Raw genomic sequence first — 55,303 nt, forward strand, 5'->3', positions numbered from 1 at the left:
TTGGTGGACAATGTAAACGTGTGTTATTCAGTGAAGTGCGCATTTTAGGCGACGCGGCACTTACACGTAAACCTATTCAGGTTTTGCACGTGACGTCACCAGCCGTAGGCGGAGCTTGATCCGCCATCTATTTGGTAGGCAACCGCGCAAGAAATTTGCATGTTTGCCTATGACATCTACACAACTTTTTGAGGTCAAAATAATACGCCTTGTCCGTACTTATTTGCGTTCAACTTAAACAGAAATATGGCAACTTTTGCCCCATACTTGTCGGCATACGCCGAAAACTTGGATTTCGTGAGTCGGGCCAGGTATGTGGGAAAAATTGAATTGGTAGGTGGCTTCTGTGACCCGTACATCATTCCGCTAGACCGTATGACATCGTTAGTCAGTGCTAAAGAAAATCCACACGTTCAATCCCCTGACATTTTCACCTACTTAATACACACACCCTCTCATTACTCGGGGTCAGAGTTGAAATGCTACAAGAGCCTGGAAGCGTACAAATACTTCACAGCTGGGTTAGTTGGAAACCTTCTGATTGGTGGTGTTGATGTGGCCGTGGGATCTTCAAAGACAAAAGGTCGCCATTATGTCATGACGGCTTCCGTAAGTACAAGTTGAATTGTTGGAAAAACGTAATAAAAGGCCTATTTACTTTACACTGTTCTTACGGCATGGGATGTACGGGGTACGATCTACGTATCAGTACTAACTGACTATACAATCATACAAGTACAACTTGTGATCGTGACTTGATATACTTTAAGACTTAAGTACGCAATGTACATGTATGTATTGTATGTACCTCTAAACAACTAGTACTAGATTCTCCATTAAATTAACGAATCTTTCATTTCTTGTAGTAACGGCCTGATGTGATACACGGCATACGATACGAGTCAACAAAATTATCAGTTTATTCTAACATGTATTATCCCTCACCTGGCATTTACTGACAACATTTACATAACTAGCTACCACCAACAAGGTGACCGTCACCATGCTGGGCATGGCTATAAAAAGAAGTAATCAAAATTTAATTATTTAGTTTTAAAAGGATTGGGAACAATCTAGATTGTAGTTCGAGTACAGTGCTAGTACTGTAGAGTGCGTACAGTGCTGAACTGAAGATAACAACTACTACTGATAATAAAGGATCTAGGGATGGGGGCAATAACATGCTGAAAAAAGGGCAACAATTAATTTATTGGTAAACTGCATGATCAAAAAAGTGGTGCAATGGCAGCCCCCCCCCCCCCCCACATAGGCCCTATGTTCTCAGAATCCTTTGCAAATTGCTCTTTAAAAAGCAATTTACCCATTTTCTTGCATGGATTTGTACTCCTTGAATGAAAGACCAAGCCCATTTCCATTATTACATCTGTGTTTCTCTGGATGGGAACATTCCAAAGAGCAGGTCTTTCTAGCCTCAATTTTAACTGTAGTTTAAGATCTACTTTTTGATAGTAAATTGAACCTTGTGAGAGAATAATAATGGTTTCAGAAAACGTTAATGATTGTTTCATGAATATACCAATATGAGTCTTTAATTATTTACCCATCAGGTTGGACATTCTCAGAAACAAAATGAAGCTTCATTGAAGGTATGGGTGGCTGCAAAAGATGATGGAAACATTGCACATGTATGGCCGGAATGGGTGAAACCTGTTCCAACATCACTGCTGTTCTATTTGCAGTTGAAGCAGCTATCAGATCAAGAGTGAGGGCTTCTTGTACTGATCTTCCATGCAGATGGTTGAATCCAGGTTCCAAAACCCAAGTAATATGTGTTCCTGCATCAGATGTAGATTTCTCAAGGCCCGACATCAACTTCAAAGTTCCAACTCCAAAGTCATCTGCCAAACCCCTACCGCCACCTTCTTCACATGCCAGAGACGAATTCTACAAGGCATTGTACAATAGTGGTGTAAAAATTACTGTGTTGTCAACTCTCCCACAGTATAGTGCTGACTTCATACCTAAGCTACATTCATTGCCGCCATCTATCATGACTCACTACAACCCACAAAACTTGACTCTTAATTACAAGCAGTTGGAGGATAAAGCAGAGGAGGTGCTGTCAAGACTAAGCATAACTGATGAACAGGTGAGATATTTGAAAACAAATTCATGTTAACCATTCAAAAACGTTGATAATAATGGCACTACATGTACATGCCAAAATGTCTGGACGTTATGACGATAACATCGTCACGATACGATATTGAAAACAGTATAGCCAATATCAACGTTGGTTTTGAATTTATCGAATTATCATGGACTAACTATAACATATTTATCTTCAAGCAAACTTGACCCATGACATAGAACACACCATACGCAGGGTGTGATATGGGCCGTGCAATATAGGTTTAAATCACACTCTTGTTGCTATGGATCGATCAATCAGAATCAAGGATACTAAGAACCTTGAGTACCCTCTTGGTAGATACGTGCACTATATAAGACTTTGATATTACTAAGATTATGATTTTTCAATTTATGTTGGTGAGTATATGTAGTGGGCCTATTTGTATTCATAGGGAATGCACTTCATTAATCATATTTATGTTATTTGCAGGCTGCCGTACTTGAGCAAGCTACACGGAAACAAACCAAATCGCCGATTTGGTTCCAGCAGAGAGCAGGAAGGATAACCGCATCCAACATTAAAGCAGCGGCACACACTAGCATAAACAAACCATCCGTTTCCCTAATCAAACGAATGTGCTACCCAGATGCTTATAAGTTTGAAACATCAGCAACAAGGTTCATTCTTACTATACTACGTATGTGACCTGGCTTTCTCAGTTTCTAATGATTCCAATATGCGCTAATCCTCCAATCAGATGCTCTAATCATTGTGTGATATCAGGCCATAACCTACTCCCAGGGCCCAATTTTATAGAGCTGCTTAAAGACAGTGGACACTATTGGTAATTACTCAAAATAAATATATTAGCATAAAACCTTTCTTGGTGACGAGTAATGGGGAGAGGTTCATGGTATAAAACATTGTGAGAAACGGCTCCCTCTGAAGTGCCATATTTTTTGAGAAAGAAGTAATTTTCCACGAATTTGATTTCGAGACCTCAGATTAGAACTTGAGGTCTCGAAATCAACCATCTAAACAAACACAACTTTGTGTGACAAGGGTGTTTATTTCTTTCATTATTATCTCGCAAGTTCGATGACGGATTGAGCTCAAATTTTCACAGGTTTGTTATTTTATGCATATGTTGAGGTACACTAACTGTGAAGGCTTGTCTTTGACAATTACCAATAGTGTCCACTGCCTTTAAGCACAACAAGTGGCTAGCACAAGAAAAATGCTCTCTGCGTATTGCGAGTGTCAATGTGTCAAGCTCCGCATACGTAGTTGGCATACGGTCAGTGCAAAAATTACATTCTAAACTTTGCCTGTGCTCATTGTTCGTCATGAAATAACGCTCTGAAATTTTAAACTTTGATGTTGACTTAATGAGGCTGGAAGATAAATCATATGTGTTATCACATGTGTGCTCGTGGAATAATGAAAAATATATTGGTCTGCGTCACATATAACATATCAAACAATACCAAAGGCCTCGTTGGATATAGGACGCAGGCTATATTTTCCTGTATTCCACTGGCACTTGTGTGATAATTTAAAATATTTTGATCAATTGTTACTTATTTGTGATCATGCTAAATAGTTCATGGATGTATTGTTTTTGTGCAGATGGGGATGTGATCATGAGCGCACTGCAAGGGAAGCATATTTTAAAGTCACAGCATCAAAGCATTCATCCTTCTCTATCAATGATGCTGGGTTGTTCATCAATCCAGACACACCCTTCATTGGAGCTACACCAGATGGCCTTGTGCATTGTGACTGCTGTGGTGATGGTGTATTGGAGGTTAAATGTCCTTACAGTAAGAAGGATGTCCCTATGGAGACTGCTTGTGCTGACCCCTCATTTTATTTATCCATATCTGACCAAGGTACTCAACTGAAGGAAAATCTTCAGTATTACTTTCAAATTCAAACTCAACTCCATTCAACCAAAAGGAAGTACTGTGATTTTGTTGTGTGGACTCCATCACAAATACACATACAAAGGATATAATTTAATGCAAATTTCTTTAAATGTATACTGGAAAAGGTCTCTTCCTTTTATAAAGTCTGTATTTTGTTTGAAGTTATTGGAAAGTGGTTTACACAATCTAGGCCTTTAGCTGTGCAGGATTTAAGTGCTACTTTTGGCAATGAAGGGCAGCCCACAGTGTGGTGCTACTGCAGACGAGCAGATTTGAAGGCACAATTTGTCTCATGTTATTCTGATAAATGTCAAATAAAACAGTTTCATATGAGCTGTGTTAAACTAAAAGTTGCTCCAAAGCGCAAGTGGTTCTGTAAAGATTGTAGAAAGGAAGAGGAATAATTGTTTATTAAGACAAAGAAAGCAAATGAAGGCAAAATTAGTGTTTTGTTTCAAGTCTTTGTACATTTATTTTTCAGCAAAATTTAATTTACCATTTAGCAAAAAATCTCACTTTTACTGACTGCTACCTGTGTATGTTAATTAGAGAAAAATCTAAGACATCTCAATCAGATTAGAGAAAGTGGTTCAGTATCTGTTGTCATACCTAGAATATTTAACAACTTGTTCATAACCTGAAGATGCACAAAAACCATCCAAAAGACCACAGCACTTTTCTGAGGATTCACACCAGTATTAACTTTACAAACAACCAGTTTTCAGATTTAAAAAACTGAACAACTTTGTTTCTCAATTATCACCAAAGCTACTAATGTATATCATGCCTTTATATTTTGTTAGACAGAATCTTTTGTGCTTTGAAATGGTTTGTGCTGTTAAGGGCACTGGACATTGTTGGTAATTACTCAAAATAATTATTGATTTGGTGGCATAAAAACTAACTTGGCAACGAGCAATGGAGAGCTGTTGATAGTATAAAACATTGTGAGAAACAGCTCCCTCTGAAGTAACATGGTTTTTGAGAAAGAAGTAAATTCTCACTAAAATATTTGAATTGAATTCGAGACCTCAGCTGAGGTCTCGAAATCAAGCATTTGAAAGCATATAACTTGTGCGTAACTTGTGCATTTTTTCTTTCATTATTATATCTCAACTTCGACGACCAATTGAGTTCAAATTTTCACAGATTTGAAATTTTCTGCATATGTTGAGATACACCAAGTGAGAAGACTGGTCTTTGACAATTACCAATAGTCTCCAGTGTCTTTAAAAGGGAGAGTAAACCTTTGGCAATTATTCCACAGAGTTACAACCATCTTGGTAAAGAGCACTGGAGAGCTGTTAATTGTGTTTGAAACAACACCCTTCAGATCAGTGTAGTTTTAAAAAAGGGGTACTTATTTACCAAACATCTAAATTTGAGAAAGGCTACAGACATGGGAAGCATCTTAAAGCACACAGTTCTTTGCAAATTATAACAGAACATAGCGCTCATTTGCTGTGTCCGATTTTTTCTATTTTTAGAAGACACTTTAAAGTGTTTGTAAAAACGAACAAAGAGGGGTCCCTGTTGCTGGACCAGAAAGATAAACTCATGATTCCATTCCTTACTAAAATAACATGTGATATCAACATTTTCGATGACAGATGATATTATGTGAATTTCGTGCAATAAGACAGTCGGGAAAAAACCCGTTGTCTAAAACGAAAGACGGTGAAGGACGCGGGAAAATTGCGAAATATTCTGTACGGGTTTTAGATCGTGTGACCAATATTTGACTGCTGAGTTCTTTTACTCGCTGTAATTTGAAGATTGTTGGGTCCGGTAAACAAAGAGGAGGACAATAGGCCGTGTCCGAAACGGCGACTTCGGCTACAGCTATAGACGGCTAGATCGCGCGCGTCTGCTATTCCTCAACACTGGTAGACGCGCTGATCTAGACGTAGCTGTAGCCGAAGTCGTCGTTTCGGACACGGCCTTAAGTCAAGTAGGCTGTATTGAAAGCATATCGCAAATACTCGGGCGCACTCCTAAAGGCCCGGTCGCACAGGCCTCGATAACGAGAACGAAAATGACAACGATAAAAATGCACGCCCTCGATTGGTTGAATAAGCGGGGAGCAATTCAACCAATCGAGGGCGTCCATTTTTATCGTTCTCGTTTTCGTTCTTGCTATCGGGGCCTGTGTGACCGGGCCTTTAGGCGTGGAATGGGGTGCATGCTGGTCTAGCTAGCGATCAAGTTTGATTGCTTTTGCTGGGTAGACCAGCATGCACCTCATTCGACAGGTTTCTCAGTAATGGATCGAATGGTGGCTTTATAATGGAAGCCGATTGATAGAGGAGTGTCTCTCCAAACACTCAGTGCAGGATACAACCACTAGTATCAAGCTGCTAATACACAAGAAGTGTCTACTACAACATTTCTTAATGACGCCAACCGAAACAAAGTATCCGAGTTTATTAAGATGGGGCAAAATGTTACGCAATCATTGATTCAGCACCGATTATTCATTAACGTTCTGACTTTTTAATAATATTGTTTGACAAGAAAACCTCAAAAAAGACAAAGTTACAAGTACATCATAACTTTCGATATTAAAGTAAATTACATTTAGTATAGAAACATGCTAAGCAAAATTAGGTTACAGCAAGAAATACTCCAAAATTGTTTTATCACTGATTATAAATCATTAAAGGCAGTGGACACTATTGGTAATTACTCAAAATAACTATTGGCATAAACCTTATTTGGTAACGAGTAATGGGGAGAGGTTGATGGTATAACACATTGTGAGAAACGGCTCCCTCTGAAGTGACGTAGTTTTTGAGAAAGAAGTAATTTTCAATGAATTTGATTTCGAGACCTTAAGTTTAGAACTTGAGGTCTCGAAATCAAGCATCTGAAAGCACACAACTTCGTGTGACAAGGGTGTTTTTTTCTTTCATAGTTATCTCGCAACTTAGACGACCGATCGAGCTCAAATTTTCACAGGTTTGTTATTTAATGCATATGTTGAGATACACCAAGTGAGAAGACTGGTCTTTGACAATTACCAATAGTGTACACTGTCTTTAATAACATTTTTACCATAGTATAAACTTGTGAGTTTTAGTACGCTGCGAAAAGATATCATTGGGAAATATATTTCAGCAACCATTTTCATAGGTTAGTTTCTGTTTGTATGTATTGTTATGTCTACTGTTATAATAGGATTGAAACATTCAAAAGGTTCCAAAATCCAATCATAAACGGACACTTTAAATGTCACTGCATGGCTCATGTCTCATGTGTGTGAGTTAAAGTTACCTTGAGCCACGGGTTAACACAGATTGGGTCCAACAATTGTCAGCAGAGCATAAGAAATGCATAAAGCTAGTTATTCTTTGAAATTTAGGATTGTTGTCAGAGTATACATTATTGAAGTAACTATCCACTATGGTTCACTTATAGTCTCAACATTCTATTATTTTCTAGTACAAATGTATTTTGTAAAACTGTACACACATTTTACACATTTTGTTTGGCCGATACAAAGTAGCAAGAACTTGCAATGCGTGCAGCAGAGTCACGTGCCTGTGACGTCACTATTCATACCAAGTTTTATTCGTGGTTAAACTATGTATTTTTCTGACAAATAGTACCTAAAAGCAATTGCACAACATCGGTAAACAGTTGTGTCCAAGGCCCACACTTCGTGTGTCGCAACGTATATATAAAAATAACAAACCTGTGAAAATTTAGGCTCAATCGGTCATCGGAGTCGTGAAAACCCACCCTTTTTCGCACGTTTCCGCACGTTTCGCCGTGTCATGACATGTTTAAAATAAATCCGTTATTGTCGATGTCGAGAATTGATAATTGTTTTAATGTTTTCTCAAAAAGTAAAGCATTTCATGGAATAATATTTCAAGGGAAGTCTTTCACCATTACCTTCTGTAAACCCTGTAAGTTATTTGTAAATCTGTGAACTTTTCATTTTTGTTCTGTTCAGAAATTGTCCAATTGTTTTATAGCAAAACATTTATTATAACATTTTAATTAAATTATAACAACATTTAAATTTAACATTCTGCCGAGTGCACTTAGATCTGACAATGATAACACAAGTGTTATAAATTTCACTGAAAACCAATCGACACAATAATCAATCGATAGTTTGAACTAATAGTTCAGTATTATTTTATCCACAAACTGACCACCACGTACACCTTGCAGCCTGGCTCATCATCTGCCCCCAAGGCGTCAGCTTTTACATCGTAGAGCCTGCACTGACCAGAAGTCATGACGTAGTCGAAAGACCAACACCCTTTATTCATCTTTAAACACTGCTGGAAACAGCGCGTGAGTGACTTCATGTGAACGACCGACAGAGGGCGTGGGTCGACAATGCATTTCCCATCGAATAGCAGTGATGACACCATACTAGTGACGGTGAATGGCGTGTCCTGAGTCATTGCAGCTGTAGAAAAGCAAACAATAGTCGATAAAATAAAACAAAATATATATTAAACAAAATGAGTTGCTTTGTCTTAACACATCTTCAACATTGATTTGTCCGGTCGTCACAGTTGAGCGAAGCCTTTCCTCAACAAATACCTGGAGTACAATAACACAGTAAAATACAATCAATAATCATTAAGTTGGGGTGTTTTGAGAAAATCTAAATGTTCTTAAAAACAAACGGTACACACCCAAAAAACAGTACAAAAACCGTCTTACGTAAATCATTACTTGTAATATTATGAAGGCAGTCTTCGATTGGGTACTCTTCAACTAACACTTCGCACAGTGTTAGGTAGGTTCCATCCAAAACGTCCACACTGACGTATCGGGCAATCACGGGCGGGTCACACAAAATCGGTATGTGTCCCCCAAGGATCGATGCTTGGACTGATGTCACTGGTAACCCGCACGCGGCATTGATGGAAATGTCGCTCTCTATACCTGCTCTCACGGTGGCGCCAGACAAACGTTCACCTGTCAGTGAAAGAAGTTGACACCTTTTTAAACTCAAAGGCAAACTTATACATTATTTAACTTTGATACGAACGTTTCTTGAAAGAAATTTGAGTGTTTCATTGTTGTTGTATTCAACAAACAACTAACAGTAACGAATTCAATATAATGCTTGTTTACTTGTAATCTTATTCAATTCAATTCAATTCAAAAATGGTTTATTAAAACATGACTCGCAGTTAAAAAAAACTGAATTGCACATGTCAACATCATAATATGTTAAAAAAATTACTTCAAGTAGAAGTTAACATAGAAAAGGACATCAAATAAAATTATTATTATATACATTGGCAAAAATACATTGGTAAAAAAACCAGTAGGCACAATTATATATACACACATAACTATATTAAAAGGCATTTAACAGACTGACGATTTGAGGAATTGCACTTTGTTTGTAGCGAACTGTTTTACATCTGGGTGGGTCATATTTATTGGTGTGTCTTAAATTGATCTGACAGTTTCTATGGGGAGGTAGCCAATTTCTACACATGTGATGGGATTCGATTGAATAAGCAAAATCGCTACACAGTTTGTCTCTACGGTTTTCAAGGGTTTCAAGTTTACACACATTTAAAGCTTCCCTATAAGTAGAATAGTTCTTACCAAAAATTATCCGACACACCCTTTTTTGAATACGTTCCAATTTGTTGACCTGCTCTTTAGTTAGATTACCATTGAACAAAGGAACACAGTAGTCTAAAACAGGTCTAACATAACCCTTGTAAATTGCCAATAGATCATTCACAGGTAGATTATGAGAACGTAAACAACGCAACATGTACAACTTTCTGTTACATTTTTTGATTATCTCATTGACATGTCTGTCCCACTTTAAATTGTCTTGAATAATCACACCCAACACTTTAACATAATGCACATTTTCTAATTGAGTGTCATTAATGAGCAGGATTTCATGATGTTGCAAGTTTCTGGCAAAAGACACTGACATTGTACAACATTTGGCTGCATTTAACTTCATGTTATTAACGGAAGTCCAGTTTTGTAGATTGACTAAGGACTGTTGAATATGAGGTAATTGAACAGAATTTCGACTTTCAACAAAGGTTAAGTCATCAACATATTTATAAAGGGGTGTTGTCATCAATACAAGCATCGTTGATCATAATAAGAAACAATACTGGGCCTAATTTTGGTTCCTTGGGGGACTCCAGTGTGAATTGTTTCCCAGGCGGAAAATGTTCCTTTATACTTCACACGCTGCTTACGACATTCAAGAAAACTAATAACCCAGGACACAATACATGGCCGTACTTGTAACTGAAGCAGTTTTTGAACCAGTATATTATGATCAATTCGGTCAAATGCTTTAGAGAAATCCGTTAAAACAATGGTGGAAATTGATTTAGGGTTGTCTGCATTTTCGTACAACTGATGCAACAATTTTACCAAATAATGACAAGTGGATAATTTGCGTTGATTGCCAAATTGGTTAATATCAATTTCCCGGCAACGTCATCCAACAACCATTTAGCTACAAAGGTTTCCGCAATTTTGGCAAAACAACTGGTAAGTGCAATTGGTCTCAGCTCAGCAATGGTCGGAGGATTAGTTTTGGGGATTGGTACTACTTCAGCACATTTCCATTGTTCAGGGACTTTGGCCTGATCAAAGGAAGTGTTAAGAATGTCAGTTAGTGGAAAAGACAACTCATAAGCAAACTCACGCAATATACGTACAGGTAAATCACCAGAAATACTAGACTTGTTAGTTTTAAGCTTACGAATTTCCTTGTATACTTCTCTTGGCTGAACCTGCGGACAAGGCATGGGTGACGGTAAATAGGGAGGTAATAGTGATCTATCAATACTTGGAATGTCCTTATAGCTATAGATATAAAATGATTATCAGGCAAATACCTAGTATTTCTAATGAAAGTCTTTCCAATGACAATTGCCACAAATGTTTGTATCACCAAGTTCTACACGATGACCTTAAGACTTTTTAAAGGTATTATTGAATCGTAATTTGTAGCTTTTTGTGTTAATATAATATTGGCATACTAGCTGTGCCACAGATTTAAAATGATATTTCCAAAGATTGTTTTGGTACGGTTACTCTTTCACTTACTACAACAATCTCCTCTGTTGACAAGGGTGACACGACCGAGGCAGTGGTTTACTCCCAAGTCCACTTTCCACCATGGATGCAGGTCTCCCTCTAAAACGATATATGGGAGAGACAGAAACTTTTCAACAATTGTGCAATGATTTTATGAGACGCAAAAAAGCTGAGGTCTCGAATTTCAAGCATCTGAAAGCACACAACTTGTGCGACAACGGTGTTTTTCTTACATTATTCTCTCGCAACTTCGACAACCGATTGAGTTCACATTTTCATATAGGTTTGTTATTTTATGCATATGTTGAGATTCATCAAGTAAGAAGACTGGTCTTTGATAATTACCAAAGGTGTCAACGCATTTAACGTGGGTTCGACACTATTGGTAATTGTTAAAGACCAGCCTTCTCACTTTGTGAATCTCAACATATGCATAAAATAACAAACCTGTGAAAATTTGAGCTCAATCGGTTGTCGAGGTTGCGAGATAACAATGAATGAAAAAAACAACCTTGTCACACGAAGTTGTGTGCTTTCAGATGCTTGATTTCGAGACCTCAAATTCTAAATCTGAGGTCTCCAAATCAAATTCGTGGAAGATTACTTCTTTCTCGAAAACTACGTTACTTCAGAGGGAGCCGTTTCTCACGGTGTTTTATACCATCAACAGCTCCCCATTACTCGTTACCAAATAAGGTTTTATGCTATTTTCTTTCTTTTTTTCATACGAACCAAAAACAATAACCCTTTTTTTACAGGCCAGATTCCACATGACTGTACCAGACCAAACTATTCCAGACTATACTGTTAAAATGGTGTTAATTCTCTCTTTCTTACCACAATATTAAAAAGAAATTCTAGATATAATCTTTTTTTAGACCGCGCCGGTTTCAAGCGTAATCTAACATTGTTTTCGTTGTACCACTTGGTCCCTATTTGCTTTTAACGCTTACAGGAAACAGGAAACGCATGTACTAGGCTTGCCAAGTCTATACGTGCTCAGTGTCTATGACAGTAGGCACAATATTGGATGCTGAAAACACACTGGCAAGTTATTCTACACTTACTGGAATGAGAACAACTGAAATCATGTATAGTGTTCTTATTTTTATTTATTTTTTATTTCAGCAACATCCAACAGCGCAAGCGCCAATGACAGGATGGACAAAAACATTAAATTACATAAAATAGCACAATAAAATTATTAGATCTTAGATCGCTATCTATCTACATCTACATCTATGCCGGTATTCGTCAACTATCGCCCGATCTGCTGTGATACTAACTCCTAAACAAAACAATGGGGTTTCTTTTTACCGTGCCAGTCTCGAGTGTTTTCAAACATTCTTGGGACCACTTCGGCTCAACCTGTTGCTTTAAAAGGCACAGTTTGTATTTCACTTAAGTCCGGTCCATGGTTCCTTTTAATGCGAATGCGATTAGACCTTTGACGTCACGACTTCGCAACGATTAATTCGCAACAGAACTGTGTTCAACTCCTACATTCGCAGTATGAACCGGGCTTTAATAGTGTAACCGTCGACGTATTCTTGGATGCTGTAAGCAGAGGGAAATATAATTTATTATTCACTTACGGTTGTGAGTGCAAGTTACATCTTCAGGCATAGTTCCTTGATCGCCATCAATCGCTAGATCTGCTGAAAGATGAATTCCTTCGTAATCAGTAGTCGAGACCTGGGTGGCCTGCTTTCCCTGAAGATTCAAAACTGAAAATATGACGCACACAAAATTTCAAAAGCCAAAGATAAAATCGCTTGTCAGTGATGTGACACCGTTTCGATAGTTCATAAAACACAATGTAATGACTTACAAGACACTAAGATTACTGAGGCACTGGCACGATAGCGGGCAAAACAACACGAGGATTCCAAAGATAAACATCAACAGGTTTTTCTCCTCCAACATTCCCTCGCAGTGAGCCATCTTGATAAACCACCACTACTGGTAATACAGCTACCTTTTCCCAATATCTCCACGCAAGCTGATCGATAACTGCTTTAAGTGGTGCACCATTAGACAAAACTTGCGACCGGCATCGCGTGACTTATATTGGAGAATCATTATTTAAAAAATGGTGCGTTCGTTTATCTTCCCTGGGTCGACCCCAGTCTGCCCCCGGTGCGTTCGAATAGCTTTGACGTCATTCCAGGGGCTCACCCGGGTGAGCCCCCAGTGCCCTGCTTTATGGAGTGGTTCACTTGGGGGTGACCTTAGGTGCATGACGTCACCACGAGAGGGCTAGTGTGATCGTTCGATTAGCTCTTGTCAGGGGCTCACCCGAGTGAGCACCGCGGGGTCGAACCAGGGAAGCTAATCGAACGCACCCAAGCCAAGCGCGGTGTGAGAGGACGTCATCATCCGAGCGCCACTGCTATAAGGGTCATGAATTGTGTTGTATTAATTTGTTGACTCTAATTCTGAATCCACTGGTAGCGTGGCTAGTTTTAATTTCCGGACGTTGCGGGTGTGTTGTTGTCTATAGAACTTTATAAAAAAATACTACAAATTCAACCAAATTAACACGCACAGTAAATATACATGACGCCATACCAAGTTTACTGATCCGTTACACTTGTAAAAACGCCGGGAAGCTTTTTGTGGACTTAAAACAGGTTTGATAGGTTATGTATGTATTTTTACCTGGCTAACCTGAGAAGGTGATGTACGATATTGGCAAGAGGTAAAAATATTGCAGCTATACGAGAGAAAACTTTGGTGTTATCTTGGGATCTTGCTATGACAAACTATACACATTTATTTACGCTATTTCTTTAATGTAAGAGTATGTTGTTTACAGGACTCCATCAATTCGTTTTCTCTTTTCATTTTCTTGTTCCTATTTATTTTTTTTTGCCGTCATTCCATGCTTTCCCCCTTCCACCGTTTCTACTTTTGTCTTCGTGAAATGATAACCCCCCCCCGCCCAGAAGCAGGACTGCCACTTTCATTACTGTTATATCAAGGCGATCAATAACACAATACATCGAACTGTGTGCTAATCAAAGTGTTGTTGGTTTCAACGCATTTCTTCTCCTTTTTCGTCATGGAAAACGTTGGTAAGCATTCGTAATATATTCGTAAGATATTGGTAAGGAGAGGCGGCCGTACGAGGATGCTCGATGGGTGAGACCGAGATGAAAATATTCACTATCCAACCGCCATTTTGGACGAACTCAACGCGAAATTCAAATATTCATCTTCGCAAGAACATTCGCCACTTTGTGAGAGGGGCAATACGAAGCGCTTCCTAAATTTCAGCGAATGTTGTGAAGATGGTAATTCGCCATCGGTTTTTGTAAGCATTAGTAAGCCATTGGTACTGTCGGTAAAGCGTGCGTATTAATTTGCGTAGTATATTGGTAAGGAGAAGTTGAGGGACGACCGAGAACATGTTCACTATCCAATCGCAACTGTTGGGCGAATCCATCCCGAATTTCAAATGTGACCCGCTACGTGAAAATGAGTCAGATGTTGATAATTTCAAGAATTGAGTTGTATGCATGGCTGGAAAGAACACACCAGCAGCAGTAATTTGGTATAAGTCTAAGCTTTGGGGTGTGTCGCGTTGCTGAGTTACTCCCGTTTTAAATTAGCATCTACAAAAAAAATTCTGAAAAACGAATTACAAGTAAAGTGATTTTAAAAACACCATTGTGCACGAAAGGATACAAATAAGACATAAGTATGATCACAATTTTTATTTTTTTATTTTATTTTTTTCCCACCTTAAACTTTCCATAACTTAGTAATGCATTGGGCGACATCTGACTCATTTTCACGTAGCGGGTCACAAATATTCATATTTGCAAGAATATTCGCCACAGTGTGAGAGTAGCATTACAATATTTTTCTAGCAGGCAATTATTGTTAAGTGCCTTGATCATGGACACAAGTGTCATTCCGGGATCATTACTGACCCGCAAAGTTTGACATGGACTGCTCGGCCAAGACACTTCATGTTCTTGGAGATATTACTCATTTTGTTGATTTGCGGTTGTTGACATCCTCAGAGTATTGTTCCTGTGGCTAGAGCGCCTCGTATTCACAGGACACAGTTATGCGGCGGGTATGAACTGTTTCGCAATTTGTTGTCACGGAAACATAACAATTATAACGGCTATGCTGCATCTATTTAACGTGTCCCTATAGTGCAAATAAAGAGAGTTGACAAAGCAAAAGCCATTCTGCCCTTGAAGATATTTTGATATGTTACGGGTTTTGGCTTCCTCATAATAGTCATGTATGTGTTGGCTCCCAACTTTTAAGATCACGCATAATATAGCATTTTGTTACAAATAAATCCACTTAGTTTGGTAGACACTTACCTGTGAGATTATTAAGGCACTGGCACGATAGCGGGTAAAACAACAAGATGATTCCAAATAGAAGTATCAACAGGTTTTTCTCCTCCAACATACGCTCGCATTGACCCATTTTGACAAACCACAAATACTGGTATTATCGTTTCCTTTTCCCCGATATATTTTGAAAAGCGACGTGCTCCGCAAAAGATGATTAAGTGTTTTGAAAGGTGACCTCGCCAATAGGCTCAGTTTGCAATCGCGTCGCGCGACTTACAGTAATTATACAACGAAAACAAGCCATGCGCGGTTTGTAAGGAAGAGCATGACGTCATCGGCCGCTGCTAAAGGCTCATGAATTGTGTTGTATTTTATTTTAACATTAGTTGTAAATCCAGTGGAAGTTTGCCCATTTTGAATTTCCAAACATTTGGGAATGTTACTGTTTATAAAGTTTTAATAATATAATACTGCATTAACAACAATTACCACTCTTATTAAATTGATTCATTTCGGAATTTCTAGCACATTTAAAAACAATTTTAATATGCAAAGGTTTTTGAACGGCAACATTATTAACGAGTTTAATTAGTATGATTTGGCTTCTCCAACTTGCATTATCCTTGAATGGCAGTGTTGTTATAAAGAGCAATTGTTGGAAAAGGGACTTTTTTTGAATAGTCTCTTGATTTCCAATTGTCCTTACATGTCATCCGAAAAATTAACTGGCAACTCATAATGAGATAGAACAAGTCCTCTTGGTTCTGTACACGTTTTCCAACGGTGTATCTTTCCCGAACCGTGAACGTTTTTTCCCCTTTTCTTGTTTGAATGTGTGTACCTACTCACATACACCCGAGTGTGTATACGTCTGCAACCGTGGACCTTCTTCATTATTGTCCATCTTTGTTTACACTCTAAAAAATTTTTGCAACAGGCCCCCATTGGTTTTGTATACAAATATTGTATACGTTCTGTTTTCCCGAGGCTAAGCCGAGGGAAAATGGAACACTCCGGGGATCACCGGAGCGTTCCATTTAGGTTATGTACATTTAGGTTATGAGCACTGAGTGGTTTTCCGCAGTTATTAAATCCTCGTAAAAGTCGTACTTTTTCGACTTTCACCCCATCAGTTTGTTTAAAAACATGCATTAGCTTACGCGAACTAGGAAGAACCTAACTTGAGATGGAATAACTTAAAGGCAATGGACACACTCAAAATAGTTGTCAGCTTAAAAAATTAACTCGGTAACGTGCAACGCAGAGCTGTTGGTAGTATAAAACAATGAGAAACGGCTCCCTCTGATCTTCGTAATTTTTTAGAAAGAGGTAATTTCAGACCTGAAGCGTTTTGTTATGCGTCTGAAAGCCGTGCGGCACCTAAATGTAGCCCGAGCCCTAAATGTAGCCTAGGTGCCGCACAGAAAGCAAGGCTGTTTTTCATTTCATTATTCTTTTGAAAATTCGATTACCAAAAGAACCAACATTTTCACAGGTTTGTTGTTCAATGCATGTTGGGATACACCAAGTGAGTATACTGGTCTTTAACAATTACCTAACGTGTCCAGTGCCTTGGATGTGAGATTGAAAAACCTAACCCGAGATTGAAAACCTACCCCAAGTTGGAAAAACCCTACCGCGATTTTTGAAAACGCGAGTTTAGCTGCACGTAGCTTGCCAGCATCGTACCTAATTTTATTAACTCAAGTATACTCCTTTGAAAGGTGTACATAATTATGTATACCTTATTATTTTATCAAACCTTTTAAGCCACTAAAATGCTTTATGTGAAGAATTTACCAGAAGGTCTTTGACAATGTATTTTTAGGTCTGCGACAACCAAGGGCGGTGTGTATATACGTTACATTGTGTAACCCCTATACAAAGTGACGTGACGCCGGTCGTAGATTGTGTCTATTGGTGACATCGCCACTTAAAGGCAGTGGACACTATTGGTAATTACTCAAAATAATTATCATCATAAAACCTTTCTTGATTACGAGTAATGGGGAGAGGTGATGGTATAAAACATTGTGAGAAACAGCTCCCTCTGAAGTGACGCAGTTTTCGAGAAAGAAGTAATTTTAGACGAATTTGATTTCGAGACCTCAAGTTTAGAATTTGAGGTCTCGAAATCAAGCATCAGAAAGCACACAACTTCGTGTGACAAGGGTGTGTTTTCTTTCATTATTATCTCGCAAACTCGGCGACCGATTGAGCTCAAATTTTCACAGGTTTGTTATTTTATGCATATGTTGAGATACACCAAGTGAGAAGACTGGTCTTTGACAATTACCAATAGTGTCCACTGTCATTAAAGGCAGTGGACACTATTGGTTAATACTCAAAATAATTGTTGGCATAAAACCTTACTTGGTAATGAGTAACGGGGAGAGTTTGATAGTATAAAACATTGTGAGAAACCCTCTGGAATAAAGTAGTTTTCGAACAGTAATTTTCGACAATTTTAATTTCGAGAGCTCAGATTTAGAATTTGCGGTCTCGAAATCAAGCATCTATAAGCACACAACTTCGTGTGACAAGGGTGTCTTTGATATTGATATTTCTATTTGGAATCTATTTATTACGCCAATATGCAGGACAAAATTAACAACTTGGCTCATCAACACCTGATCATGAATATAGACGTAAATGTTTTCGACTTGGGGTTCAAGTCGTAAGCTAAAAACAATGACAATTCTCCCTCAATACACATCTCTGGGTTCAACATCATCATCATCATCATCTTTCGTCCTTAGACGGAATAGAAGAAGCAGCTTTGATGAGTGGTGCCAGGTTGCTTTGTCCATCATTAGTTGTTTGGTCTCGGTTTGATTGAGATTAGTGTCTCTGGTGATGGTGTGATGGTGTCAGTGTAGCTCATTTTCCTCCTGCCGCGGTTTGGATGTCCGCCAGGAGGATTCCAGAAGACCAGGGGCGATGGTTTATCGTCTGTTCGTAACAGTGACCGGCAAGCTGAAGACGTCTCTCTGCATAATAATGTCTCGGATAGTGGCGGTAGATTGCCGTTTACCTCCCTGTTTGTAATATTATGGTCCCGCCAGTGGATGTTAAGAATTCTACGCAATAGTTGGGTGTGTAGCAGCCGTTGATGCGGTCATTCATCTTTTGGGTTGTTGTCCATGTCTCAGCTCCATATAGCAGGATGCTTTCAACGCAGGCCCTGAAGAACTTGGTTCAACAATGGTAATTTATCATGGTGCGGCCATTTTGTATTTCTCCCATTGATGTCAGTATTACCAAACCGAGACTGGAAGAACAAAATAGTCTGGTTCCTATTTGCAAAAAATGAGTACAGGCATTCATTAGTGTTATTTGATACGATGAACATGACCATGATGGAGGCAGCATGATAACGGTATATTGCTTCATACGTTGCTTCATACACCCACTACTCCTGCATAACAATTTCACCCTTCAAGTGCAAGACGCACTACAAGATATGATTTTCACTTTTGATAAACATACTTCTCGCCTCAAATATTTTCAAATTTTTTTTATCAGATTTAATTTAAACCAACACTTTGAGAGGTTGTATATTTTAAGATTGCTCTTACTAAACACGTCGCCACTTACAAGTGTTGCCATTTTCAATGTATCCAAACCTGCAGTGCCGTATTTGTGTGACTGTGGTGATTTTTAAATTAATCATAACTCTTGGGGGTGCACTATAATATGAGTTGACCGAACGGACCAACGTCACGAGGTGATTATTTAAGCAAACTGAACAACTTCAAAAGAAATTATTGGATGATTTTTTTATGTATACAAATGTCCGTATCGAGGGTTAGTTGCATATCATTATATTAACATTAAATTTTAATCGTAAACGGGCAAACTCTTCTGCAAATGTCAGAAATTTATTTTACTAAATTAGGCCTATGCGATTTGGCAATTTTTCCCCAAATTACCGTGCTGCTAAGAAATGCCACCTCTAACAACACTCGTATTCGGACTACTGAGACGTCGCTTATTTCATGTTGTCGCTATAACAAACGGTCAAAGCCGCAGATGAAAGCAAAACGTTGCCTAATGTAATTCATTAGAACTTTGTGACAACCATTGGTGGCGCACTTTGTTGTAAAATGACCCGAGCAGACCAACGTCACGAGATGGCAAGGTATTTGAACTAGCTAAGTGTTTTTTTTTTATATAGAACCTATAGTCAATTGTACAAGTTTACGCAATTAAGCCATTGTCTACAAATTCGATTTTAATAAACCATCAATAATAAATTAATGATTATCTCATCAAATGAATTCCGTGCATTTTTCTGAAACGTGTGAAAAGAAATGCCCAAATAGAAAGTTCGAAGGAAACAAGCTATGACTGGTCTGTCCGTACTGATAATAAACCCCCTAGGTAAAATGAACGCATCCAATTGGGAAGCTACTTGGTCGTTTGCTGAAGGGGGAAGTATAATTAGAGTTCCACATAAATTTTGGTCATGTATCTCATCATCATCAACGACCAGATACTGATAGACTGTTAAGAGGAGTAGACGCCAGTGTTGAACAATGACAGCGATGGCGCCAGCCACGCTAATTTTAGGCTTACTTACGATTTGTCACAAAGTTTCTCCGATATCTGCTGGTTGCGGCAGCATTTTCTTGCCCGACCAGCACCATGCATTGATCGGTCACTCGTTCCTGGGTCAAACAGGGACCGGTCGGATTCAGTGCATGATGCTCTGCTGGAGGCACAGTCGTTGTTTGTCATTCAACCATGATGACACCAATGGTACATGTCAGCTGAACAACGCGAGGAAAGAAGAATTTCCCGAAAGTTACAAGCAAGATGAACACTTGTCGTACTTCGGTTCCTCCAAAAAGGGACACGAAGACAAAGTAAGTTTTAACGTTTCCCTGTAAGTTTCAACGATTCCCTGTACTGTTTTAAAGGCAGTGGACACTATTGGTTATTACTCAAAACAATTATTATCATAAAACCTAACTCGGATGCTTGATTTCGAGACCTCAAATTCTAAATCTGAGGTCTCAAAATCAAAATCGTGGAAAATTACTTCTTTCTCGAAAACTACGTTACATCAGAGGGAGCCGTTTCTTACAATGTTTTATACTATCAACAGCTCCCCATCGTGACTAAGTAAGGTTTTATGCTAATAATTATTTTGAGTAATTAGTGTCCACTGCCTTAAAGTGAAACCACTTATTGTTTCCATAAAACACAGAATATCAAACTGACATTATTTTTATTTATTTTTTGATGCTGAGCCACGGTAGGTGAATACAATAACATTTCAAGACTATCAACGCATTGAATGGTTCAAACATTCACACGAAGTTCGTTTGCAACTGAAACTAACTGTTTAGAAAACCTGTTAACAAACTGACCTGCTCTTTAAAAAAGAAATGAAATAATCTTTTGATACAAATTTCATCCAAGTACAAGGTTCACATCCACTAGGACCAGACTGGTAGTAATTAAAGCCGTTATAACAATAATGTTTCATCATGTACTTTTGCCTTCCCCAAATTTTCCACACTACTGTGGTAGAAATTAGATATCTAGTTTCCCGACCCCCTTTTTCATATAAATCGAAAACCATTAGTCACAAATCGACTATTGAAGAATCTGTAAAATTAAAACAAAAGCTGTTTTCTTTTTAAAGACACTGGACACTATTGGTAATTGTCGAAGACAAGTCTTCTCACTTAGTGTATCTCAACATAATATGCATAAAATAACAAACCTGTGAAAATTTTAGCTCAATTGATCGTCGAAGTTGCGAGATATTAATGAAAGAAAAAACACCCTTGTCACACGAAGTTGTGTGATTTTAGATGCTTGATTTCGAGACCTCCAATTCTAAACTTGAGGTCTCAAAATCAAATCCGTGGAAAATAACTTCTTTCTCAAAAACTACGTCACTACCGAGGGAGCCGTTTCTCACAATGGTTTATACTATCAACCTCTCCCCGTTCCTCATTACCAAGTAATGCTAATAATTATTTTGAGTAATTACCAATAGTGTCCACTGCCTTTAAAGGGATGCTGCAGTGAATTAAAACAAAACAGTTAGTTTTGCTGTCATTTATTTCTGATATATGTATTGAACCTCAATAAAATGTGTTTTGTTTTTTTCCTCGAAATATCTCACTTACGTAATTAGCGAATAAGTCATGCCCCCCCCCCCCTTTGTGGATTGTTACCGCCCCCTACCACCGACGTCACGTCGGGAATTCAAACATATCGTCGGCAAAAAGAGTCTGGTCCCTAATACACGCGCCTAGGTATCAGGCCACACAGTGCACACGTCTCTATATGCACACAGCCAGGGGGCCCGACGGCTCGGGTTCCCGACATGACGTCACGTTTATGCCCCTTTTAGGGGCGGGGTGGGTTCCCCTAATCTCTTGAAAACCATTTTTAAAATACTTGCACATTTAATAAAAACTAATAAAAAATATTTCAGGTTTAAAAAGTCATGTTTAATCGTTTAAATTATAAAAAAAAACACTGCAGCCACCCTTTAATATGCACTTTTATCAGATAATAACATATGCAAGTTCATAATGATGGCCTTAGGTGCATCGCATTTCGCAAGTTCATTTTGCATACACAAATAGTTTTGATTTTGTCACATTATAAAGTTGATGAGCACATTTTGTTTCTTCTTTTTGTTTTTGGGGGATGTACAAACGAGTAGTCATACGACAAAAAGGGCCTTGACTACGTTCCTGCCCGATAATTTTCCTCAATTATGATACCATCCCAAAAGTATACAAGACAATTCTCGGGGAAACTTTACAAAAAAATTCAGGTATGAAATTATTTTCAGTGTTGTGATCAAGAGTTAAACCAAATTAAAATTAGTTGAGTAATTACCTTTCAAACGATCTACGGGTCCCTGTTCAAGGACACACTTTTAAGAAACTGCAGGATCCGAACTCCAACTCATAATGATAATTGCCATTAAACCATCATATTAATTTGTCCTTTCTAAGCCCAATGTCCATCTCCTCTAAGTTGCTCTTTTATAATAATATTGGTGTTCAATGATGTTGCAAGTTGGATAAACCTAATTATACTAAATTTCTCTTTTTTCATACTGCCGTAAAAATACATTGACCATTAAAGGCAGTGGGCACTATCGGTAATTGTCAAAGATTAGCCTTCACCGTTAGTGTACCTCAATATATGCATAAAATAACTAACCTGTGAAACGTTTAAGCTCAATCGGTCATCGAATTTGCGAGATAACAATGAAAGAAAAAACATCCTTGTCACAAGAAGTTGTGTGCGTTTAGATGGTTGATTTCGAGACCTCAAGTTCTAAATCTGAGGTCACGAAATCAAACTCGTAGAAAATTACTTCTTTCTCGAAAACTATGGCACTTCAGAGGGAGCCGTTTCTTACAATGTTTTATACCATCAACCTCTCCCCATTACTCGTCACCAAGAAAGGTTTTATGCTAATAATTATTTTGAGTAATTACAAATAGTGTCCACTGCCTTTAAAGACCATTTTGTTAAAGGATTAGAAAGTCTGAACTTCATCTATTGTCCGAACTTCATCCTCTTAAAACCACTGTAGTGATGGGTCCTTTTCTTTCCCAACAAGTGCATCGCATACAACACACGCAAGGGCGCATTTGAATGGTAAGGTCTGGGTTCGCCATTGTTTGGCTTTAAAGTTAACATTCCGGCCAAGGTTGGAACAGTCACCTAATACACAATGAATCTGCAAAAACAGTGCTTTTCGCAACATTCAGGTTATGCTATTTATACTTGAACGACAAGCGGTGACAAAAGTTAACTGTGAAAGAAGCTCTTCAAATCCTCATAACATTATCAAAAGGCGTATCCTCATTAAACTTCAGGGTAAATTAATTGATTTCATCTTAACTCTATTGATATAAACGACATCACGTTTAACTCTTGACGTAACAATAAAAAGGGTAACAGTATTAACAAACAACCGTGACCACATTTCTCCTGAAGATGAGCAAAGTAAACTGTTCGAAACATCGAGACAGCATCGGCTCTTTTCGGAGCCGACACTCCCGCAAAAGAGCTATTATTATGCTTGTAACCGCAAGTTTACTTTCATTACTAGTCGTTTCCTATTTATCCACACCATACACAATGTCAAACAACACTTAGTGACCTCATTTCTATAAATAATCATACACAACTTCTTAACTTAATGCCTAACAATAAAAATAAAAACATTTGGAAATATCATTTCAAAAGGAACGAATGGTTGTAATTTTATATCATGAAGGATATTTCAACCAACCTTTGTACTTGTATATAGTTGTGCAAACTGAATATCTATTTTCCCAGCTATTTATTCCTCGTAAAGTCGTTCAACTTTCACCCAATCATTTTGTTTTAACACATTATTTTTCCAAACTTATAATTGCCGCCTCGAAACACTTTTGGGGTAGTACGTTATTTCATCCTATTAAAGCCATTGGACCCTTTCGGTAAACAGTATTGTCCAAGTCCCACACTTCATGTATCACAACTTATATATAAAATAACAATCCTGTGGGAATTTAGGCTCAATCAGACATCGGAGTCGGGAGAAAATAACGGGAAAACCCACTCCTGTTTTCGCGCGTTTCGCCGTGTCATGACATGTGTTTATAACAAATCCGTAATTCTCGCTAACGAGAATTTATATTGTTTTACCGTTTTCTCAAAAAGTAAAGCATTTCATGGACTAATATTTCAAGAGAAGTCTTTCACCATTACCTTCTGTAAACCCTGTAAAATATTTGTAAATCTGTGAACTTTTTTTTTTCTTTCTGTACCGAAAGGGTCCAATGGCTTTAAACGACCATCTTGAAGCATTTTCATTTTGAAAAGGATTCATTGATTGGCCAATATTAGTTCCACCTGCATACGGTCAAACTACACATCAAAATTCAACCAATTATACTTTGTGACAACGGCCCTTTACAACTGTCCATATCTTGAAATATCAACATCACCATTGACAGTAATTCTAATCTCAGGTATGAAACAACAACAAATTTAATACAACACATTGTTCCTCTTAAAGCCATTATACACTTTCGGTACAGAAAGAAAAAAAAGTTCACAGATCTACAAATAATTTACAGGGTTTACAGAAGGTTATGGTGAAATATTTGTTCCATGAAATGCTTTACTTTTTGAAAGCGAGAATTACGGATTTATTATAAACACATATCGTGACACGGCGAAACAAGCGGAAACAGGAGTGGGTTTTCCCGTTATTTTCTCCCGACTCCGATGACCGATTGAGCCTAAATTTTAAACAGGTAAACACGTAATTACGACCAAAACATACACATTCTCACCTCCCTGTGACCTCCTAGCCAACATCCTAAAGAGGAAGTTTTCAGGAGCAAACCATTAAAGTTGTAAAGTTTCCCCGAGAATTGTCTTGTATACTTTTGGGATGGTATCATAATTGGGGAACTATATCTAAATACCAACACAGATGAACTTTCACGCTACTCAACTAATTATTAGCATGAAACCTTACTTGGTAACGAGTAAATGGGGAGCTGTTGATCGTATACAAAATGTGAGAAACGGCTCACTCAGTAACATAGTTTTCGAGAAAGAAGTATTTTCCACGAATTTGATTTTGAAACCTCAGACTAAGAATTTGAGGTTTTGAAATCAATCATCTGAAAGCACTCAACTTCGTGTGACAAGGGTAATTTTTCTGTCATTATTATCTTGCAACTTCGACGACCAATTGAGCTCAGTTTTTCACAGGTTTGTTATTTAATGCATATGTTGAGATACACCAAGTGAGACGACTTGTCTTTGACGTTTACCAATAGTGTCCTGTGTCTTTAAAAGGACAATATATATTGGTATGATTACTACTTACTTTTAAAATGGATTTCGGCTTCTCCAACTTGCTTTTTCCTTGAACACCAAAGTTATTAAAAAGAGCAATAAAGTAGACGGACTCTTTTATATAAAGGACAATGTATGACTATAGGACTTATATAAAATGGACTCGACTTCTCCAACTTTCGTCTCTATCTGAGTTAGTCATTTTATTATGTTGTGTAGATATATAAATTGTACCTTCTTTTGTGTTTGTATAAACTTTACTTATGCCCCTATACATCGCCATGATGAGCGTCATGCTTGACGGATCTGATGGACCTGATGCTTGACGGACCTGAGCGCTCTATAATAGGCCACTATTATCATCATTATTGTTATTAGTATTAATGCTATTATCCTTGAATGGCAATGCCATTTAAAGGAGCAAAATATAGAAAATGTGGGGTTTTTGACTTTATTACTTTTTGTACTCATCTCTAATTGCCAAAATGGCATTAAAAGTCAATTCTAGGACACATTTTAATATGATGAAGGAGTAGATATTACTAATGAGATGTAGCTCGAATACTGCAGTTTGCAAACAATGTGTCCATGAACGTGAACATGTTGATCGTTTCAGCAAGGAGAGAAGAATGGACACAGTAGAACGTGTAGGCGTGGTGTACATGTATAATGGGTGCGTTCGATAAGCTTCAGTGGGTCGACCCCTCGGTGCTCACTCCGGTGAGCCCCTGACAAGAACCAAACGAACGACCACTCACCGCTCTCGTAGTGACGTCATGCACCGTGGGCCAGCCCCCCAAGTGACCCACTCCACAAGCAGGGCACTGGGGCCGACCCAGGTGAGCCCCTGTCATGACGCCGAAGCTATTCGAACGCTCCGGGGGCAGACCGGGGTCGACCCAGGGAAGCTAAACGAACGCACCTATTACAACACACACTCAAACGGCGGGGACCTAAAAAGGGATAATAGGGTTCCCGCGGTTCGAAAAAGATCCCCAGTTGGTTGGAAAACGTGCCAAAACCAATGGGAGCTGTTGCCTAAAAGTTCCTGTTTAAACAAAAGAGGGACAATATATTTTCCACGAATTTGATTTCGAGACTTCAGATTTAGAATTTGCGGTCTCGAAATCAAACATCTGAAAGCACACAACTTCGTGTGACAAGGGTGTTTTTTGCTTTCATTATTATCTCGCAACTTCGATGACCAATATTGAGCTCAAATTTTCACAGGTTTGTTATTTTATGCATATGTTAAGATACACCAACTGTGAAGACTAGTCTTTGACAAATTACCAATAGTGTCCAGTATCTTTAAAGGGTCAGGCCGCAGGAGCACGATATGGGTCAATATCGACATGTTGGGTTTGTTTTACAGTTAGCTTACTAAAGTACCCTGAAGTATGTGGGCTCACCTAATAGTAAATCACCCAATACGATGACTCAGTCTTGTTTTATGTCATAATTTCAGGCAGCAACAACCACAGCTGCAGCAACAACGACGACCACAATTGCAGCAGTTACGCTAAAAGGTAAGTTTGTGAGCGACCTTATTGTTTCCTAACCACAGGCCTCGCGTCTATTGACCCATTTCACCTGACGTCATCAGAAGAAAAATCTTGAATGCGCCATACTGGTGGGCATCTTCACTGTGCGTTTTTATATATAACTCTATGCTGCGCGTTATGCTGTGAAGTGTGCATTTTAGGCGACGCGGCGTTAATACACGTAAACCTAACTGCCCACTAACATGGTGAGCGTGGCATTGGTCGCCGCGTGTGATGCGCGTGCAAGGGGTCAATACGCAAACTTAATTATAGCCTGCATGCACTATACTAGTTATTTTGTTCTTACATCAGGGTAAGGGAGTCGACTAAGTCCTTTTCACACTACAGAGCCATATCCCGGGAAATAAACTCTCGGGAAAATCCCGGGAGTTTTTAACCCCACCGCCACGCAAGCGTTCTCACTTTCCCGATTTGGTAACTCCAGGCAGTATTCCCAGGAATATATACATGGTTGTTTCACAAAGAAAACAAAGGTTTTCCCGGGGTTAACTTTCTTAACCGTGCCCATGAGCAGGGTTAGTTATTTCCCGGGACTAAACAAAAATCCCGGGAAATTCTCAGGTTTTTTTGTAGTGTGAAAAGATCGATCAAACATCCCGGGAATTTCCCGTATCCTATAGTGTGAAAAGGGGCTTAAGAAAGAAAAATCAACACAGCTATGTTTTGTGTCTGCCGATTTTGCTGAAGTGAACACGCTTCGTCAATTGAACAAGATGAGAAGCAGCCTTGTCCAAGGCTACGCAAGCATCGGCCCGCTCTGAATTCACGAACTGCGTCTAAACCGCACGGTACATAACAGTACATGCTAACCGTGGGGTCGAGAAGCGTGGCTTTTCGAGTTATCAACGAGGTACGTCGAGGCATTTGCTGCCTCGTTGTATGAGGTGTAGCCAGTGTGTAGCCAGTTAGCAGTTGTCTTCAATTTATTCAAAATAAAAGATTTAAAGAAACACAATTAAAACATTAAATAAGTAAAACATTATAGCTCTATTATTAGAAGATTTACTTTTATTTACTTTATTACCAACAAAAATAACAACTCGATCATTGCTCTATGGTACAAGTAATGAAAATGCAGCGGGTCATGGTAAACAAAAACAAAATCAATTATCCGTTTGCCCGGATATAAACCCACCCACCATAATATACCCCCTCCCCCTGGGGAACGCCCTTGCATTATTGCCAAGTCGCTAGTCAGTACATCCCCACCCCAGGCCGCTTTTTACCCCTCCCGCCCCGTGCTGAGCCCCGTCACGGCCATCCGTCGACTTGTCTTGACCCCAAGTCGAGTTGTCTGACGGTTGAATAAATCATCCCTCGAGTTGTCCGAACCGCCGAGTTGTCTGAACCGTCGAGTTGTCCGAACGGACGAGTTGTCCGACGGACGAGTTGTCTGGTCTCCCTTGCGTAAAGAGCATTGGACAAAGCTACTGAGAAGCAAGCTTAGGCCTACCATGTCATGCATTAGTTACACACAGACTATTAGACTAAGATATTTAATCCACAAAATTATCCAAAGCTTTACGCTGACATTAATTATGAACAGGGCCTTTTCAAGGCCAGTTTATTCATTTTTAACGTTCCATAATAGGTGGTTAGTGTTGTTTTTGTTTTCTATTTATGCCAATTCAGTTTGCAATTCACCTCTTGGTATGGAAAGCGGCGCCATAGCCGATAGTCAGATCAAAGCGAGTAGCGTCAAAAATAACGACCACGCAAACTACGGAACAGCGCTCGCCCGATTAAACAGCGAAAGTGAGTATCGGACTATTTGATGTCACAAGTGTTGAAAGTACACTATATTTGTATATAGTTTGCAACTGTTCGGTTAAACATTAGCGAAGTCACACGGTTGTAATAATCCAGGTGCAACTGTTTGCAAAAGACATCTGTAAGACAGTTGCGATACCGGTAGTTGTGACTTCGGGGAAAAAAAGTTTTGATAAAGAAAGCAATCAGGAGAAAATGGTTGCTATAGTGAAAGCTAGTATTTTGTAGGGCCTCTCGTGTTCACATACAGCCCTTCCCAATTACAAAGGCCACTCAGAACACACGTGTCCAGACAGGCTATCTGGGACTTGACAAAATCTTAGGCCTTTTTCGAAACCACAGCGTCGGCTTTGGATTCGGCTTCAGGTTCACAGTCATTTCGTCTGAAACCCTGTGCGCGTATACGCAAAGCACGTCCAGTTGTCAAAACAACCGTGGGCCAAGCTAGCCTGGGCCGAATTCAAAAGCCAAATCCTGTCGTTTCGAAAAGGGCCTATGTGTTTATTTTAATAACCTCTGGCTATCCTCATTGACCACGTCACACTGTTCTACCTCCATGCACTGACCAATGTATAAAATTCCTATTTTCCCTTTCGGTCATTCCTTTCGTCAGTTCTCTGGTTACTATCTTTGTATCGCTTCAGAAATATACAGTTCCAAATAATATAGTACTGTATTTTGCCCTTTCACACGAGGGCTACAAACGCGGGTCCTTTGTTAAGGGCGCCGGCCGTCTGTCACCTTTACTGCGTGCGATTTTTTTAGCGAGCATCCACACACGACACGCACATACACACACAAACATACGTCCCTCGTTTAGGTAGGCCTACTGCATGCAGGGGACAAAAGTCTACAAGCAAGAGGTTAAAGTTCAAACAAAAACCTAACAGTTATGCAGAATTAAATAAATCAATTTAATTGAAATCAATTAAATCACTTAACCATTTAGCCACTGGACCGCCCAGCCAACTAAAGCGATACACTGTATTATGCGGTAGGAGGAAACCTCGCTATAGCTTTTGTTTGTAGAAAATAAGAAACATCAAAATAAAACTAGGTAGTCAATAGTATGCCTACGCATTGGTGAATCCATCTAGTTGTCTATAGATCATTATTCATTTATCTCTTCATAGTTGACTTGACGAAGCTAATGATGATGAAATAATTTAGCACTTACCCAACAAAACGCTTATTAGTAAACACAAAGGAAACTGTATTTATCATTCATGGTGATATTGTCGAAAACTTATGCCTTCGCAAATAATCAGCATTGAGCCAGAAAAGCCTTGAAAAACTATTGTATCCATTTTATCATTATACAAAAATAATCGCCATAAATATTACCGTAGGTTTTTTTATTGTTCCCCAATGAGGACTTGTACAAATATTACCGAAAGGGTCAAAAAATTGTGTGTTTAATTATAAATTATAAGCCTTGGCTGTCTTTCAAAAATTTGAACTACGATTTCAGTAAAGTTGCTGCAAGAATCTTGAAAAGAAAAACAACATTATTTCGGCAAACTCGGGCGGTGCAGGGACTAAAGGGATAAAATGTAGAATATTTTACAAACATCATAAAGAAACATAGATTGCAATAACGTAACCCTCCTCCCGACGGCCGTCACGTTATTGCAGCTAAAAGAATATATTGAACACCTTTCTCATGGTCAAGATCTCATGTATACATTTTACAAAAAAGATGCATGATACCCTTCTTTTCAATATTTTGTGTGATAATGTTATGTAGTCCTACAATTTTTTCTCAACGAAATAATTTGCATTTTGGCATGATCCTCCACATATTCGGCAAAAACACCCCAACAACTTAATGCAGTGATCCAGCTACGTCGAGTCATATTTGGTTCGAAGAAAAACACAAACATTCACGATTCAAATAGATTTTTGGACGTTAAAAATGCTACATTGTTGAGTGAAAATGATGATGAGACATAACAAAATGATGAATTAAAGCCATTGGACCCTTTCGGTAAACACTATTGTCCAAGGCCCACACTTCGTGTATCACAACTTCTATATCAAAATATCAAATAAAAAACCTAGGAAAATATAGGCTCAATCGGTCATCGGAGTCTGGAGAAAATAACGGTAAAAACCCACCCGTGTATCCGCGCGTTTCGCCGTGTCATGATATTTGTTTAAAATAAATCCGTATTTCTCGCTAACAAGAATTTATATTGTTTTACTGTTTTCTCAAAAAGTAAAGCATTTCGTGGAATAATATTTCAAGGGAAGTCGTTCACCACTACCTTCTGTAAACCCTGTAAGTTATTTGTAAATCTGTGAACTTTTTTTTTTTTTTTTCTGTACCGAAAGGGTCCAATGGCTTTAAAACATCGAAAAGCACTCTTGCCAAAATATGACGTATTCTGCTTCCAATTGAACGATGTTTGTGCTTCGCGGTTTAAGCTTGTCTTCATGCAGTGATCCAGTTAGCTACGTCGAGTCATGTTCGAGTCGAAGAAAAACAAAAAATTCAAGTTAAAAACGCTACATTGTTGAATGAAAATACTTCTTAGATATGAAATTATTAATGAGACATAACAAATGATGAATTAAAACATCGAAAAGCTGTGCTAAATGACGTATTCTGCTTCCAAATGAACGATGTTTGTGCTTATCGGTTTGAGCTGGTCTAGCATCCGGCCACAAAACCCGTCAGCCAAACGGACCGTAGTCCAGCGTTGAGCAGATATGCACGCTAGTTCGTCCATTTCTTCCCCTCCATGCGGTTCTTCGTCAACGCAGTGGTCCCGCGTTACTATCGCAGGCATTGGTTCAGACGAAGGATGATCTCAATCAAGTCAACTATTACCTTTTTATGGCCAAATAGACATCAGAGATACCGGTTAATAACCATTTTACTCTCAAAATTTGCATTTAGTAATAAATATCTCGAGTCATAAATGCACCCAACCGCGCGGCTTTTTCAGCCGAGAGTCAAAAACGGCTTATCTTTTATAATGACCCTGGACGCTATAGTGACGAACTTCCCCTATTGGTTTTGAACACAGTACTCCAGCTTTGGCATTTCCACACCAAATAGCCGCCACTGATGACGTCACGATTCCTTTGTCGCGCGGGTTTGTTTGACCCCGCGTTTTTCAGAAATTTGGCTTGGAACGTTCTGGAGAAAACCCATTTTTACCATATTTTAAAGTGAGGTAAGAGACTTGTTATATTTTTTATGTTTCCTGGATGGACTGCAGCTGTCAGAAAACTGTAATATCATTATTTGAGATCATCCTTTATTGGCTGTTTAACGTGACTCGCCAGCCCAGTTTTAGGGTATTATTTATTTTGATGATAGAATACTGAGATTGGTCAGGGAATGGTCCAATTCTATAACAACACAATATCAAAAGTAATTCATTGACAAATAAATTTCAAAAGGACATAATTTGCTCTCTAAACGACACTGGACACTATTGGTTAAAGACCAGTCTTCACACTTGGTGTATCTCAACATGCATAAAATAACAAACCTGTGAAATTTTAAACTCAAATTGGTTGTCGAAAGTTGCAAGATAATAATGAGAGAAAAACACCCTTGTCACACGAAGTTGTGTGCTTTCAGATGCTTGATTTCGAGACCTCAAAATTTAATTCGTGAAAATTACTTCTTTTTTTGAAAACTACGTTACTTCAGAGAGAGCCGTTTCTCACAATGATTTATACTATATCAACAGCTCTCCATAAAATGCTTATAACTATTTTGTAATTGCCAATGGTGTCCGCAGCCTTTAAAGGCAGTGGACACTATTGGTAATTACTCAAAATAATTATTAGTATAAAACCTTAATTGGTAACGAGTAACGGGGAGAGGTTGATGGTATAAAACATTGTCAGAAACGGCTCCCTCTGAAGTGACGTAGTTTTCGAGAAAGAAGGGAATTTTCCACGAATTTGATTTCAAGACCTCAAGTTTAGAATTTGAGGTATCGAAATCAAGCATATATAAAAGCACACAACTTCGTGTGACAAGGGTGTTTTTTCTTTCACTATTATCTCGCAACTTCGACGACCGATTGAGCTCAAATTTTCACAGGTTGGTTATTTTATGTATATGTAGAGATACACCAAGTGAGAAGACTGGTCTTTGACAATTACCAATGGTGTCCACAGCCTTTAACCCGGCATGTCATGTTTAAGCATTTTATTGTTTTATTTTATGTAAAAGGTGCTTGGTGTGCCAATACGGCTGTAAAACCCAGATGGATCCAGGCTGATATGGGCAGCGTGAAGGATCTCCGTGCCATAATCGTACAAGGCCGTCCCGGGCAATATGTATTTACATTTACTCTGAGTAAGAGTGGTAATGGCGCTCAGTGGACGCACTTACTCGACGGAAACGGGTATAAGAAGGTAATACAGGGTGCGTTCGTTTAGCTTCCCTGGGTCATCCCCGGCTCTTCCACGCGTGCAGAATTCATTATGGCGGCCGATGAAGCATATTGCAATCCATCAAGATGTACCATGCGCGTTCGTGTACGTACATCAGAGTACCATGGCAAGCCATGTCAAATGCACAGTCGGGTTAAGAGGCCCTATATCTGGTGTTCTTTCACCAATCTTTGACAATAAATTGCCAAAAGGCATACTTTGTCTCCTGACGATGACTAGAGCAAGCTAGTCGAAACGTTGAGACCAATTCAAGAACTGACTCTAAGGTAGTGCAGAAGTTACGATCCTGTAAGCTATTAAGTCCCAGCCAATTTTCTATACCACCTGCCCGGGTAGTAGAAGTAGGACCTTTTCACAACATCCGATGAATATAATCCGCAGTAGTAGAATAACGAAAGACAGTTCTCTAAGAAAAAACTCTAGGCAAGTAGATACACAGATGGTGTTACAGCAAACCAAATAATATATATTGATACCTCACCATGCAATGCCCAAAATCATGTATTAATTGTATGGTGTAGCTTACAATCAACAGATGATATTTGTGTTTTTTACTTGGGCAGAGATACTATGCCAGGGAATCCTACAAGATAAGACAGCGAGTCTCTGTCGAGACAGCACCATCGGCGGGTATCCGAAGCCGATACATCCGTATCACGGCGATTTCATTTACCACCAATTATTTATGTATGCGATTTGAACTTATTGGCTGCGACTGATGTCGTCATAGTAATAGGAAGATCTGAAAGGAGAAAAAAACGCATTCGTCAAAAAGGCTCCTTCGGGCACCCCAAATTATATCCACTCACCGAACCTCTCGTCACAATGACAAACATGATGTGTATAATAAACTGACCCGGACCCCACCATTAACTTGTAAAATATAATTTTAAAAACCTACGGGTCTTCAAGTCCATAGTCTTAAGAGTCGCTGAATTGAACGGCGCCATCATTTAATTACCGAAACATTCTCAATATTAATATACAAATCGCTAATAATATTGCACATAGAAAATGTCATGCTGACAGTGTGACCGATTGCGTCTATTGAGCATTACAGTATTTTAGTTTTTATTTCATTAGCCTTTTTGAGAGGAGTGCACTATGTGGTATGGGTGTATAGACGATGTGACCTCTGACGTCACACGAAAACCATAACATGATTCGCGCGCATACCGCCGGGCAAAACCTTTGTGTTTTGGCAGCCAGCTAGAAAGTGTATGCAATCTTACCATGTCTACGTGACTTTTTGCCCGGCGAAACATGACGTATACTGTGGGGTTTTTTTTTCAACAGAACGCGGTTTGAATGTAAACATAGGTCACATCGTCTATACTGACAGATTTACCCAAACCTTACAGTGTTATAGTATTGTGTCCACCACATCTCAAAATGGCTATAATTGGATTTCATTTATTTTTCCACATCACTTATCATGATCACATACAAGCATTTGTTAGCAAAGTAGTTATAAACGGTATAACATTTCAAAATCGTCTAACTTTTTCATGGCAAATATTCAAATATTTATTGTTTAATATATTGTGAAGTTTTTATTTATTTTAGGTATACATTTTACGCTTTACATTTTCTTACGTAATATTGTTCTCAGTACATTGTGAAGTTTTATTGGTCGAGAATCAATCACGTGATGTGATACAAATAATTGTTATATCACGGTCACAAATTGTGAAGTTTTATTCGTCGAGAACAAAATTAATCATGTGATGTGATACAAAGACGCGTGTTCCGTGTTGTTTACCGGTGGGATGCATTACCTTGATCGTTCCCATCGTTGGTCGATTTCCAGCGCTTTGTACGAAACTGCCGCGGGTTCGAGGAAAAGTGAGGAATTGTTTCTTTGAACAGACTGTCTGCTTATTAAACTAAGCAAAGGCCTACTCCGTTGTACTAACGTTTGAAGAAGACAACAGAACTTCGAGAAGAGGGATAATTATAGATGTTAAATTATTATAATAATGTTAAATGAATATAAAAATGTGGAATAATAATGTTAACAAGGTATAACAAAATTTTAAAAAATTGCACGCTGTGACGGGGGCCCATTGATGTTGTACACCCTCGGGGGCAACCTTCGGGTGTACAAACCACCATGGATCCCGTCACAGCATGCAGCAATTGTACAATGTTGTAAGGTTGGTTCACCAACTTCGGACACAACCTTGCTGTATGAATGCTAGACGTTGATTTTTAAAGTCATGAATCTTTTGTGGACGCACTATATTATTGTGTGAATTTACCGGAACGGACAAACATCACGAGATTTCTAGTACTAAGCGAATTGTAAATATTATTCTCACATTTCTATTTGATGATTTGTTTGTGTGTAAGAGTTTCATTATCAAGGGTAGCCTAGTCACAGAATAATGTTCAGAATTATTTTATTTTTGTATAAAAATGTATACTTCTATGAAAAGTTGAGATAACCATGAAAACCACCATTCTGTAAATTTTAATTTTCGACTGTGTGCACCCATAGAGCTATAGAAAAAAAAATAGCTTTATGTGTGCACCCCATCTTGGCCACCAAACACACAAAAAAGTCGCATGTATTGAGTTTTTCTAAAATTGTGAATTTTTAACAATACTCAAAAACATTCTTCAAGTTTCACTCTGAAATCAGTCGCCTCCAAAATTTTGATTTTATTTTGATTATTGAAAACCTTCAAAAAAATATTCATGAGGCTTGATGCTGTGATTCAGTCACATCAGAAAAAAACGCTTAATTTATGAGAATTTATTGCTCCTGCACACCAATATAAATAATTGCATCCGGTGTTTTTAGTTTGTCGTTTTGACGCCCATCTTTGGTGCATTCTTGATAAGAAACAACAACAACTTGTTTAAAGGGATGGTACACGTTTGGTAATTACTCAGAACAAATATTAACTTAAAAAACTGACTTGGTAACGAGCATTGTAGAGCTGTTGATAATATAAAACATTTTGGGAAAAGACTCCCTCTGAAGTAACGTAGTTTTTGAGAAAAAAAGTTATTTCTTAATAAAATAATAAAAGACTTCTAGCTAGAAGTCTTTTATTCTTAACTGAAAGCACACAAACTCGTCCAACATGGGTGTTTTTTCTTTCATCATTTTCTCGCAACTTCGATGACCAATTGAGCCCAAATTTTCACAGGCTTGTCATTTTGTGGTTATGATGGGATACTCCAAGTGAGAAGACTGGTCTTTGACATTTACCAAATGTGTACCTTCCCTTTGAGCCTTTACATACATTGTTCATTGTTAATTATTAATATTTACATAATTATTATATTATAGGCCTTCATTTTTTTCATTTTTTTTTAGAAAAAAAGGATAATATAATGTTTGCAAACTGCAGAAATTCAAGCCAATTTTGTTTACAAATCGATGTTGGTAGGGGAAAATAGTCTGGTCCCCTTGTCATGTAGCTATATAGCCAAAGGTAGTATTCATGATTGATTGAGAACATGAGAAACACAGTCAAGGAAGATTCTTAGAAACCAAGAGACAAGTAGAATTACATACTTGGAAATGAAATTAGTCAAGAGGGGATTTTAAGTCAGATTTTGCTTAATATTATTTTTTTAGTCATATTTTGAGGGTCATTTTGTAAACATTTAAATTTCATTTGTAACCAAGTTACGTGTCATACTGTACTAAGAATAGGTCATCAGGACCCACTTGTTTTTAGAGTTCATGAGTTACAGCTGCAACCATTATTTTGTTTTATATGTAATAGTTTCGTATTCATTCCATGAGAGACTTTGCCACTTTTCGAAACCACGGCTTCGGCTTTGGATTCGGCTTCAGGCTCCGTTCTCTCGTCTGAAACCCTGAGCATGTATACGCAAAGCACCTGCAATTGTCAAAACAACCGCGGGGCCAAGCTAGCCTGAGCCAACTCCAAAGCTAAATCCAGTCGTTTGAAAAGGGCCTTTGTAACGCTAGATGACAGCAGAATCACCAGGTACATTTTTTTCCCCAATGGTCATGTAAATCCAAGCATGCACACATCACAGAGAACAATGGGTTTACCTGGTTAGTCTGCTGCCACCTTACGTCCCAAAAGTCCTCCGTTGTTTTTCTCACCACAAGTAATAATTATGTGTGTGTGTCATCTTCAATTAAACTCCATTTATTCGGTGAAAAATAATGTATCAGCAGGTGTGTGTTTTTTCGTTTTGATTACTTATTTCTGTCGAAGATGGAAACGATAGGCCTAGTATACTGTGGGTTGATGAGTGTTTTTCGGATGATATATACCAGTCGGGCCCAATTTCATAGAGCTGCTAAGCAGACAAATTTGCTTAGCATGAAATTTCTTCCTTGACTATTTCTACCGCCATGATAAAAACAAGATTACCAACTGAATTTCCATTCGTCGCATATTGCTTGGTAGCATTCATTGTTGTTGTTTGCTTATCCTGAAAATCATGTGCATTTTGGTCGGTAATCCTGTTTTTATCAATACAAGGAAGAAATTTCATAATAAGCGAATTATTTTGATGGCTTAGCAGCTCTATGAAATTTGGCCCAGGTAATATCGGGCATGATTTAGCCAGGCCTGGATAATGCCCAGTGTTGTAGTCGAGACCCAACAGTTCGAGACCAAGACCGAGACCGAGACCTGAAGGCTCGAGGGGGAGAACGAGACCGGTCTCGAGACCTACAACACTGCTAATGCCCAACAAACAACCAGGAGAGCAGGCATAGGAATTTTTAAAGAAAAAACCCTGGGTTTAAAAAGTGACTGTTGCACATTCGCTAGAGGGCGCCCTTTCGACTACCCTGCACAAAAAAATAGACAACTCCAACAAAAACTAGACTTGGTCGTCGCGTAACGAGGAAGAAGAATCTTATTTGTTGGTAGTTTTCATAGATTAAAGTCAACATGCCTCGTATTCAGATAAAAGGGGGTGTTTGGAGAAACACTGAGGTGAGTTAAATTACGTTTTTGCTCTCATAATTGTTCTAAAATAAACGAATAGTTTGTCTAAACTTTTTAACCACGTTACCACGTAATTGTTTTTGAAGCATTAATTTGATACATCATCCGTGCATTTCCGACACATAAATCCATTTCAGGAATCTCCAGCAAAAAAAATCTCTGTTTTGAAAATGCAATTTCTTAAACAACTCTCTTAATCAAGGTTAATAAGCCTTACTCTCATTCTGAACTGTTTGTTACAACGTTATTTCGATATTTAACAATAGTAATAGTATAAACAAAAAGTGGTGGAGTAGTTGCAGAAAGAAAACCTAGTTAAAGCCATTGGACACTTTTGGAACAGAAAAAAAATTAAAGTTCACAGATTTAAAAAAAACTTGCAGAGTTTACAGAAGGTAATGGTGAAAGACTTCTCTTGAAATATTAGTCCATGAAATGCTTTGCTTTTTGAGAAAACATTTATAGAAAGGGCCTATCGAGATTTACGGATTTATTTTAAACACATGTCATGACACGGCGAAACGTGCGGAAAAGAAGGTGGGTTTTCCTGTTAGTGTTATCTACTCCTGACTGCGATGACCAATTTTCACAGGTTTTTATATGTATATAAGTTGTGATATACGAAGTGTGGGCCTTACATAATAATGTTTACGGAAAGTGTCCAATGGCTTTACGTGTAACTTTCCAGATAGAAAACCTAGTTAACTCTCCAGTAAAGCTGGACTCGTGCTTCTTCTTAGCTCTTGCCATACAACATCAGGATTTTGGTTATTGGTAGTGTGCTCTTCTGACGAATAGGAGAAACTCGCCACTAGGTATTTTTTTGCCGAAAGGTGATTGCCTCCTCCATGTTCCCTGATCACTGCCTTGTTGGTGCCTCCTTAAAATGCTCCTGTAGAAACTAACCATTTCCTCAGAGAGTCATACTCATTTAGTCATAGGATGCCCTTTTGGTAATACACGACAAGGAGAAAATGCCTTGGTGCCCTTGTCCTTTCAAAAAATAGAGCTTACACTATGCTGGGTGGATTTCACAAAGAGTTAAAGCCATTGGACCCTTTCGGTACAGAAAAAAAAAACTTACAGAAGGTAGTGGTGAAATACTTCTCTTGAAATATTATTCCATGAAATGCTTTACTTTTTGAGAAAACGGTAAACCAATATCAATTCTCGTTATCGAGAATTACAGATTTATTTTAAACACATGTCATGACACGGCGAAACGCGCGGATACAAGGGTGGGTTTTCCCGTTATTTTTTTCCGACTCCGATGACCGATTAAGCCCAAATTTTCACAGGTTTGTTATTTGATATATAGAAGTTGTGATACACGAAGTGTGGGCCTTGGACAATACTGTTTACCGAAAGGGTCCAATGGCTTTAAGACTGGTCTTATCTCGAGTTAAGATGAGTAACTTGCCTAACTTAGGATTAGCTATACGTTTTTGATATCTCCTAGAACTAGTCCTAAGTTAAGACTAGTCCTAAACTCTTTGTGAAATCGAACCCTGGCCTGGTATTGTATTATTTTTATGATAAATCCAATGTTGTTCATGTCATATTCCCGCGCTATTGTCAACAGGATGAGATATTGAAGGCAGCTGTGATGAAATATGGCAAGAACCAGTGGTCAAGAATTGCCTCCTTGCTACATCGGAAGTCTGCCAAACAATGCAAAGCAAGATGGTAATTATTGATATTTATTTGACAGTTTGCAGTGAAATAGTTTACATTGTGTCCAACCCTGTATGGTTGCATTATAAGCAGTAAGCACCCTTATCAACAGGTTCCTTCAGGTATTGGAGTTCCAGTGGTTATGTTCACTTTGAGGTGTCTTTGGTTTCATAACAAGAAGTACATACAGTCTCCTGACGATGACTAGAGCAACCTAGACGAAACGTTGAGACCAATTCAGAACTGACTCCGCGGCAGTACAGTTAATTACGATCCTATAAGCTAAAGTAGTAGTCCAGTCTATTTTCTATACCATCCGCCGTGGTAATAGTTAAAAAGCAGGACAGTTCTTTGGAGAACTGAGAAGTCTCCCGAACGTCCGATTATCTACTCCGCGGCAGTAGAATAAAGCAAGAACAAACTCTACCTGGCAAGTAGATACACACATGGTGTTACCACAAACCAAATATACATTGATACCTCATCATGCAATGCCTGAAAACCTTTTTAAGAAATACATAACAAACATAAAAAATGACAAATAATATTAGATTGAAATTTGCATCTGGTATAAAGAATATTATTTTTTGTTTTTACCCATATACACCAATGTGAGTTGGCACTGTATATTCAGTACTTTCCCAAGCTCTGTGAAAAAAAATCACGGGTATATTACTTGGGTGGGATTTGAACCCGCGACCTTTGCAATTGTAGAGTAGTGTCATACCAACTAGATCACCAAGATTTCCCGGTAGATAGAGGCAGAAACAAAAATAAAAACAAAAATAAGTGCATGACATTTCTTTGTTATTTCTGTCAGGTTCGAGTGGTTGGACCCAAGCATCAAGAAGACAGAATGGAGCAGAGAGGAAGACGAGAAACTTCTCCACCTTGCCAAGCTGATGCCGACTCAATGGAGAACAATAGCGCCCATTGTCGGCAGGACGGCGGCCCAATGCCTTGAACGCTACGAGATTCTCTTGTAAGACTATTGGCAGCTTTTTGTTTTATGGCTTACTGCAGAAAAACTGTAATATTTGATTAGTCATGTTTTTATTTAATTTTTTTTAATTTTTTTTTTTAAACCCATATAAAAATGGGTTTTAGAATTTTAAACATTTAGGTTTTACCCATAATGGGAATTAGGTTGGCGACATGGTTTCTTTCCTTGCCTTTCCTTGCCTGTGTACCTCAGTTCGAAGCCTTCCTTAGACCAAAACTTTGCATGTGGATAAGGTTTTTGGTAGTTTTTTCCCCCCCATTTGGGTTTTTTCCCTTCCCACATCTAAAATTGGAACAATTTGTCTCGCTTCCTATTCATTGTGTTATTGATGCCAAATTGAGCTGTTAGAATTGTAATAAATAAATAATTTTAAAGTTAATTTGAATTTTTGAGAAACTTTAGGCATTTCAGAAAAACAACTTTCAAATAGTTTCTAAGACTTCAGAACTGGAATTTCAGGTGTATTCATTTTTTTTTCTTTTTCTTTTTCTGCAGAGACCAAGCACAGAAGAAGGAGATGGACGGGGAAGAGTTCAATGACCCCAGGAAGCTGAAACCAGGAGAGATTGACCCTAACCCAGAGACTAAGCCAGCGAGACCCGACCCCATCGATATGGATGAAGACGGTGATATAAAAATCTTTACCACTTTTTGTTTCTTCTGTTCGAAAGTATTAAGCCCGGTTCATACTGCGAATGCGAATTTTAACGTCACAGGACTGTTTTCACAGTGTATGTTCCGCAAGAGTTGAGCACAAGTCAACTGTTGCAAATTGTTCATTGCAAGTCGAAATTTGTATCGCATTCTCAGGAAGTATGGACCGGGTTTTGGCTTCATCCTCATTAAAGGAACACGTTGCCTTGGATCGGTCGACTTGGTCTTTGAAAAGCGTTTGTTATAAAATGCATATGGTTAGAAAGATGTTGTAAAAGTAGAATACAATGATCCACATAAGTATCACTCGAAATTGCGTGGTTTTCCTTTTACTTTGCCAACTAACACGGTCGGCCATTTATGGGAGTCAAAAATTTGACTCCCATAAATGGCCGACCGTGTTAGGTAAAAGGAAAACTACGCAACTTCGAGTGATACTTGTGTGGATCATTATATTCTACTTTTAAATTATCTTTCTAATCATATGCATTTTATAACAAACAGTTACAAACGCTTTTCAAAGACCAACTCGACCGATCCAAGGCAACGTGTTCCTTTAAGGTATGGACATAGCTTAAATCAATCACGGAAGTTTAGGGTTAAAGAAACTGTATCAACAACATTGATAAAGGTACACTGTGAAACAATGCCAGAGCTCTACACATCCCACACCCCTAAATCTCAACAAATTTTGAGAAAATAATTAAAACTCTGATTTTAATTTTATTTTCAAACAGAGCTTGAGATGTTGTCAGAAGCCCGTGCCCGTCTTGCCAACACCCAGGGCAAGAAGGCCAAACGCAAGGCCCGGGAGAAGCAGCTGGAGGAAGCCCGACGCCTCGCCGCCCTCCAGAAGAGACGTGAGCTCCGGGCGGCCGGCATCGAGACCAAACAGAAGCGACGCAAGAAGCGGAGAGTGGACTACAACGCGGACATCCCATTCGAGAAGAAGCCTGCCCCGGGTTTCTACGACACCACTGAGGAGGCCATTGCTCCGTTGGATCCAAACTTCAAGAGGTTGAGGCGACAGGAGATGGATGAAGGGCGAAGAGATGAGGTCGAAGAGGTAAGGGATCCCGAAGATAGAAATAAAGCAGCAGTGCTCGAAATTTACCTTGGACCAACCACTAAAACATTTTTAAAGACATTATCTTTAAATCCATGTATCTTTTTTAGTTTACAGTCTTTTCTGGTGGTGTGATATTGTCGATTGACTCGCAATGGTGTATCTGATTGTTGTGTTGTTGTTAATCTCATTGGTTTTATTTTTGTCGGTCTTATTGTACAATGTAATCTTGCTGTATTTTGCTTATCTCTTTTTAGCTTAATGTTTATAATATGTATTGTAAAAAATCTGTAAAGCGTTTTGAGTTGAGACGTTTTTTTGATGTAAGACGCTTTATCAAAAATAAATTATTAATATTATTATTTAATATAACTGGAATGTATTTTTATTTGGGGTAAGATGTACACCCTGTTTGCAAAAAAAGGAAGGTTCTCCTTAGAATCCAAGAATTAATGATGCAACAGTGCATCCGTTATCCAAACGTTTGTCATTGTAAAAAGTCGTACCCTTGCTTAAAATAGCTGAATGTACACACAAACAGGTACATGCCGCAATAAAACAAATTTGCACTGAGCATAATCATGAGCGTTTTTGCCAAATAGAGGTATGACATTTTCGCACTAACACGACAACATGCCATTGAATCTTTACTGAAAGACACTGGACACTTTTGGTATTCGTCAAAGACCAGTCTTCTCACTTGGTGTATCTCAACATATGCATAAAATAACAAACCTGTAAAAAATTGAGCTCAATTGGTTGTCAAAGTTGTGAGATAATAATGAAAGAAAAAACACCCTTGTCACACGAAGTTGTGTGCTTTTAGATGGTTGATTTTGAGACCTCAAAATCTTATTATGAGGTCTCGAAATCAAATTCAAATAGTTTAGTGGAAAATTACTTCTTTCTTTAAAACTCTGTTACTTGAGAGGGAGCTGTTTCTCACAATGTTTCATACTATCAACAGCTCTCCATTGCTCGTGGAGCAATAAATATTTTGAGTAATTACCAATAGTGTCCACTGCCTTTAAGCAAGTCCTCTTTTTCACTTGTTTTTTATTTGCAGAGAGAGCGTAGGAAGGACAAACAGCGCTTGAAGAAGAAGAAAGAGAACGATCTACCATCGGCCATCTCAGGGACAAACAAGTAAAGACCTTTTGACACTGTATCTCTTGTGGAATACAGCCCTGGGGAGGCCCTGGGACGTGTTTTTAACCCTTGGGTTACCCCAGCACTTTTTCCTACTGTGTCTCTTTGCTTATGGTATTGGGCCAAGTACACAGTAAAGGCCTGGTAACACAAGCCTCGATAATGTAAACGAGAACGATAAAAATGCACGCTCTTGATTGGTTGAATAAGCGTGGGCGTAATCCGCATAGAGCAATTTGACCGATAGAATGCGTTCTCTTTGTGTCGTTATCGTTATCGTTGCACTGTGACACAGCCTTAAACACTCTTTCTTTCATATTGACCAGTACCATACAAATCTATTTCGTTTAGTTTGATAATTGCACCATGTGAGCCTGCAAAATGGTTTCATTGTTATCAATGCACCAACAATTTTTGCATTGCTTTAAGTAATCTTTTTTCTCCCAAATAAATTTGTGTCTGTGAATCCTTTTCAGAATGGCGGAACCACAAAAGAAACGGAGCAAGCTCGTGTTACCAACGCCGCAGATATCTGATGCAGAACTGGAAGAGGTAAGATACAAAGAATCACCCTTTTTCCAAGTTAGCCTTTTATTTTTGTCTTTTATAATCATTAGTACCCATTCAGAATAGTCAATGTTTAAATAGTCAAACAAATTCAGAATTGTGGGTGTGTGGGTCAAAAGAATTAAATGACCCAGTGACCAGGGGTAACTATGTTGGAGCCTATGATAAGTCCTACTGGCGTGGAAAGTGCAATATAAAATGGGTAAAAATAAAACAATAATTTATATTCTTTATCCCCGTGGAAATATTTACATCTCTTATATCGTTGCAATATCCGCTGCCAAAACATAGGATTTGAACTGCCTCAAACTACCGGGCAATGTCGGTAGTTTAGTTTGTAAGACACTGCTCTAGATTTGCAAAGATTGTGGGTTTGAATTCCACCCGAGTAATATGCCTGTGCTATTTTTTTCACAAAACTCGGAAAAGTACTACGGCGCTAACACACATCGGTGTATAGGTAAAAACAAAAATTTCTAATATAAAAGCTGATTATTCTTTTTTGTTTGTCTAACAGGTGGTGAAACTTGGCCAGGCCAGCGAGAGTGCTAGACAGATAGCGGAGGATGGGGGAATCGCCAACGGCCCATCCCAAGGTCTGCTGGCCGAGTACAATGTCACCCCAGGCCCTGCTAATCTAAGGACTCCACGGACACCGGCGCAGCATGATACAGTACTACAGGTAAATATATTCACCGATCAATACAGTAACCTGGCATCGTATTGATGGGCTTTGGTATTGTCAAGTTAGGCCTATATGAAAGTTGGGAGAGTGTGGGTTCATGTCCCTGTCTTGACACTTGTGACCGTAAGCAAGACACTTAACCATTATTGCTGCATCCTTCAGATGGAACGTAAAGCTAAAGGTTTTTTGTGTTGCGTTAAAAAAAAACAGTGTACTTATCCAAAAGAAAAGGGCTTCTCCCCGGTGTTCCTAGTTTGATTGGCATCATGTTGAGCCAATGATCTCATACGCAGATCCACAATACATTGCAGGATCCACAATACATTGCAGGATCCACAATACATTGCAGGATCCACAATACATTGCAGGATCCACAATACATTGCAGGATCCACAATACATTGCAGGATCCACAATTTATTGCAGGATCCACAATACATTGCAGGATCCACAATACATTGCAGGATCCACAATACATTGCAGGATCCACAATACATTGCAGGATCCACAATACATTGCAGGATCCACAATACATTGCAGGATCCACAATACATTGCAGGATCCACAATACATTGCAGGATCCACAATACATTGCAGGATCCACAATACATTGCAGGATCCACAATACATTGCAGGATCCACAATACATTGCAGGATCCACAATACATTGCAGGATCCACAATACATTGCAGGATCCACAATACATTGCAGGATCCACAATACATTGCAGGATCCACAATACATTGCAGGATCCACAATACATTGCAGGATCCACAATACATTGCAGGATCCACAATACATTGCAGGATCCACAATACATTGCAGGATCCACAATTCATTGCAGGATCCACAATTTATTGCAGGATCCACAATACATTGCAGGATCCACAATACATTGCAGGATCCACAATACATTGCAGGATCCACAATACATTGCAGGATCCACAATACATTGCAGGATCCACAATACATTGCAGGATCCACAATACATTGCAGGATCCACAATACATTGCAGGATCCACAATACATTGCAGGATCCACAAAACATTGCAGGATCCACAATACATTGCAGGATCCACAATACATTGCAGGATCCACAATACATTGCAGGATCCACAATACATTGCAGGATCCACAATACATTGCAGGATCCACAATACATTGCAGGATCCACAATACATTGCAGGATCCACAATACATTGCAGGATCCACAATACATTGCAGGATCCACAATACATTGCAGGATCCACAATACATTGCAGGATCCACAATACATTGCAGGATCCACAATACATTGCAGGATCCACAATACAGAATGATCGATATAAGCGCTATATAAGAAACCACTATTATTATATTATAAAGAATGTGGGTTTAATCTTAATTTATCTTTAATTAAGAGTAAAAAGAAGAAGATGATCAGAGCATACCACCGGTTCTTTTCAGAACCAAACACTACTCAAAAAGAGATATTCACACGGTGTTACAGTAAACCTCTCTTAGACATACTTCCACCGTGCAAAGTTTCAAGCCCTACTTAATTTGTCTTTGTCCATATTTTTATTTTATTTATTTTTTACAGGAAGCTCAGAACATACTCGCCTTACAGAATGTAGACACGCCCCTGAAGGGGGGCCTGAACACGCCCATCGCCCAGTCTGACTTTGACGGTGTCACTCCAAAGAGGGCGGTTGTGGCCACGCCCAATACTGCCTTCTCTACGCCCTTCAGAACTCCGGGCCACAGCGACGGTAAGTCTTGTGTATATTAATTTTTCGTTTTTACCCATATACACCGATGTGTGTAGCACTGTATACTCGGTACTTTCCTGAGTCCTGTGAAAAAAATCACAGGCATTTTACTCGGGTGGGTTTCGAACCCACGACCTTTGCAATTCTAGAGCAGTGTCATACCAACTAGACCACCGAGATTGCCCGGTAGCTAGAGGCAGTTTGAATCCTATGTTTTAGCAGCGGGTACTGCAAACGATTTAATAGATGTTAAATTTATGCACCGATGTGTGTAGCACTGTATACTCAAATGCGTTATACAGGACTCGGGAAAGTACTGAGTATACAGTGCTACACACATCGGTGTATATGACTAAAACCAAAAATTAATATTCTTTATCCCGGATGCAAATTTAACATCTATTAAGTCTTGTGTACTTTTGACACCTTTGAGCAAGTTCAGGGACAAATTTCATAGAGCTGCTTTAGCACAAAAATAAGCTAAGCAGATCAAATTTATGCCAACCAGAATAAGGTTACCTGCCAAAAAACCATGTCATATGTACAATTTGTGACTGGTATCATGCTCTTTATTGCTAGGCAGGGATTGTTTAAGCAAGCAGCTCTATGAAATAGGGCCCAGGTTTTGACCAGAAGTCAACTTGAAATTTCAGTCATATATACTTGGTCTGTTTTTAACTGTGAATAGCCAGATGCTGAGGATCTTGGCCGAGGGTGAATCGTGCGGTAACCTCTCCCCTCTTGTGGTTATTTTCATGGATTCTTTTAACATTCCAATATTATGTATTTTTTATTGCTTGTCTGATTATTGTAAGATTTTATAATTGTTTTTTATATGTAATTATTTGCTGATTTTTTATTTTTGTGGAGCGCTTTGAGGCCTTGCATAAGGCGCTATATAAATTTGTATTATATTATATTTTTATTTTACACTTGGGTGCGTCTAGATTGACCAGTCAAATCTAGTTGGTCATTGTATTTTGTTGAGCAGACGCTAGGGTTATAAAGGTTAAAGGTAGGGTATACTTTTGTAGTTCTTTCTGGTTTTTGTAATTTTTGTATTCAACCGTTCTGGCTTTTCACCCTCGACTTTCCAAGAGCGCTTTGAGACTTCACTGTAATTTTGCACTATATAAAAACTGTGTATTATTATTTACTTTTGGTAGTTGTCAAAGACCAGTATCACAAAATTTAGGCTCAATTGGTCATCAAAGTTGCAAGAAAACACATAAAGAAAACATAGTGTGTTTTCAGAAGCCTTTCTCAGCTTTTTAATGTTACGGAGGTATTGTACGATTCCAAAATTTGGGGAAGCAAATACAAACATGGAAGGTTTGCATTAACAATATGGAGGGTAAAAAGATATTTTGGTGAAACTAATGTTCAGAACTTGTACTGAAATCCGTCCCCTGCTCTCTGGCTGTTCAGGTATGACCCCCAGGCACAGCATGACCCCACAGCTTCGTCCGACCCCTGGTCAGACCCCAGGACGCACTCCAGTCAGAGACAAACTGAACATCAACAGTGAGGATGCTTTCGGTGAAGTCGACGACATGATGTTTCTCAGACAACAACAGGTAAAAAGGAAAGACTTTCTACGGTACTGTCTGTTTGTCTTATGACTGGCTGGGCTACATTATATCTGTCTGTCTGCTTAGCCACCTCTTACAAGGAATTCTGTTTTTTGTTATCATGCTCACACGCGGGAATATGTTTGTTGTTGAGAACATCATTGTCGCAATGAAACCATGACAACAGTTGCTAACACTGTCCTTTCTTGTGATACAAATCATGACCATTTACTGAGCTGTTTCTCTCTCTCTCTCTGTGACTCTTAACCTTTTCTCCAGCCTCTTTTAATTGTTATAGATTTCTCTGCCCAAACAGAAATCAGAAATCTTTTTTCATAAATATTTCTTCAACAAATAAGTTTTCGAATTACTAGGGCCACTGATTTTCCGCGATCGCGGAAAACGGACGGAATTCGCGGAATCCGCCCTTTGAAACGGAAAACGGGATTTCAGAAAATTTGATTTTTTTTTTTTATTTTTTTTTTCTTGACGCCAAAACTATTGAAATTGCATTCTTTATTAAGATTCTTTTTGTTAAACTAAAAAGGCATCAGAAATCAGACCATTAAAAAGTACGAGATCGTAACCGTGGATCATTCTGTTCTACTTCACACCATCCTCAATGTTTACACACATGATGTACACACGTTGTTATTCGCGGCACGTTTTAAACATTTTTTGTTCACCCAAATTGCATTTTCTCCCTCTCTTTTACCAACAATATAATACACAAACTAGCTTACCTATGATCTATAAGAACACATACAATGTTTTTTCATCTCGGAAAGGTCTAAAATAAAACCGTAAACTGTCAACATTCTGTCGCCAAAGCGAAAACAAAATGACTGACATTTTGTTTGTGGATGGAGAATGGTCACGTCCATAGACTTGTTCCCAAGTCTTTGATCATGCTGAAACAGCGCCCTCTTGTGGATACACTCCTGTCATTAGCCTACAATGTGGCTGATGCAGAGAATCAACTGCAGTTTTAGACTTGGAATCAAGTCTATCACATCATGTGCATTGATACTGCAGTCACAGTGCAACCTTTTTAGAACAGCAGTATACAAAATAATCCACAATTTTAATTATTATAAAAGAAAGTATTTTTTTGAAATTTGTCAGTTCAAATGAACATTTTACGAAGTCAACAGTGCAACTTATCTCAAATTGATTTTTATAAGTGTGTCCCTGGGTATTAAACAACCTTTTATCTAATTAAAAAAACATGAAACGGAATTTTTTGTGCCTGAAACGGAATTCATGTTTTTGCCAAACGGAATTTGCACTTTTCTGAAACGGAAAATCAGTGGCCCTAAATTACAGGGCTCAATTTCATCTATGAAATTGAGCCCTGGAATCCGATAACTTATTTCTACTTAAGCAGAAGATATTGCTTAAAAACTTTCTGCTCAGCAAAAACAAGCATGGAACAAGTCACAAACTGTGCGCATATTATGATATGTTAGCTGGCCACCCTTTTCCAGTAAGCAAAATGATTTGGTGATTCTTAAATTTGAGTGCTTAAGTAGCTCTATAAAAATTGGGACCTGGTGGGTTGAAAGTGATTAATAAGTGGTTAACACTTTTTTGTTTAAATGTTTAAATACCAATTAAGTATGTCCTTATTCCATAAAACTTGAATAAAACTTATTCCATAAAAACATCAATTATTTACAACTTTTGTTGTCCTTTCAGAAACACCTAAAAGGAGAGTTGCGACGTGGCCTGGCAGGTCTTCCAACTCCTAAGAATGACTTTGAGATTGTAATACCTGATGACTCTGACGATGTCGGAAAGGATGATGGTGACATGGATCCTAACTTTGTAGAGGATGAGGCAGATATTGAGCTGGAGAGAGCGGCCCGACTGGAAGAAGAGAGTGAGTTATTTGGAGGGGCTGTATATATTTATTTTATATCAGGGTTTTGCCCAACATTTCTTTAGCTGTGGAAACAGTTGCATGGTAAATCATATAAACAGAAGCAAATCAATGAAGTGCTCAAAATTAGTGTATACAGTCTGTGCAACAAATATGCACTGCCAAGCTAAATCAATCACAAGAACCATCTCTGCCCTCACAGGTACCCATTTACCCCTGGGTGGAGAGAAGCAATTATAGTTAAGTGTCTTGCTCAGGGACACAATTGTCAAGATCGGGACTCAAACCCACACTCTGCTGAACAGAAACACCAAAGCTTGAGTTTGGTGCTCCTATCCAGAAAAACTGATCAAGATTGTGTTTTTCCCATAAGTTTTAAAGTTCTTTTTTGTTCCTTTTCCTGCTCTCATTAGGACGTCAGGCTCTGAGGCAAAGGTCAAAGGTCATTCAGAGAGGTCTCCCACGACCGATGGACATCAACACGTCGATTTTACGACCGAAGGATTTAGACGGTCCTATGACTGATACACAGAAGGTAGGATGTACTTGAGATTGGGGCTTATTTGGATCCATAAGGAATCAAGATAATCCCTGATATGGACCCAAATTCATAAAGCTGTTAAGCAGTTTTTAAAATGGTTTATTTGTGCAAATAAGCCATTCGGGCTTTTACCATATAGTAGACCAGCCAAACTTTAAAAAGTGCTCTAGAAAAAAAAAACACGGCATAGTTTGTTAATGGATGGCATCCATGCTAGATGTATGGATCATGGGCTCGGGAAGACGATTAGGGTGGATGCCCAGCTTGATTTTGAATTTTAAGGTCATTTTGGGGTAAAAAGGTCAAAAAAGGTCAAAAATCAATATTTTCAAAATTTGTGTCAAATTTATTCACATTTGATAGATTTATCCATAAAATGTATTTTTAACTTTATGTTGATACTACAAACCTATGTAATTAACCTATAAACTTTGACCTTGTGCACAAATGTAAAGCAAAACGAAGTGTAAAAGTGTGATTATCTTGAAAAGGGTACATTTTGAGTACACCAATTGTTTTTGCACTCCCCATCCTCATTGGTGCATATATTGGTTTCAAACAACTTTTTTTGAAAGGTAAATATACCCAGGCAGTTTTTGAGAAACTTAAGACTAATCTTAGGACTTAGGACGAGTCCCAACCCTGCACTGTAGCATGCAGACCTTAAGATTAATCCTAAGTTAAGACGAGTTACTCATCCTAACTCAAGATAAGACGAGTCCTAACTCTTTGTGAAATCGACCCCTGGGTGAAGAGAAGCAATCATAGTAGAGTATCTTGCTCAAGCACACAAGTGTCATCATACGGGACCCGAACCCACACTCCGATGACTTAACCACCAGAACTTGCATTCGATGCTATAGACCATATTGAATAACCCCTGTTTGCCATGAAAAGTTGCCATCTTGTAGGGCAAACCGTATGCGCGTCAAAACGCGCACATCATTGAAGCAGGCAGCACGCAACATTCCCGGTTTGATTTCTACGGCACATACACGCACACGCAAGACGCCATCTTGTAGGTCAGATATTTGAGCAGCGGGATGTCATATTCAATACGGTCTATTAACGACTCGGCAACAACACCCTACATTGATTAATGTCTTATTTTCGTTCCTGTAGGCTGAGGAGTTAATCAAAGAAGAGATGATCACCATGCTGCATTACGACATGTTGAAAACGCCCTCGCTTGATGCTGATGGTATCCGACGCGTGGAGAAACTGATGACCAAGCCAAACCCGTCACTTCATCAAGCGTACTTGGAGAAAACGCCGTACGAAGAGATTGGCGAAACGGGAATGAATGAGGTATGTCTTGGAGTAAACAGCTCAGGCTTCACGATAACCCGAGGTGTCTGCAGCAACGGCGTAGTGCCCTATGCTTTTGCTTTGATGCCCTCCTCAAGGTTCAAATAATAAACTTACATTTTTCCCCAAACGAAGTGCCCCTTACCAGAGGTAAATTGCTGTGCCCTCTTCAAGAGCGAAGTTTCAAGGGCTGAACAACACAAATTGTTTAAATAGTCGTTGGGTGACAACTCAATGTTTCGATCAGTATGCTCTGACTTTGTAAATGCTTTATTGTACCTAAGTTGCATTATTTTTTTTTAACAGTATTGTGGTGTTCATGCAATTTTTTTGTCAATAAGGCTTTGATTTCTATTTTGCTTATTTTTACAGGTGTACTTTGTCTTAAACTGTTTCTGTGTAATTTTCTTCTTCTCTTTATAATTATTATTGTCTGCGGGAGAAAGTTTTAATTAGTTTTAATTTGTTGAAATTGTTCCCCCCCCCCCCCGTGTCCAGGCGCACAAGTTGCTTGAGAAAGAGATGGAGGTTGTCCACGGTGGTATGGGGCACGGAGATCTCTCAATGGAGGCTTACACACAGGTGTGGGAGGAGTGCCAGAGACAGGTGTTGTTCCTACCGATGCAGAACCGTTACACCAGGGCCAACCTGGCTAGTAAGAAAGACAGGATAGAGTCCGCAGAGAAGAAACTGGAGGTATGTTGACCTTCTTTGAGGGTTGTTTTTTTAGTTTTAAGTATGATAAATGTCAATTTAGTGCTATTATAAGACCATTTCTATTTCGTAATGGTCAAAGGGGCATTAAATTAAAAGTGCGTACAAATTTAAAAGAGACCTTATTTTTGGAAATTAATTTTTTCTTTTTGCAAAACAAATACTTTGAAGACTCTTGATCAATAAATGCCACTTACCAAGAGCTTAAGAATATACAAAGCACTTTCATGAAACCCATACAAAACGCACTTATTACCTTATGGTTCTGAGCAGAAGGAAAGTAGATGCAAATGTTGTCAGCACGTATGTTTTAAATTTACAAAAATCTGAGTGTTTTCTTTTTTATTTGTTTTTTCATTTCGTAGGTGAATCGCAACTTCATGACTAAGGAGGCCAAACGTGCCGCCAAGCTTGAAAAGAAACTGAAGATCCTGTGCGGTGGGTACCAGTCCCGTGCACTCAGCCTGATTAAGCAGTTAGGGGACAGCTATGATCAGGTGGAGCAGACGCATATCGAACTGGAGACGTTTGAAGCGCTGAAACGGAACGAGGATGCGGCTATCCCAAAGAGATTAGAGGTAAGAAGGGTTTAGGAGTGCCTCTAGGTCGTCCTTAATAAATTTTGGTTTTGGACGGGGGAACTTAATATAATTTTTACATTAGATTCGGTTCATGACAAGATCGACGTCTGAAACCAAGGCTCTCCAGATTGGTTTTTGAACGACTGCAACAGTTGTTCTTTTGATTTCTCTCGAGAACAGTTGCTCCTAACTGTTTTATACATCAAACTTTGTATGTACTTAATTCAGAGTTAGTTTTGGCGCGACTCTGGAGCGCCTGTCTGAAACAGGTGTTAGATGCTCACGTTGGACTCGTTTTCAGCAAACCTGTTAGCAGGGAATTATTGTGCTGAGCAGTAATATGTTTACCAGACAAAATGCCAATTGTTTACATTGTTGTGCCTGAAGACCCACTCAGTTTGTTTGCTTGTTTTTAAGGGGTTTTGGCTGTGCATAGAAGTGTCAAATGTCTTACGTAAAACCTTTGAAAACTTCTCTATTTTCTTTTACTAGCAAATTTTGAAGTTTTCGTTCTGTTTATGTTGCTTTACATTGCAACTTGTGGAGTGTAGCTCGTTTTGTGGCAATTGGGAAGATTTTTAATTTGTATTGCAATTTACATGTTCTGTAATATTTCAGGTGTCCCACTGTTCTGGTTTTAAAATGGTCATTCATTGTTACCCCAGATCAGTTAGGCTGTCCTGTTGGGTTAAACGAAGCCACATGACCATGGTCGAATGGTGATAAAGATAGCTGGAGCTATTTTTGATCAGTTCGCTAAAGTTGTGTTTTTGATTCATTGTTTGTTGCTCTTGAATATTTGTATCTCTTGATAATTATTTTGCCACAGACTGGCAGGACCAGTGAGTGATGCTTTATTTAGGCCAATCCAGTCTCATGTTGGATGCAATTTTGTAACTTAAAACAAAATTATGCTAAATTGTATTTTGCTTTCGTCTGTTTAAACAGTATTTTGTAACCCCTTACTACTGCCGAAGGGCTTGGAGATGTTTATTTTATCTAGTCTTTTGTTGTATGTAGTTTTTTAACTTTTTAACAATTTTGTTAACTAGCTTTGTTTTTGTACATAGAGCTTTGAGGCTGTTATGCGTCAATATTGCACTTTAACTGTTTCATTTTATTATAATTATCAGTATTTTGGGGACAATATTATCTAGACAAGATATTTTTGTTCACTTATTTAAAACAATTATTTGTTTGTTACAGTCGCTCCGAGAAGACTTGAAGAGACAGACAGACAGAGAAAAGGAACTTCAGAAACGCTTCGCCGATCTCACCTTCGAGAGGGATATGCTTCTCAGTCAAGATCAATGAACATGAAAGAAGGAAAAAAACAGCAAAAATATCGAAATCAAATGAAGTGATGATGCCGTACATTGAAAACAAGAGTCCCAGTCGCTGGCGATGCGTATTTTAACTCTTTCAGTGCGCGCTTTTTATTTGCGTTTTTGAACATCAAATGACTAGGGCCAAATTTCATAGAGTTGCTTAAAGGCGGTGGACACTATTGGTAATTGTCAAAGACTAGCCTTCACAGTTGATGTATCTCAACATATGCATAAAATAACAAACCTGAAAATTTGAGCTCAATCGGTCATTGAACTTGCAAGATAATAATGAAAGAAAAAAACACCCTTGTCACACCAAGTTGTGTGCGTTTAGATGGTTGGTTTCGAGACCTCAAGTTCTAAATCTGAAGTCTCGAAATCAAATTCGTGGAAAATTACTTCTTTCTCGAAAACTATGGCACTTCAGAGGGAGCCGTTTCTCACAATGTTTTAAACCATCAACCTCTCCCCATTACTTGTCACCAAGAAAGGTTTTATGCTAATAATTAATTTGAGTAATTACCAATTGTGTCCACTGCCTTTAAGTAGACACTCCTACTTAAAAAATTCCTGCTTAGTAATAATAAGCATGAGACCAGTCACAAATTGTACACGTGACATGGTACTTTGGCTGGTAACCTCATTCTGGTTAACATAATTTTGTTTTGATTAGTTTAATTTTGTGCTAAGGCAGCTCTATGAAATTGGGCCCAGCTTTTTAAGTTTTTTCAATATTCTGTATACAAAAATGTAAATATTTCTTTCTCATTTTTTTTCTCACCAAAAAGTCTCATGCTGATTTGTGTTGCCTTTGTACATCTTAAAGTATTTAGGAGTTCTTGAGTATATAATGCCCTCTCAT

At 38.6% G+C, this 55,303-nt stretch overlaps 4 protein-coding genes across 4 annotated transcripts; 3 read left to right on the top strand and 1 right to left on the bottom strand.

Annotated features, from left to right (window-relative positions):
- Window positions 1–483: 483 nt before the first annotated feature.
- Window positions 484–4,933, top strand: LOC117296752. The gene is made up of 4 exons (XM_033779796.1): window positions 484–609; window positions 1,569–2,110; window positions 2,585–2,772; window positions 3,725–4,933. The coding sequence occupies exons 2-4, from the start codon at window positions 1,649–1,651 to the stop codon at window positions 4,110–4,112; spliced, it is 1,038 nt and encodes a 345-aa protein (XP_033635687.1). The 5' UTR covers window positions 484–609; window positions 1,569–1,648; the 3' UTR covers window positions 4,113–4,933.
- A 2,986-nt stretch (window positions 4,934–7,919) lies between these two features.
- Window positions 7,920–15,652, bottom strand: LOC117296912 (fucolectin-1-like). Its single transcript, XM_033780018.1, has 5 exons — window positions 15,435–15,652; window positions 12,684–12,815; window positions 11,098–11,187; window positions 8,722–8,967; window positions 7,920–8,449 (listed from the first exon to the last, which is right to left on the bottom strand). The coding sequence occupies exons 1-5, from the start codon at window positions 15,541–15,543 to the stop codon at window positions 8,166–8,168; spliced, it is 861 nt and encodes a 286-aa protein (XP_033635909.1). The 5' UTR covers window positions 15,544–15,652; the 3' UTR covers window positions 7,920–8,165.
- Window positions 15,653–19,957: 4,305 nt separating this feature from the next.
- Window positions 19,958–33,735, top strand: LOC117296703 (lactadherin-like). Its single transcript, XM_033779742.1, has 5 exons — window positions 19,958–20,278; window positions 26,728–26,788; window positions 28,457–28,579; window positions 32,793–32,977; window positions 33,580–33,735. Exons 1-5 carry the CDS (start codon window positions 19,958–19,960, stop codon window positions 33,733–33,735), a joined length of 846 nt encoding a protein of 281 aa, XP_033635633.1.
- A 4,084-nt stretch (window positions 33,736–37,819) lies between these two features.
- LOC117296965 (cell division cycle 5-like protein) lies at window positions 37,820–54,649 on the top strand. The gene is made up of 16 exons (XM_033780067.1): window positions 37,820–37,956; window positions 39,551–39,654; window positions 40,463–40,624; window positions 41,141–41,271; window positions 42,037–42,365; window positions 43,432–43,511; window positions 43,991–44,066; window positions 44,599–44,763; window positions 46,348–46,516; window positions 47,945–48,093; window positions 49,786–49,969; window positions 50,383–50,504; window positions 51,633–51,818; window positions 52,317–52,514; window positions 52,898–53,110; window positions 54,320–54,649. The coding sequence occupies exons 1-16, from the start codon at window positions 37,912–37,914 to the stop codon at window positions 54,425–54,427; spliced, it is 2,421 nt and encodes an 806-aa protein (XP_033635958.1). The 5' UTR covers window positions 37,820–37,911; the 3' UTR covers window positions 54,428–54,649.
- Window positions 54,650–55,303: the final 654 nt, after the last annotated feature.

This window comes from Asterias rubens, chromosome 11 (assembly GCF_902459465.1).
Source record: "Asterias rubens chromosome 11, eAstRub1.3, whole genome shotgun sequence".
NCBI classification, from domain to species: Eukaryota; Metazoa; Echinodermata; class Asteroidea; order Forcipulatida; family Asteriidae; genus Asterias; species Asterias rubens.

What these genes read in the sequence shown, in the direction of transcription:
- LOC117296752 (XM_033779796.1), top strand. Translation starts at nt 1,649, where the DNA reads ATGGCCGGAATGGGTGAAACCTGTTCCAACATCACTGCTGTTCTATTT. An exon ending in TAAGCATAACTGATGAACAG is followed by an intron (nt 2,111 to 2,584) that starts GTGAGATATTTG and finishes TGTTATTTGCAG; the next exon opens with GCTGCCGTACTTGAGCAAGC. An exon ending in TTTGAAACATCAGCAACAAG is followed by an intron (nt 2,773 to 3,724) that starts GTTCATTCTTAC and finishes GTTTTTGTGCAG; the next exon opens with ATGGGGATGTGATCATGAGC.
- LOC117296703 (XM_033779742.1), top strand. Translation starts at nt 19,958, where the DNA reads ATGGCGCCAGCCACGCTAATTTTAGGCTTACTTACGATTTGTCACAAA. An exon ending in AAAAGGGACACGAAGACAAA is followed by an intron (nt 20,279 to 26,727) that starts GTAAGTTTTAAC and finishes TCATAATTTCAG; the next exon opens with GCAGCAACAACCACAGCTGC. An exon ending in TGCAGCAGTTACGCTAAAAG is followed by an intron (nt 26,789 to 28,456) that starts GTAAGTTTGTGA and finishes ATGCCAATTCAG; the next exon opens with TTTGCAATTCACCTCTTGGT.
- LOC117296965 (XM_033780067.1), top strand. Translation starts at nt 37,912, where the DNA reads ATGCCTCGTATTCAGATAAAAGGGGGTGTTTGGAGAAACACTGAG. An exon ending in AGCATGATACAGTACTACAG is followed by an intron (nt 44,764 to 46,347) that starts GTAAATATATTC and finishes TATTTTTTACAG; the next exon opens with GAAGCTCAGAACATACTCGC. An exon ending in CCGCAGAGAAGAAACTGGAG is followed by an intron (nt 52,515 to 52,897) that starts GTATGTTGACCT and finishes TTCATTTCGTAG; the next exon opens with GTGAATCGCAACTTCATGAC.
- LOC117296912 (XM_033780018.1), bottom strand. Translation starts at nt 15,543, where the DNA reads ATGGGTCAATGCGAGCGTATGTTGGAGGAGAAAAACCTGTTGATACTT. An exon ending in GTGCCTTAATAATCTCACAG is followed by an intron (nt 12,816 to 15,434) that starts GTAAGTGTCTAC and finishes TCATATTTTCAG; the next exon opens with TTTTGAATCTTCAGGGAAAG. An exon ending in CTGCCTTCATAATATTACAA is followed by an intron (nt 8,450 to 8,721) that starts GTAATGATTTAC and finishes GCTTTTCTACAG; the next exon opens with CTGCAATGACTCAGGACACG.